We start from the raw sequence: 61,867 nt of genomic DNA on the forward strand, positions 1-61,867 counted from the left end.
AAATTCCACACATCTCACAGCTAACATAGGTACCATTCCTCCTGGGTATAAGGTTCATCTTCCACCACTCAATCAACTATTCGATTATTATGACAATTATTTTTCTCCCTTAGGAGAAATATGTTATGATAGATTTTAAGAAAATGGGAACCTCATATAGTGGGAACTGTCTAGGAGAGGTCATTCATGGTGTGTGTTTAATAATTGCTTCCAAGTTGTTAATTCCTGTTTTCTCTAGACACAACAGAAACAGGAAATATTTACCAACTTCACAGGTGTCAGGAAATACTTTTAAAACCCTGGTAGCCTGGGTCACCCGCTGAAGCAGATAGCTTTTCTGCGCATAGGTGCAGAAGGTACATTGTAATTTAAAAAGTGTACTTTGGTCCAGAGAATCTAAGGATTCACAGGCATTGCTTCTGTTGAACCAAGGATATTTCCCAGAAGAGAGTATATCATCATCTATATCATGATATGTATCATTATATATACTATATATACACATTATATATCACATTTTATTTATCCATGCATTCATTGATGGACACTTAGGTTAATTCCATATCTTTGCTATTGTGAACAGTGCTGTAACAAACATTGGGATGCAGGTATCCCTTTGATATATTTTCCTTTGATTTCCTTTCATTTGGATAAATAAATACCCAGTAGTGGGATTGCTGGATCATATGGTAATTCTATTTTCAATTTTTTGAGAAATCTCCATGCTGTTTTCTGTAATGGCCCTACAAATTTATATTCCTACCAACAGCTTATAAATTATATTAAGTGAAATAAACCAGGCACATAAAGAAAATATTGCATGTTCTGACTCAGAAGTGGGAGCAAAAAAAAAAAAAAGTTGATCTCATGGAAGTAGAGAGTAGAATGAGAGGCTGGGAATGGTTGGGAGCAAGTGGTAGGGACAAAGAGTGAGGTCAGTTAATGGGTACAAGCAGAGAGATAGAGTTAGACAGAAGAAATAAGCCCTAATGTTGGATAGCAGAGTAGGGTGACTGCAGTTAACAATAATGTATTGTATATTTCAAAATAGCTAGAAGGGAGGATTTGAAATGTTCCCAACATATAAATATGATAAACACTCGGGATGATGAATACCCTAAATACTCTGACTCGATCATTACACTTTCTATGCATGTAGCAAAATATCACATGCACCCAACACTCGGCATGATGAATACCCTAAATTCCCTGACTTGATTATCGCACTTCCTACTCATGTAGCAAAATATCACATGCACCCCATAAAAATGTACAAATACTATGTATCCATTAAAAAAATTGTAAAAGCATACTGAATCTGCTGCATTTGTTCTCAAACCTGTTTGTGCAGTTATCACTGTTATATAATTTAATTAAATATTACATACATCAGTAAGCTAGCAATGCAAGAGAATTGTTATTTCCATGAATATTAAGGTGAATGTTTTAGGAAAATCTGATAAAAGTGTTACTTTAAAAAACAGCTGCTCTCAAATTAGGGAGAGGGGAGTCATGAAAATCTAGGCGTCCACACTCTGATTGTGGTGTAGTCAAGAAAGATGATATGCACTCCTTCTGGCAGCCACACTACCTGACCAATGACCACAACTCAGTATATGGTCTCTCTCTGCTTTGGAATTAACACATTGTACATCATCAATCATGATATACGTACCTCATCATTTTCAATATCTAAATTATATTCAATTATTGGCTATACTGTCTTTTTTTAACCAATGCTGTATCAATGATCTTTTCAGATTATTTGCCAATAGCAATTTTTCAATAGTATAAAAATGTTGTAACTTTTATTGTATATACTTTTATGCACACTTTAACAAAGTATTTCCTTAGAATAAAATCATGAAAGTGGAATTTCTACACAAAAGAATGTATACTTTTTGGGCTGAGTGTAGTGGCTCATGCCTGTAATCCCAGCCCTTTGAAAAACCGAGACGGGCAGATCACTGGAGGTCAGGAGTTCAAGATCAGCCTGACCAACATGACAAAACCCCATCTCTACAAAAATACAAAAATTAGCCAGACATGATGGCACGTTCCTGTATTCCAGCTACTTGGGAGGCTGAGGCACGAGAATCGCTTGAACCCAGGAGACGGAGGTTGCAGTGACCCAAGATCGTGCCACTACACTCCAGCCTGGGTGATGGATAGTGACTCTGTCTTAAAAAAATATATAGAGAATGTATACTTTTTAAAGCCTACATATATATGTATATTTTAAGATATAGAATACATAAACTAAAAATTTTTAATATTTTCATTTTAAAAAAATTAAATGGCTAAATGTGGGACGATGTTAATTAGTAGAGTTTTCACCACCATGCACAAGATTTTATCACTGAATTTGTTTGGATCTAGGTGTTTCACTGTAAAATAAAAGGTTTAGACAAGATTTCCTTGAGGCCTCCTTCTGGAGTCCAATAAGACATTGCCATGCATGCCTATGTTCTCTCAGGGGCTGGGAAGTGTATAAATGCATCTATTTTGTGAGTGTTATGTCTCAAAAGTCGATATAAGTGGAATTTTATAAACCAATTCAAGTAAGCAAATCAAACTATATCATCACTTACAGAAAGTCTATCTTCATTTCTGACTGATGGTCCCGAGAGAGGTCTGAGAGAGAATGGTGTCTGTCTAACCATGGGGGTGGAGCTTTGGGGTGAACAGAAAGAAACTCCCATTGTAACTCCATTTTCTCTCTGATTGCAAACTAAATCTTTGTCCTTCCCAGACAACCTTCTGAAAAAGTGCTCACCTCCCATGCAGCATTCATACCCTTGTCTGGCTTTCACCCAATCTCCCCATGGACACTGCTCCACTGTGGTCACAAGGGACTACCTGAGGACTCTGGTTCTGCCTTTTCTCTCCATGACACATGACACCATTCACTCTTCTTGAATGTCTTGTTTTCTATGAGACTATATTACTTCATTACTTCTCAAGTCTCTGGTTCTTCTACTTCCATCCTCCTTTTGTGTTCTTCCTCTATTTGTCCCCACAAAGTTGCCACAGTTTAGCTCAAAGTTTCTCTGACTTCTCAGCACCTTAAACAGTTAAGAATGTTCAAACAGGCCAGACATAGTGGTTCATGCCTACAATCCCAGTGATTTGGGAGATCAAGGCAAGAGGATCCTTTGAAGCCAAGCATTCAAGACTAGCCTGGGCAACATAATAAGACCCCGTCTCTATAAAAAAAATTTTTTTAATCAGCTGGGTGTGGTGGTGTGTGCCTGTAGTCCTAGCTACTCAGGAGGCTGACGGGGAAGGATCACTTGAACTCAGGAGTTTGAAGTTAGCATGAGCTATTATTGTGCCACTGCACTCCAGCCTGGGCAACAGAGCAAGACGCTGCCTCCTCCTCTAAAATAAGAGTTGTCAAAAAAATTAAGTATACCAGCTAGTTATGATATATTGCAATGCATTCTTTCATAAGGCCAACAATGATTAGTTTTGATCACCCCTTAGTTTATCTCCTATCTAGACAAATCTAGATTTTCTTATATCTCAAAATATAAATCCCCAGACCAGCAGCATCTGCACCACCTGAAAACTTGTTAAAATGCGAAATGCTTGGACCCCACCTCAAACCTACTGAATCAGCAATATGTGTTTCAACAGGGCTTTCAGGTGACTCTGATGCATGCTAAAGTTTGAGAACCACTACCCTATGTCAGGCACCCTTTTAATGCTAGCTCTTAGTTTAATGACTAGGATAACTGATGGGCAATCAGAAATAATCACTTCTCCCTCTAAATTTCTCTATGGTGTTGAATGACATCTATAGATTCATTACTCCTAAGGAGACCGGGATGAAAGAGGGAATAAAATGCAGGATGCAAAGGCAGTCCTCCCAAATTGCCTTTCACAGGAAATGACAACCTGGTCTGACTATGAGAATTACCTTACCCTTTTTGCTACCACTGGTGATATCCCCAATGCCTGAGGGAGAAGCACTTCCTGTCTTCATTGCTTTGAACAGCGCTATTTGTCAGATTCACTAACTGTGTAGGCCCCCAACATTTTCAATCGCCTCACAACCCAACAGGTTGGATAAGTAGCTGGGCAGACGGGGATCTGACAGGTGAAAGGGAAGGAAAGCCTGTCTTCTTCTTGAGCAGCTGCTGCTCTGGTGAAGACACAGGGCCTGTTACATGCTTTATTTATTAATTCCTTCACCCATCTATCCTTTTATTCATTCACTCATCCATCCACCCCTTCATTCATTCATCTATCCTTCCACCAACCATCCCTTCAGTCATCCATTCATCCAATAGCCATCCATCCCTCTTCCCATCCATCTTTCCTACCTTCATCTATCTACCTATTCACCCATTCATTCATCCAATCATCCATTCATTCCAGAAATATTTATTATGCCTCTGCTTAGTTTCTCTCCAATATCAAATGAGATTAGGCCCATTGATCTATGGAATTTTCTTGTTTCCCAAGTGTTTTCTGGAATGGTACATTGAAGTGTGGGAAGAAAATTTCAAAACTTCTATTTATATCTCTTATCTCTTCATTTTAAAAATGTCTAGTTTGAGTGTATGTTTTATAATGAACACAATATATTAATATGATAGTGTGTATATAGTTTGAAATTACATTCTCAAAAAAATTTTGCACTAGCAAAGTATGCAGTCAGGGGTATACAGATCCACAGATCCAAAGATTTTGGAGACCACTGCTATGAAGATTAGTTGTAAGACTACAGAGCAATTTGGGATAGACAGGTACTAGCTTTTGGGGTGAAAACCATGAAGAGCCCCCAGTACCATAAAGCTGGGCAGCTAGAAAACATGCCTGCCACTCAGAGCAAATGGGCCCACTTTCATCTGATTTTATTGCCCGTGGTTGCACAGGTGGTTACTGCAGAGCCAGAAACAGAGGCCCGTCCTGCTCCAGTCTAGCTCTTTTTCCACACTTCCTCAAAGAAGCATTAGGACTGTGGCCCAGGCTTCAAACCAAGAGGGCAGATCTTTAAATAACCTCGCTCCCTGCCACAGTAGCCTCAAACTTTCTTGCCCACAGGTGAAAATAGAGATTTTCAGTTAATAAAAATGTAAATATCTGACATTCATGTAACTTTGTATCTCATTCACACCCAATTTCTACCATCTTACAAAATATATTAATTTGAGCAAACAGGATTTTTTCTTATATAGACTTTTTTTTAGCATTTTTATCAATTCGCCTAAAATGTTTCCATAATTTGCCCACAAGGCTGAATGAACATAGACTGTTGTTGAATACGATACTCAAGCTTCAAAGCTGTAAAATACTCTCTTCTTTCATAGGTACTGAAAGGTTTGTCTTTGGCTATGTTTTCTAAAAGCAACCCCCTTCAAAAATATTAGAAAATATATGAAAATAAAATGCAAGTATTAATTATGAATGAGACCTAAACTGATAAAAGTAAAAATTGTTCGACATTTTTAGAGCTGTAATCTTCAGTAAAACAGCCAACAACTGATTGAGATTTAATTATAAGGGGTTTCCTCACAGAACATGGAAGAGTGCAAAGGAGCACTCAGTAGCTGTTTAACAGCAAAGTTTCTACCATTGAAAATGTCAAAATCCAGGAAGAGAACACAAAACAAAGAAGAAAAAATGCTGTAAGTCTAGGACCTCAAGAGCCATCCAGGTAGCAAAATAGAAATGTTTATTTCAAGCCTTAGCTCTGCATCTAACTAATGATGCCAACAGAAGAGTTTACCTTTTGTTGTTGTTTTGCAGAATGAGTTAATATATTGGGACCTACTTTTACGAAGCTCTAAAAAATGAGTAGACCAAACATGTGAGGCAGAGAAGCAAATATCTTGACCCCCTGTTTTGATAGAAGAGGCTTATCCAGAGCAGAAAATTCTGTTGAAGAGCTTGTCCTTTAATATGAAGGAGAGTTCTTATTTATTGAATGAATCGTTAAAATAACATTTAGCAAATTAACAAAATCACAAATCAACACAGAGAAGCTGTATCTTGTTCTTTTTTATTGAACAATAATAAACTTGTCCTTTTAAAACAAAACCTAACAGCTTATGCAGCTTTACATTCAAAGGCCTTCCCACACACATTCACAACTCTGTTGGCCAACTTCAAGAATAAAATACAGGTAAATACTGAAATAATTCTTAAATAAGTTCTTCACTTCAAATAAAACACTTCTGAGATATTTCCTAACAACATCTAGTACAACAGTCCTGTTTATGCTAAGATTCTTTCAAATATACTCCTAAGTCCACTTATCAACCAAGTTTAAAAGAAAAAAATATGAAAATAAACTATATTTTAAAGTTGACATGTTTTCTGCTGAAAATTGATTCTTCTTTTCCAAACCTCCTAAAAACTTATTTTCTACTTTAAATTGAAAATTCACCTAAGTCACAGCACTTATGTTTAAATAAGAACCCTCTGTTGCTCATTTTTTGACATTTTTGAAATCCAGAGTGACTCTGTTTTTCTTATGCTTATTAAGGTTATTATTACTATAATTACTGATAATAAATTTATCATGCCTCAGATGTTTTGAAAACCTTATAGAGTCATAGCTTTATTCTAACCATTTTAAACAAATAATACTAGATTTATTTCCTCAAGAGGATGATAAATATGGGTAGGGAGGATGACTTGCACTAACACATTTATTTATAAAAATATATAAATATTTACCTTCATACACACACAAACCACCAGTGGGTAAAATACTTCTTAGATTTATCTCTGAGGTGGCATACGTTAAAGCCATTTATGGAAGTGTATGTGTTTCCTCTGCCCCAGAACCGTCCTTCAGATACAGATAACCCGGGAACTACATCAGCAGCCTTTTGAAATTGCCCTCAGTTCAAAGCTGTTTGTTACTCAAATTTCCATAAGCTTCAAACATCTTACTTCCTTCAGGGGTTTTCTGGTTGTTCTATTTTGACTTTTCCCAAAGCCAAAAAAAAAAAAAAAAAAAAAAAGCACAATTAAATTCTAGAGAAGCTACCTACCAAGGAAGGGCTAAATATTTTATTTCCCACTCCCACCCCCTCCCCATCTTCTCCTGCTCTTAACTCTTCATTCCGTATCCCAACATTAATGTACATCAAAGTCAAAGAACTGATTTGACTCACTGTGGTCTTCAGCTTTGCCTAGCTCCCTCTTTGGTTGACCTGTCTCCATGTAAGATTACCTAAATTGCATTTTTAGTTCTTCAGTGTTACTATACACACACATTTAACAAATCTATATGCATTCAAATATTTAACAAATACATACAAGTGTTCAGTCATATGGATGTTATGGATTGTAAGTAGCCTACTTTTTGTTTTCTGGATCCACCATGCATCACATTTGGTCTTCAAAAATTACATGTCCTTATGCTATAATCTAGAAAGTTCCTAAAATGTTGGCTGTGTGTTGAACAATCACGAAAATAGAACCTTCTCTCAGAAAGCGCAGCCGGGATCAGCGTGGATTTAACCATTTCCTCATTACAGGAGACCCGGCAGCATTGTCTTTCACAACTTCTTCTCTCACAACATTGCCATCTCCAGATGCCATGTCACGCTCTGAAAGCAGACGGAATACAAATCATGTCCAAACATCTATAGCTCAAAGACAACACAGTTTTGCTTTATTTTTGTTTTACATGGAATTTACAATGAAATCTTTAATCGATTTAAGATTCCACGCTAACTGTATTCACTGCTCTATATCAGTGAGCACCTCTATATACAATAGCACCCCTTGAATTACTTATCTTTGTATACCTATTATCACCTGACATTATCTTCTACATGCATTTGTCTTTTTTTCCTCTTTATTATTTCACTCCACCACTAGAATTCCAGTTTCACAAAGGTAGGGACTTTATTTTGCTCACTGCTATATCTCCAGCACTTAGGACAGTGCTTGCCACATAGTAGGCACTTAATAAATACTTATGGAATAGGCAAATGTTGTCCAAACAGGTCTCAAGTTAGATTCTTACACTAACTGGTATGAAAGACAGATTAACTTTTGCTGCATCCAGAAGGCAAAAGGCAGACCAATGGGCAGAACGTTCATAAAGACACTTCTCACTCTACATATGAGAAAAGTTTGTAATATTTGAAATTTGCTAAAATGAAATTTTCTACTTCAAGGAGTAGTGAGGTGTGCTTGCCTTGGCAGTGCACATTCTGATATGGAATGCTTTAAGAAGATTAGCGTGGTCCAGAAGATGAATGTGTGTAAGTCCATGAAACATTCCAGATCTTACTCCCCCAACACCCTCCTCCACAAAAAGTTACTTGTGAATTCCCAACTTGGGAAGCTCACTGCCAAAAAAAAGAACACCAAGCGGAACACTGGGGACAGGAAGCACATTTGACAAGAGTGCTGTAGCCAGCAGGTGGAAAGGTGGAAAGGTGGAGAAGACAAGCTCGTGCTCTGAGGGTCCTAGTGCTGGTGAAGCTTGCAGCCATTTAGCCTGCTCTCAAAGGCTGGGTCCAAACAGGTTTGTGCAGAGGTGATGTGAAGCCTGTGTCAGGAGTGAAACCCAAGCCCTCTCCTGTAAACTCCAGTGCATGAACCTGGAAGTCTCATGTAGTCTCAAAGATGCATGTAGACTACAAAGGCCCCAGGCAGCCTCTCCAAGAGGCCATTAGGGTGTTCTGCTCTCCATCCTGAACCTGACTAAGGTTTACCAAGATCACACTAAAAATCATCTTTTGCTGGTTGCACCTTTAGCTAATGAAAGGAAATACCCTAGGTCAGAAAAGAGAGAAACTGACTGCTTTTTTCAAATATTTCTGATAAGCCTCTCAATGCCTAAATTTGATGTGGAAATATTTTTGTGTAACCTATAATGTAAGTATTGTATGGGCATCACCATACTTAAAACTAATAATTCACTTAAAAGCATAATATTTCCGCTTCATTTTAACGTGTTTAGTTGACCCATACATAAGAAGGAGGTAAAATTAGAAAGCAAGCACCTTTGCCAAATAGTTTATATTTTATTAACTTGAAATGCAAAAGACCAAAAACAGAAACTAAGTAAAATGGACTTGAATTGTTATTTATAGTTGTGGCGGGAAAAAAGTATATAGTTTGTTGATACCAGCCATCTCTGTGACTATATGTTGGGCTTATTATATATTTATTTTTTATAATTTTAAATATAGTTTTTAATGGACAAATAATAACTGTATATATTTGGGGTACAATATGATACTTTGATATATATCTCCACTGTGGAATGATGAAATCAAACTAAGTAGCATATCCATCACCTCACATACTTATTTTTTGTGATGGGAACATTTAAAATTTATTCTTTTACCAATTTTGAAATATATAAAAATTACTAATTACAGTCGCCACTCTGTGCAATGGAGGCCTAAGCTTTAGTGATGCATGTTGCTTTAAATGAGCTATTTTCAGTTTAATGGAACTCTCCTGTACTGGCCATCTATTCAACAAAATAAACAAATACGTACATAGCAACATCTCATAGGTTGTGTATTCCTCACATTCTAACAACTGTATAAGAAATACACACGGACTAACAAGCAGCACGTATTACTACAGTTTCATTCATTTCCAAAATTTCAATCACAGGTACTATTTCTTATCCTCTCCAAAATCCATAAAAACACACACTTGGAATTATTCCATTTAAATGCTTTCATTTGGTTAAAAAAAAGAAATGTTCTATATTTTCTATCTTGACTCGTAAAACTTATCCAATAAATTCCTCACAGTACTTTTTCTATGTGAAGTTGAGAGATAAATGGTTTTGTCCAGTAAATATATAAAACAGATCACTGAAGAATTTAAAGAACTTTATATATCTCACTTGGTTATTTTTTATTACAGATTTTTGGTAATCAGTCATATTTATCCTCCTATAAATCATATTTAAACAAGGTAAACTTTATGAGAAATTATATATAAACCTCAAAATTGTTGATGGGCTCTTGGTAGGAAACAGCAACAGCAACCAAACTCAGCTACCACCCACTGTTCCCCTGAGTAAAGCAAAGGAAATAAAATCATTCCAATCCACATCTTATTCTACTCACAGATATTTTCTAAGTTATTCACACTGAAATGAGACTATTCTTCCAGTGTTATACCAGAATCAGTGCTTACCTGTGAGAGAAACAAATCTGTTGGAAGACTTGGTTACTGAATATTGGAAGAAGGGGAATTTCAGGCATTTTCCCGTCCCCCTGTCACAGATGCCCGACTGGCAGTTGCAGGTCTCTCTGCAATCCATCCCGAAGGTGCCGTAGGGACAGTCTGGGGACAAAGGAAAGGTTGGAGAGGATGCTGCTTGTTGTAAATACGTCTCCATCCTAACAGCCCTGTGTGCATAGCCTTGCGATTTGAACCAACCTCATGAATCTTGACTGTAAAATAAAAGCCAATTCTCCAAACCCAGGATTTGAAAGTTGAAACTTTGAGTCATAAATATGAAATCACACATTAAGACCAGATAATGGATGCCTCGGGCTTAGCGTCGTGATGTAAAGTTAAGTTGAAGACAGCTACACACAGCCAGTCTCCTTGGACCAGTCTTCATTCTGGTGATGTTCTGCTTATATACCAATAAATTCTCACAGATGACCTCTGTAACAGCTCAGCAAAGGTGGGAAGTTGAACAGACATATATGCATCAGCTCCTCAAAGAGTTTTTAAAATGTGATGCTATCTTTGAATCTACTGTATTCACAGATAATTTACTATTTTAAGTGTATAGGAAAGGGCTTCAAACTAACCAGGGAGAGAGCTATCATCCTAGCTCACCATGAAGCAATCAATCTTCCATCTGCTCCAACCCTTATCGAGTTCCTTATTTGTCGAAATGGCATGTCATACAACTTGCCTGACTCCCTCAGTAGTTAAGAGGTCTCACTAGTAAAATCCTCTGCAAGGCTAACATGCAAGATGCTAAATGAGCGAGAAAGCTCAGGGCTTATACACCCGGAGGGTTTGTACACCAACCAAGAACTAGAAGCTTTTGGAGCTCCAGTGCTTACACTTATGCCAAAACATCCTACATTGAAATAAAGAGGACAAAGTCATTTATTTAAAATGCATAAAATTATTTAAAATGCTGTTTTTAGGATAAACAGCATTTCAGTAGACTAACCAACCTTTAAAAGCCAGCAGAATAGATATAGAATATTCTCTTGTTGTGAAAATACCTTGTAAATGTACAATCACAGGTGGGGAAAGAACAAATTGTGAGCCATCTGAGTCTCCAGCAGTCTAATACTCCACTGACTGACCAAGTAGATCATCAATGAGATATCTTTTTTTAAAGAGATCTATGAGTGCTCTTTTCAATATGGTTCAGATCACAGAGGAATCTGGTTTTGAACACTCTTCTCTTTGCTGGGAAGAAGAGATCTTAGAAAGGAATCCTGAAAAGGCCTCTTCCAGAAAAGCACACAGGATTAGGATTTGACTGTGCCTGGGCGATATTGAAAACTAAAACTTTAGCCAAATTCCCAGAGATACTTCTAGTGTATCCCCTGATGCACTGAACAGTGCCGGGCAGATAGTAAGTGTTCATTAAATATGTGTTGGCTGTTGATTGTTAATCCGGGCAAGATGTTCACAGACATCTGAATATTTAGAAGACATTTGGATACGCAGCTGAAGTTTACAGTTTTCATGTGGATGTTCTTTTAAAAAGCTGAAGAAGGGACATGATTGCAAAATGTATTATCTCTATCTCAAGTTGCTAAGGCTCACAAAGTCTCCTATTTCCAGCAGAGAGAAAAATGCTTAAAACTAGATTCATCAGCAACCTGAAGAAAGCCAAAAAGAGCAATCTTAAATATCTTTTTAGTATCTTGATCATTCAGTAGAATACTATAGTGCTAAAGACTCCAGATGCCACACAGCTTGTTTCTCTGCCCATATGTAATATACATTTACAATCCCATGTACAAAGGCATATTATGCCAAGAGAAAAAGCAATTCACTGCATATACATGGTATATCATAAGTATGATTGTGTTAACCACTTCCTCCCTAATTTCCTTATGTGAAGTACTGTTTTCTTGGTCAATAAGCCCCGTAATTTACAAAATATACAGATCCTATTCAGTTGAAAGAAACATGCCTATGTGTTCACCAAACAAAATATTTTCTCAATATTCTATTTCTTATTGTATATAAACAAAAATAAACTAAGCAAAAAAAAACTCTCCTAATACTTTAAGAATTTGTTTTTTTAATTTTGTATGTCTTGCCAATTAAAAGATGATTAATTTGTACATTATATGTCTAAGAAGTAGGAGAATTAATGAGATTAGCACAATACTGGATAAATATCATTCATAAAAAATGCATTAAATACATAAAACATAAGAATTATTTAGAAATTTCTCAGTCCTTTTTATAATTTTGAAAGCTTCCTTGTATTATACAACTGATGGATGGGGTTATAGCATGTATTGCTTCTTAATAATAGCTCTTCATAATAAGATCATGAGATATCTATACATAGAGTATTTTTAAATCATCATTCTTTTTGTTGTAAATATTTTTAAAATGTTAAATATTTTAAACTAGTTACTAAGTTTAAAATAAATTCTACAAATACACTATTTTATTTAACTTATTTATTTAACTATTTATTTAACTATTTTATTTAACTTATACACTATTTTATTTAATACTTAACTACACTATTTAGCTAAAATTTCAACCTGACAAAGTTTTTCTTTAAGTGTACAAGTGGTCAACCTCATTCTTTACAGACTTCCAGTTTTTATTTTTCTCTATTGTTATTTTTTCTTGTCTTAACACCATCTGCTATTTTTCCAGATGACCAAAACCTTTATAAAGTCAGATGAGGTTTGTTTTATGCTTCAGGGGACCCTCTTTGAAGAATGAGTTATTTTGTTAGATGACTTAAGCTCACTCTATTCCATAAAGTGCATTTGTGTTTATCAGAAATATTTGATCTTGAGAGTGGCCCTCCATCCTGTGGACCCTTTCAAGATCAAAGAATCACTAAATCTGGGGGCTAGAAACCATTCCAAGAGGTTATCTAGTGCAGACCTTTGTAACTGCTGCCTCGCAGAGGAAAGAGCATCTAAGCCATCCTTAACAGATTACCTGTCAAGTTTCTAAAGTTTTCCAGAAAAGGAGCCAACACAATCTTCCATTGCAACTTTCTTTTTGCGATCTCCTAAGGCAACGAGTAAAATGCCACACTTCTTTCTGTGCCTTCCTGCACACTGGTTTCAGTTGCTACTTGCAGCTATCCTTCTGTCTCTACCCATGACAATACCTGTGTGGTGCCTTGTCAAGAATCCACCTGCTTTTTCCCTCTTACTCTTGAGGAGCAAAGCCACCTCACCTCCCAAGCTGGCTAAAAGCTCTCAGCATGCCCCGGGAGGGGAGAGGTAAGGGGTCACTCTTTACCTTTGCAGATACCAAACTCTTCACCAAAAGGATCCTCCCCATTAGAGGGCTGACACCTCAGCCCCGGGCCACACTTCATGCCATCCATGCCTGAGACTGTGCGGTAGCAAGTTTCTCCCCGCCCTGCAGCGCACACCCGGCAGCAGCCACAGTCGTCGAGCACTGTCCTCTTGCAGCGCGGGCTGCTTTTGCACTCACTGCTGTCACAGTGTTGAGGGCAATCCACCGCATAATTGTTGCTCCAGGCGGCCACCAGGTGTGCAGGCACAAGGAGCGTGGTCAGCAGCAAGACGCTCTTCATGTTTCCCAGCTGCCTCCGGCTGGGCTCCCCAGTCTTGGTCTTTGCTGGTGGGAAGCAGCCGTCCAAACTGGTAGCTGAGCCTCTGCCTACACGTTTATGAGTTTTATACACTGGGTTGCCCGCATGCTTTCCCGTCATCAATTTCCTCAACCCAGCAGCAGCGCTGTCCTCCTGCCAGGCTCTCTTGTTTTGGTTTATGAAATCCAGGATGAAGCCTGGATTAACACGCTGCTGCCATCCAGGAATTGAAAAGCCCAAGCTGATGTCATCTGTTATGTTTAGATGGATGTTTTGCCTGAGGACTGAAAAACTCACTCACATCCGTCTCAAGGGCTCAAGGACGTCTGTGAAGGAGGGATAAAGAAGGTCGCACACCCTCCTTCAGGACGGGAATTGTTCTGACCCTGGCATATCACTTGAGGTGTAGCTTTGTCTCAGAGCCTCTGTAGTCAAGAGGAAAATGATATCAACATGAATCATCAGGACTGAAGAAGCTTCTTCAAAAAAAAATAATAAACATTTGGTATTTCCCCTCAACAAATAGCTATGAGATCATTTGAAAGAAGAAAGGGTTATATTGTGTCTTTTCAATACTTAGAAGAAAGAAAATATTTTGATAGGGATATTTTTTAAGACCCTCTCTTCCTTCCTCTAACCCCTCTCCTCAAATGTTATTTCTAAAGCAATTCATGTCACATATATCTAAGTCTACTGTGGATGTAGCTGTGCTTCCAGTACAATGCGGAACTGCCTCTGAGAATTTCTTTTAAAATCAATACAAAAAGCCACAAGAGAGGTAACATCCTTTCGGCACTGCTTCTGGGTTACTCAATTCTGGAAAAACTTATCAGTTGGACTTCTGATCCAAAACTTCCTCAGGGGAAGGCTCATCCATCAGTAAGTCTGCTTGTCCAATGATGGAGCCCACCCAGAGCCCTTCCCCTCACCTCCTGGCATCTATCAGAGCCCTCACTAAAAACTGCCAACTACGGCAGCCAGCCCAAGGCAACAAGTGGCTCAGCAGGAAAATCAGACCACAGCCCCCAAGAGGCAAGTCACAGGGAAGGCAAACATTACCCCTCAGGAAACAAGCTCTGCATGCTACAGAGGGTCACCGTGCCTAGGTCCCTCTGGGAAAACAGAGTAGCCCTCTTCAAATATCAACTGTGCCAGGGTCTTATTAAGTAAGGTTAAAGAGGAGAGAGGGGCGTTCTTACACCAACCATATGCCGAATTCCATGCCCCCACCTCACTTGTCAAAAGAGATATATAGACTCACTGTCACTTAGTAAATAACAACCCAGTAAAGTGGGTAATTCTTGGTCTTTCACAAATGAGCTGTGAGAAATTCACAGGACTTCTCTTGGCCTCAGCTTCCTCTTTTGAGAATTGATGGTGTTAGGCTACCTGACCTCTAAAATTCTTGTTTCCCATAGAAGATGAGGCAGAGCGGGCATTGGATGTAACTTGAAGATCAGCTTTTGCAAATGCAATTTTAGGGGGATACAGGGAGCAAATTCAGAATACAGAGAATTGAGGCAGTAGGAAATGAAAGCAAGAGTTTTAGCTTTCAAATTTTCCAAATTTTTCAGGACAATCCAATTTGAAATACTCTAACTTTATCTCCCCAAAAACACTTACTTAGCAGGTGGCACACTCTGATGTTTTCAGTAATGGGTAATATTTGTTGAGTTAATAGCTTAAACACTTTACATGCATTAACTCATTTGCTCCTCATCACAATATTATGAAGTGGCTGCTATTATCATGCTTATTTTTTAAAAGAAGAAACTGAGTCAGAAAGAGGTTAATTTGCCCAAGGTCCCTATATTGAAGGGATGTTAGTCTAATGTCAGAGCCACATATTCTATTGCTTATTACAATACATAATTGTGCTTTCATGGCCAATAGTTCCAACGGCCTAGGTCGCAATTTAGGCTGACCCTAGAAAATGTTCCTTGTTACTGAACACCACTTTCTGAGGAGTAGTTAACTGGAATAGTGGTCAATAATAATATCTAAACTTTATAGAGATCTGACTGGGTGCCAGATGCCATGCTAAGCAGTTTATGTAGATTACCACATTTAACTTTCAAAACAACCTCAAGAGCTAGGTGCTATTCTTATCCCCATCTTAGATATGAGAAAACTGAGGCCTAGAGAGGGTAAGTAACTTGTCCATCATCACACAGTTAGCAAATGGTGAAGCCAGGACTCCAGCCCTGAGACCAACAAGCTCTGGAGACTGGATTAAGGATTGTAAAATCAACTACATACAGGTGCCAAACAGGTGCCCAAGGTGAGTGACATGGTAAGCTATACTAGATGTAATACAGAAGGAATGGAGTGGACTTTGTCCTCCTGAATAGCACATAAAGACATGAAACTCTTCCACTATCGAAGATAAAGAGAAACCAAATTGATAATACCTTCGGTAAATGACAACTAAACGAATGTAAGTTGAGAGTACCAAATCCAAATAGTAAACCAAACTACAATGCACAGGAAAGTGCAGAAAATATGCCCAATAGAGTTCACCAGTGGTGGAACTATCTCAATACACAGTGCCTAACAACGCATTTTAGGGGAACCTTCAATCCCTCCAAGACCCAACAAAAACCATTTGTCCCAGCACAATCCCTGTAAGATTTTTGTCTAGTGATTTCTGTCTTCCCCAGCCTTGAGCCCAGATCAACAAATTCCATTAGGAAAGTTAGCCATGACCACAAAGGGTTAGGAAATGGGAGCATGAGCAACCAAGGAGCCAACTCTAAGCTGCATTAAAAAGCAATAAGAAGATAGTGAGTGCACGAGGTCCACCCATTTCACTTGCTTTGTGCTGGGGACTGGAACATCTCTCATCTTGCTCTGTCTGTATATCAGTTGTCAAGTCAAAGAGTGAGAAAGGGCAAGAGGAATTGCACAAGATTTTCACAACTCCTAAAATGTAAGTTCAAACTAAGGTGGGTCAAACCATACCATCTGTGGATCCAAATGTTACAGCATATGGTGTTTTGCAATGGGGGCAGCGAAATGATAAAACCAAATATCTATTTAACCCAGTATACCCTGTATACTTAAAATGCCACTTTGATTTTTTTCTTAAAGCTGGTATTGTGTTAGGAAAATAAGCTTTGCTAATGTGCATTAATATTTTGTGTTTATTTTGTACATTATGATTGCTTCTAACCAAATAACAAGGATTTTTTTCTGGATAGGTAAAAGTAGTCCAATGGAAAGGCCTGGGCAGGTCCCAGACTCTCAGAAGGTGGTTTATGGTAAAGCGAATTATACCGTACTTACTGTGCCCTCCTAACAAACCAGCTCTACCAGAGAAGTCTGGTTTAAATTGAACTACAAAGGCAGACTTGAGGGCATAAGTTTTGGAGGAGCAAGTCGAGACATTTACATGTAGATTTTAGGTGACTTGGTTTTTAGGTTAGTTTTGGTTGTGGTTTTTGATACCATCTGAAAGTCTTCCTGCTTTGACACTAGCTGATAGCAATTTTGCATGTGCCTACTGCAAGGTCTAGCCCACAGTAGGAGATTAATACTTAATAAACACATAAAAGGAACCAACTGTTTCCCAGAATCATCTTCAGATGGTAGTTAAGTTAAACGGGCATCAATGTGTTCCCTTTCTTTCTCTTTCCACCAGGAGAAGCAGTGAGGCCCAGATTCTAGGGCAGGCTGGGTTAAGCTGCAGAATGTGTTTACTTGTGGGAATGAGGCAGAGGTGTCCAGAAACAGCAGAAGACATTGAGGATTGGATGGAGCCTGAGCAAAGACTGTAGTCCCATTGCGGCCGTTCCTTCACAGCTAACCAAATTTGTCCTGTTGACCTTGGGCTTGGCAATATCACATCCACCCTGGGAAGTTCATGGGAGCCCCTCATAGCCAATAGAACTTGATGAAATACTTCTGCCAAACTGGCTGGGATTCACGGCAGTCACAGGTCAGCTGTCAAAGCCCAGGGCCTGAGGAATCTTCCCAGAGCCTCCTACCCTGAGTACAGTTTGCCTAGAAACAGCTTTACCACTGCCAAGGTATGTGATCTTAGGCAAGTCACATGCCACATACCTTAGACCTCTCCTTTCTCCTCAGTACCTCAATAATAAGAGGGCCAAACAGGGCAACAGATACGAAACCATCTTGACTATTATTATCAAGAGTCTGATTTCTGAAGATTGGCTTCATTCTTTAAATGTGATCTTATGTCTTGAAGCAAATATTTTCCCAAAAGAAATCTCTCTAATTCTTTAAGTTTCTATTTTTAATAAAGACAATTTTAATAGCAAAGTGGAATTCAATGTACCAATATATGATTTACAGGCAATTTTCAAAAACTACACCTGCTTAGAAGAGCAAAGTGAAATGCATCTGCTTTAATTAGGCTTCTTGCCCATATGGGGGCTCTCTGATTTGTCTTGATGAGCAGGTCAACCTCATAGGCAGCTGGGGTGCCATCACACACAGCTCTGCAGGAGCCCTGAGTGTGAGGGTGTGTGAGTGACTGCAAGAAGATAAGGACAAGACACCCGCAGTGTCTGCTACAAACCCAGAATGTCTGGGCACCCCTCAGAGAACTTGGCAACTACATCCAGCTTTTTTACTCCAGTGGAGCCTCTGAGGAAGCAGCCACGGAGTCGGGTTGTTTTTTAACCCTGTTCAAATCTAGAAACTTCAACTCTGGGTTCACGCTGCTAGGAACTTTTTTAGAGCCAGGAAGTCTGGCTTGGAAACATGAGGAATTCTTACTCACTGAGGTGCCTTCTTCTCCTCTTTGCCCCCAGTTCTGGCAGGTTCTAATGTGGGGCATCGAGACAGGCTTTCCTTTCTAACAGCTAGCTCCTTCTCAAATCAGGTTCTGAATCTCAGACTCCATCAGCAAGAGATTCCTGTTTCACACAGTGTCCCTCTAGCCACAAATATGAACCCACATCCAGAAGCCCCATGTGCCATCCTGACATGAGAAGCAATGTGAGTAACAAAAGTAGCTCTGAACTCGGGACCAGAAGACATAGGTTGGCATCCCAGTTTCATAATCAGCCATGGGTAAGGCACCAACCAGCCTCCTCATTAAGTCATTTTCTTTTAATAAAATATAAGGGAGAGAAATGCCTTCCCTTTCTCAAAGAGATGTTGAGATCAAAGGAGAATGTGGATTAAAAACATGGTGCCAACTAAATTACTGTACAGGTGTAAAACATTATTACTTACTCTATAAGACAAATTAAACCATGAGAGAAAATAAACCAGTGGCTCTCTCAGGTCTCACCCATTCCTCCATTCCTCTCACATTCTGCAAGATGGTCTAGTTTTTCATTCACTTAATTCACAGCAAACCATGACGACTGAGTTTCAACATTCTTCCTTAGGAAAACTCCACCACCCCTCCTAGCAGTCTGCCTCGCCCCATCCAAGCATGGGATGACTAAACAGCTCACTAAACTTCTCTGCTAAAAGAGTTTTTTAAAGTGTCACCAGTTTCCTACATGACAAAAGAATTTCTGTACGCATTGAAAGTCATTTAGACACTAGAACTAGAGAACATAGATTTTTAAAGTCATGTTAGAAGTGATTGCTAAGATATTTGGAATTTCCACTAGGAATTTTGGAAAGATAGAATTTCTGATTAACATCAGAGGAATCATAGGAAATGATTCTGCTACTTTGCTTCTCTAATGACATGAAATTTCCTTTGCCTAACCTTAAACTGACCCCTTTTATAATGTAATAAAATGTTAATCAGGACCACCCTCACCAAACTCATCAGTTTGTCCAGTGATAAATGGCCTTAGCCTTTTATATGACATGTGAGTTGAATAAATGATTGAATGTTCCAAAAAAAAGTTAACCACTAGATGAAGAGAAATAAGAAACATAACTTCCAAGCCCCTTATTTAGGACATTTTGAGGATTTGGCAGTTTCAGACTCGCTCTAATTTGGCGTCAAAATATTTTGGCTTCTTTCTTCCTAGGCAGTTTCTGATGAAGCCTTTTTTTTTTTTTTTTTTTTTTTTTTTTTTTTTTTGGATTTTGTTTTTTTTTCCCCCTTATTTTTTTTGGAAAAAATTTTTTTTTTTTTTTTTCTTGCTGGTTTTTTTTTATGCTTTTTTTTTTTTTTTTTTTTTTTTTTTTTTTTGGCTGCCATGGACTTCATGAAGTCTCCAAGCCTATGATCTGAGAACTTAGTGCAGCACAGCTGAGGGTGCCTGTGATGGGTCTCAGCAAGTGTGTCTCAAAACAATTCTCCACACCACCTGCATGAGAGTGTCCTGGGAAGTTTGTCAGAAATGCCACAGCCAGGGATCCCAATCTGATGGGTTGGGGTAGACCTGGGAGTTAACATTCTTAACAAATAAGCCAGTTGATTCTGATAAACCCAAAAATTTGAGGAACCTCTAAACTAACGGTTTTTCCCAGTCACATCTCTTCAGGTTAGTGAATTAGTACTTAACGTTACTCTGAAGACTTCTGACAGAAAAATCTGTCTCTGAGGGATTGATCTAGGATTTTTATTTATATTATGCTCATGAATTTTTAGCTTATTTCACTAATACACATCTTCACATGTTAACATCAATGAAGATGAGATATAATCATCGTGATGTAATTGTCACTGACTACATGTGCACATTAAAATTTGCGGGACGGGTGCCAGTCTCTGGGAAGAGAATCTTAAAGACAATCGTGGAGTTCTCTTTTTAAAAATCTTGTGTTAGCAATGATTTTGATCACCCAGAGGACAACACTATGTGGAAGAAAACATGGACGGCATTTACATGTGATTTAGGAGGATCAGACACGAATGTGGAGACATTTTAGGAATATTTTAACCAATTTGTTGAGTTTATATTTTTCTTTCTTTTGAAGGTACAAAAGTTCTAAATGATAAAAATCTATGTCCAGATAAGCCCTAAAAGGGTACTTTCAATAAGTATGAGTAAAAATTCTGCTGCTACACGCATGTTTACAGCTGCACATTTTGCAATTGCACAAATAAGGAATCAGCCCAAATGCCCATCAATCAATGAGTGGATAAAGAAACTATGGTAGATAGATAGAGATAGATAGATAGATGATAGATAGATAGATAGATGATAGATAGATAGATAGATAGATAGATAGATAGATAGATAGATAGACAGACAGACAGACAATGGAATACTACTCAGCCAGAAAAAGGAATGAATTAACGGTATTCGCAGCAACCTGGATGGGATTGAAGACTATTATTCTAAGTGAAGTAATTCAGGAATGGAAAACCAAATATCGTAGGTTCTCACTCATAAGTGAGAGCTAAGCTATGAGGATGCAAAGGCATAAGAACGATACAATGGACTTTGGGGACTCAGGGGAAAGGGTGGGAAGGGGGTGAGGGATAAAAAGCTACAAATTGGGTACAATGTATACTGCTCGGGTGATGGGTGCACCAAAATCTCACATATCACCGCTAAAGAACTTACTCATGTAACCAAACACCGCCTGTTCCCCAAAAATCCATGGAAATAAAAAAATTAAAATAAAAAAATTCTAGTGCTACGAAAGCATTATATCAGAGATTAATTGGAAGAACTTTTTTCCTTAATGATACACTCAAAATAATGATACATATCACACTGATGCCATCTTAGATGCAATGAAATGTGATAGTTGCCTAAATAAATAGATCTCTTTTTATTTTCGTTGACCCATCATCAATTTACCTAGTAGTAGAATGTATTCTGTTTTATCAATCTTTAATCTCCTACTAGGACTTTACACGATGAAATCTAAGACCTTACTCTTACAAGCTGCCTAACAAACATCACATCCTAACTTGATCTGACTAGAGGTATTTTGGGGTAAGATATATGTGCTGTAAAATCCCAAGTTTAATATTCTACTCTCATTTTCAAATTGCACAAACACATACCCCCTTCAGCTAACATTTCTAACAGCATATCATGAGTCTGAGCGTACACCACCGCTTACAGATAACATGCTGAGCCTGTCTTCCTCTGTAAACACATTTAGGAAGTACTCATTGAATAAAACACCAAACAATGACCCGAAGAATGAAAGGAATCCAAGGTGCTTTGAGCTTTCTCTATTCAAAGTGTTCTCCTGACAGCAAATCAAAATTTCAACCTTCATGTGGCCTAGTCTAGAAAGCTGGTCTATGAGAGATCGATAGTTATTATAAATGGATAATTTGATGACCCAGGCTATTTTTTAAAGTATTAATGTCTTCATTTTACTAATTTAAAATAACGAAACTTTAAATGAGGCCATAAACTTTCAAGTATCCCATATTTGGACAAGAACCTATGCTAAAAACAAGAAAATGCAGGGCATCTGATCCTACCAGGGAATATTGAAGGACACTTTGAAGGGGCCTGAGAAAAAAAATCACTGAGTAATGCTACTTGGAAGAGGGAGTAACATGTGTGGCATGCTTCCCATGGTAACCTCTTCCTAATTGCTTGAAATACATACATATACATACACACACACACACACACACACACACACACACACACCCATAGAAACAACAGCAGCAACAACAACAACAATAACAGAACTTTGAGGGATTCACTTGATCAAATAATCCTACATGGAGAGCCTTCAAAACCGTTCACTTGCAATTTGAAAGCCACACAAGCCTGCTGAAGGAGAGCGCCTTTCCCCTTTGAGGGACAGGATATATGCCAGAGCATTTCACATTCAATTAGGAGAGTTCAAGACTTCAAAACACAAAATAATGCTTCCTTCCACATACAGTCCCACTGCTAGGACAATTATAACATGCAGCTGATCAGAAACCTTCAATACCTGAAAAGAAGAGGTAGAAAGGAGAAGTAGGCCCAATAAATGTGGCCCCAGAAAACTCCCCAAGCCCTAAATACACCAGAACTCTGAGCTTAGAGCTAGAAAACATCTAATTTAAGAAGTGGCTCAGGGAGAATTGTTTATTCAACTGCCAAAAAAAAAAAAACAAAACAGAGTTTTTAAATATTTGATTACTTAGAATTTTATAATTTATTTTCAAGTAAAGATTTTTTAAACTTTTTTGTTCTTTTAAAATCTCTCTACAGTAGTATACTGTATTATATTAACATTAGTATTTACAGTCTAATAACTTGCTAAGGATTTCTTTTCATAGGAAAGAAAATGGACCAGAATGTAGGCAAATGTATCCATTCCTTGGTGAGTTTGGACTGCTATACTAAAGTACCACAAACTGGGTGGCTTATAAACAACAGAAACTTATGTTTCGGTTTCAGAGGCTCAAAGTGTGAGATAAGGGTGTCAACATGGTCAGGGTCTAGTAAGAAACCTCTTCTGGGCTCCAGATTGCCAACTTATCCTTGTATCCTCACATGGTAGAAAGGGAGCAAGAGAGGTCTCTGGGGCCCCTTTTATAAGGGCACTAATTCCATTCATAAGGGTTCCAACTTCATGCCCTAATTACCTCCCAAAGACCCCATCTTGTAATACGATCATTTTGGGAATTACGACTTCAACATGTAGATTTGAGAGAGACACAAACATTCCATTCACTGTCATCCATAATTATGATAAATGTGGCCTGGGCCTGGGCCTGCTCCCCTTCATCCACCTGCTTAATCTTCTATACCCATCAGAACGCCTCACCCTTCAAGGGGCAAGGCTGGCATGCCAGTGTCTCTTTGATGCCCTCACCAACTTCCTCCAGGCCCAAACTAATCCCTTGTCCAACCCAAATTTTGCATTTCTGGACTCCTTGCACAGTCTTCTACAGGGGCCCTCTAGTTCACAATGAGCAAGAACCGTTTTATGATCATTGTGTGGTTTTCACAATGCCTGGCTTAGGTCTTACACGTACTAGATGCTCAATAAATGACATAGTCTCTAGAAAAAATACAAGCAAACTTCAAATACCAGCCTCATAGAGCCCAGCCCTCCATGGGAAAGCGAATGGAATAGTCCTCACCCCCTTCCTTCAGCTTCCTCCCACCTGCCCAAGGTCTCAAGAAGTGGTGTTTAAGGAGGGCTCTCTCTCTTCAACAATTTTTTATTTTTTTTGAGACAGACTCTCACTATGTCACCTAGGCTGGAGGCCAGTGGCACAATCTCAGCTCACTGCAACCTCCACCTCCCGGGTTCAAGCGATTCTCCTGCCTCAGCCTCCCGAGTTGCTGGAATTACAGGCGCCCACCACCATGACTGGCTAATTTTTTTGTATTTCTAGTGGAGGCAGGATTTCACCATGTTGGCCAGGCTGGTGTTGAACTCCTGGCCTCAGGCAATCCGCCCGCCTTGGCCTCCCAAAATGCTGGGATTACAGGCATGAGCCACCATGCCTGGCCTCTTCAACCTCTTTTAAAATTAAAATGCCAGAGGTCACTGTAACATTGCTTCACTAACACATTAGTGGGTAGGAGTTTATCAAGTCACCTTCCTGTCTACCCTTGTCCTCCCTCTCTACCACCCTCTCTTGTACCAAGTGCACCACTCCCTGTGACCCCTGCCTCCTCCATCAGGAATTAAAGGGAGGTAGAAGCAGCAAATCGATTTCACAATATAGAGTATACACTCTGAAGGCAGACCATCCGAGTGTGAATCCTGAGTACACAACTTACTAACAGTGCAAACTGAGCACAATGTTTAAATCTCTGGGCTTCTATTTCCCAAGATGCAAAAAGAGACATACGAGAATACTTACTTCAATGCCTGGTAAGTAGTGAGCACTCAAAATATGTTGATGACAACATGGCCTTTGGCAGGGCCTCCAAGAGACATCCCTGCTGCCCCAGCTCCCCATGACCCCATGATTCCTGGTCTCCTTAGAGCACCCAAGCGGATAAACAATGGTCCCCGGGAAGTGACAGAAGTTCAAGCTGTCTTTCCACCCACCAAACCCTTTCATTCAATTTACTTGGGAGCAAGGGAGGGAATGAAGCTTGATTCTTCCCATTAAAAAATCAATTTAATACCAAACAAAGTGGTTTGTTTTTACAGACACGGCCTTACATATTTGGAAAGAGTCCTCAGCATTCGTCCAGCGTTCTAGGGGCTTTGAGGTCTGCAGAATCCAGTTGAGAGGCTGAAGTTCAAGGTAGCTAGGAGTGGGCTTTATTTATAACAGTCCAACAGTTTCCAAGGGAGTGAAACAACAAAACTTTGTATGAGATGAGTCACACGGACTTGCAGGATCAGAGAAGTCATGGAGGATCAAAGAATGGATGAGCCTTCCAGCTCACTGCCCCTCTGAAACCAAAAGACGCATTTCACAGAGCCCTCTCTAATCTGTTCCAACTAATTTTCAGGGATTGAGTCTAGAGGAAGATTCCACAGGAGACTTAGTTGCTATAGCCACTTGGATCCCTGACAAAGTGGGCTTCAGTGCAATAGAAAAGCCACATTTTCCCCACAATACCTTCCCCCCAAACAAAATGAATGGAAGTCAAAGCCTTATTTCCAATGGAGGGATGAAAGACAAAATTGAGCCACTTGCAAAGCAGTCAGAAATAAATACAGACATCATTGAGCAACTTGCAGTGCACCACAAATAAATATTACTAATTTATTCAAGGACAATTATGTAACTGTTTTTCATGGGCACGTCTGTTTTGCTTTTCCTTTTTAATTTGTCAACCTATTGTGAAGTCTGCCCACAGAGCCACAGGTGAGGGATTAATGCCAAACATGCTGGGTCACAACATTCAGTATTCATCCCACTGATCATCTCACTTTGCAAAACATCATAGCTGAGTGGTGTGCAGTCGTCTTGGCCCCATGAGCTGGCATGCAGTTGATTAAAGGAGGTGCTACCTAGAGGTTTGAGGAACAGGAGAACTGTCCATGTCAGCTGTGGGAGCCCTGCTGCCACCCATGCTATCCTGAGCTTCAGCCCTAGCATCTTGCAAACAAGAGCAAATGGCAAAGTAGTCCACACACACAAGATCTGACAAAGCAGTTCCCAGGGGAGACAGGATCAGTTTCCCTGTGACCCACGTAGAGCAGTGCACAGGGAGTCAAACAGAACTAGACTTTGGTCTGTACAGCTTTCCAGCTCCTTCCCTGGTGTGATCAGAAATGGGACACAAGACTAACGTGACTTGTCAGTACCTAACTCCAGCCCTGTACCATCACTCAGCATGCATGCTTAGGAGACGCTGCTCTTTCCCAGCACAGTGGGGGCTGAAACTGAGGCTTGCGGCTCCAGGATGTGTCAGCTAGCTGAAGAATACCCCAAGGCAGCATTCGTGGTGGGAGAAGCACCAGCCCCTCTCCTGGCTTGATCATAGGCTGACCAGGATTGTTTGTCATAAGCACTGGCGCATCTAGGCTTCCATGGAGAGGCCCATCTTTTCCGGGGAGAACAGCCAATCACATTTAACAAGCTAACCATTACCTCTACCAGGTGAGGGCCGCTCCATACGGTCACATACCTACCACCCACATTGCCCACCTAGGCCCTGCCTTATGCCCTCCATGGACTATATCACCCAGGTACCCCTACCCTCGGCATCTGGCTGGGTTTGGCCTTTAGGAGACACCCACAGAGGATCAGAGGAAGAGACCAAGGCCATGGTATCTCTTCCCTATGCTCTGGCCTTCATTTCTGGCAGGGCCTGTATCCCTCACTGCTTACAGATCCTGCTGAGCAGCCCCTCCTCCACAGCTCAGCTCTTGCTGGGCTATCCGGAGCAGCTTCCTGCCTTTGCATGTCGCTGGGTGCCTCAAGTCCCTCAGCCCTGCCCGACCCCCTGTGAATTGTCCACTTATTAAATCTCTTATCTGAACCACCTGAGTGAGATTCAGTTTCCTGACAGGGGCCGGGCATGGTGGCACGTGCCTATAATCCCAGCACTTTGGGAGACTGAGGCAGAAGGATCACTTGAGCCCAGGAGTTTGAGACCAGACTGGGCAATATGGCAAAACTCCATCTCTACCAGAAATACAAAAATTAATGGGGCATGGTGGTACATCCCTGTAATCTCAGCTGCTCAGAAGGCTGATGGGGGAGGACAGCTTGAGCCCTGAAGGTGGAGGTTGCAGTGAGCTGAGATCTCACCACTGTACTCCAGGCAACACAACGAGACCTTGTCTCAAAAAAAATAATAATAATTCTGACAGGATCTGATTGAAAGAAGAATCACAGTGGTTCTAACACTTGTGATCCATCCAGACATATTTATGTGCTTTGTTAAAACAACATCCTGAAAGAAGTGCTGTAATGGATTTCCATGCTTAGGAAAAGAAGTGCTGTAATTTGCTTCCATACTCAGGTGGGCTTTGTTCTGCCTGCAGAGTCATCCTACATGAGCTATTTCTTTAAATCAAGATGTGAAACAGTAAAAGGACCTGTTAATAATAATTTAATCCATTTATATCAAGTTTACTAAACAATTACCTTGAAAAACACATATATAAACCTACCCATATGTGTATATATACAGACTCCAAAATAGTATAATGGTGCAGGTTCAGATATATACTTTGTATTCACTAACGAATTCGAGAAAACAGAATTGATATGAGTTGGCTGTGTCCCCACCCAAATCTCATCTTGAATTGTAGCTCCCATAATTCCCACGTGTTGTGGGAGGGATTCAGTGGAAGATAATTGAATCAAGGGGGCAGTTTCCCCCATACTGTTCTCATGGTAGTGAATAAGTCTCACAATGTCTGATGTTTGTATAAGGGATTTCGTCCTTCCCTTGGCTCTCATTCTCTCTTGCCTGCCACCATGTAAGACATGCCTTTCACCTTCTGCCATGATTGCGAGGCCTCTCCAGCCACGTGGATCTGTGAGTCCATTAAACCTCTTTTTCTTAATAAATTACCCAGTCTTGTGTATGTCTTTATCAGCAGCATGAAAAAGAACTAATACAAGAATAATCCCTGTTGACTTGAACTCAGCTCTGCACCAAGCGGACCTAACAGACATCTACAGAACTCTCCACCCCAAATCAACAGAATATACATTCTTCTCAGCACATCACACTTATTCCAAAATTGACCACATAGTTGGAAGTAAAGAACTCCTCAGCAAATGTTAAAAAACAGAAATCACAACAAACTGTCTCTCAGACCACAGTGCAATCAAACTAGAATTCAGGATTAAGAAACTCACTCAAAACCAAACAACTACATGGAAACTGAACAACCTGCTCCTGAATGACTACTGGGTAAATAACGAAATGAAGGCAGAAATAAAGATGTTCTTTGAAACCAACAAGAACAAAGATACAACATATCAGAATCTCTGGGACACATTTAAATCAGTGTGTAGAGGGAAATTTATAGCACTAAATGCCCACAAGAGAAATCAGGAAAGATCTAAAATTGACACCCTAACATCACAATTAAAAGAACTAGAGAAGCAAGAGCAAACACATTCAGAAGCTAGCAGAAGGCAAGAAATAACTAATATCAGAGCAGAACTGAAGGAGATAGAGACACAAAAAACCCTTCAAAACATCAATGAATCCAGGAAGTGGTTTTCTGAAAAAATCAGCAAAATAGATGGACCACTAGCAAGACTAACAAAGAAGAAAAGAGAGAAGAAGCAAATAGATGCAATAAAAAGTGATAAAGGGGATATCACCACCGATCCCACAGAAATACAAACTACCATCAGAGAATACTATAAACACCTCTATGCAGATAAACTAGAAAATCTAGAATAAATGGATAAATTCCTGGACACATACACCCTCCCAAGACTAAACCAGGAAGAAGTTGAATCCTGAATAGACCAATAACAGGCTCTGAAATTGAGGCAATAATTAATAGCCTACCAACCAAAAAGAGTCCAGGACCAGATGGATTCACAGCCTAATTCTGCCAGAGATACAAGGAGGAGCTGGTACCATTCCTTCTGAAACTATTGCAATCAATAGAAAAAGAGGGAATCCTCCCTAACCCATTTTATGAGGCCAGCATCATACTGATACCAAAGCCTGGCAGAGACACAACAAAAAAAAGAGAATTTTAGACCAATATCCCTGATGAACATCAAAGCAAAAATCCTCAATAAAATACTGGCAAACCGACTCCAGCAGCACATCAAAAAGCTTATCCACCACGATCAAGTAGGCTTCATCCCTGGGATGCAAGGCTGGTTCAACATACGAAAATCAATAAAGTAATTCATCACATAAACAGAACCAAAGACAAAAACCACATGATTATCTCAATAGACACAGAAAAGGCATTCGACAGCCCTTCGTGCTAAAAACTCTCAATAAACTAGGTATTGATGGGACATATCTCAAAATAATAAGAGCTATTTATGACAAACCCACAGCCAATATAATACTGAATGGACAAAAACTGGAAGCATTACCCTTGAAAACTGGCACAAGACAGGGATGCCCTCTCTCACCACTCCTATTCAACATAGTGTTGGAAGTTCTGGCCAGGGCAATCAGGCAGGAGAAAGAAATAAAGGGTATTCAATTAGGAAAAGAGGAAGTCAAATTGTCTCTGTTTGCAGATGACATGATTGTATATTTAGAAAACCCCATTGTCTCAGCCCAAAATCTCCTTCAGCTGATGAGCAACGTCAGCAAAGTCTCAGGATACAAAATCGATGTGCAAAAATCACAAGCATTCTTATACACCAATAACAGACAAACAGAGAGCCAAATCATGAGTGAACTCCCATTCACAATTGCTTCAAAGAGAATAAAATACCTAGGAATCGAACTTACAAGGGATGTGAAGGACCTCTTCAATGAGAACTACAAACCACTGCTCAATGAAATAAAAGAGGACACAAACAAATGGAAGAACATTCCATGCTCATGGGTAGGAAGAATCAATATCGTGAAAATGGCCATACTGCCCAAGGTAATTTATAGATTCAATGCCATTCCTATCAAGCTACCAATGACTTTCTTCACAGAATTGGAAAAAACTACTTTAAAGTTCATATGGAACCAACAAAGAGCCTGCATTGCCAAGACAGTCCTAAGCCAAAAAAACAATGCTGGAGGCATCACGCTACCTGACTTCAAACTATACTACAAGTCTACAGTAACCAAAACAGCATGGTACTGGTACCAAAAACAGAGATATAGACTAATGGAACAGAACAGAGCCCTCAGAAATAATACCACACATCTACAACCATCTCATCTTTGACGAAAGTGACAAAAACAAGAAATGGGGAAAGGATTCCCTATTTAATAAATGGTGCTGGGAAAACTGGCTAGCCGTATATAGAAAGCTGAAACTGCATCCCTTCCTTACACCTTATACAAAAATTAATTCAAGATGGAGTAAAGACTTAAATGTTAGACCTAAAACCATGAAAACTCTAGAAGAAAACCTAGGCAATACCATTCAGGACATAGGCATGGGCAAGGACTTCATGTGTAAAACACCAAAAGCAATGGCAACAAAAGCCAAAATTGACAAATGGGATCTCATTAAACTAAAGAGCTTCTGCACAGCAAAGGAAACTAACATCAGAGTGAACAGGTAACCTACAGAATGGGAGAAAATTCTTGCAACCTACTCATCTGACAAAGGGCTAATATCCAGAATCTACAATGAACTCAAACAAATTTACAAGAAAAAAACAACCCCATCAAAAAGTGGGCAAAGGATATGAACAGACACTTCTCAAAAGAAGACATTTATGCAGCCAACAGACACATGAAAAAATGCTCATCATCACTGGCCATCAGAGAAATGCAAATCAAAACCACAATGAGATACTATCTCACACCAGTTAGAACGGCCATCATTACAAAGTCAGGAAACAACAGATGCTGGAGAGGATGTGGAGAAATAGGAACACTTTTGCACTGTTGGTGGGACTGTAAACTAGTTCAACCATTGTGGAAGACAGTGTGGCGATTCCCCAAGGATCTAGAATTAGAAATACCATTTGACCCAGCCATCCCATTACTATGTGTATACCCAAAGGATTATAAATCATGCTGCTATAAAGACACATGCACACGTATGTTTATTGCGGCACTATTCACAATAGCAAAGACCTGGAACCAACCCAAATGTCCATCAATGATAGACTGTATTAAGAAAATGTGGCACATATACACCATGGAATACTATGCAGCCATAAAAAATGATGAGTTCATGTCTTTGTAGGGACATGGATGAAGCTGGAAACCATCATTCTCAGTAAACTATCGCAAGAACAAAAAACCAAACACTGCATGTTCTCACTCATAGGTGGGAATTGAACAATGAGAACACTTGGACACAGGAAGGGGAACATCACATACCGGGGCCTGTTGTGGGGTAGGGGGAGGGGGGAGGGAAAGCATTAGGAGATATACCTAATATAAATGACAAGTTAATGGGTGCAGCACACCAACATGGCACATGTATACATATGTAACAAACCTGCACGTTGTGCACATGTACCCTAGAACTTAAAGTATAATAAAAAAAAATTTTTTTTAAAAAGAAAATAGTTTGGGATTATCTAGTGTAACTAGCAATTCAAATGTATGATTGTATTTTCTGTAATATTTACATCAAAATCTTAATTTTAAACTTATTTGCACATATTTCTGTAACATAACTAATGCACTGAACATGCCCATTCATATTGTCCTTATGTTAGTATTATGGTTAACAACTTAAGTCCTTCATATTTCCTACTGGAGTATATATAGCCTGTGAAGGATCTATGCATCTGGAATTTTTGTAATTCTCAATGTGACTTGCTTATACTTGGTAGAATAAGTTGAATGTGGTATAAATTTATAAACTAATTAATTAATTAAAAATAATAAAGAAGATACTTGGTAACTTCTCAAAAACAAAATTTAAAAGATTATGCTTTTGTTGATAATCTCTTCTCAGCCTGCAGCCTTTTTATCAAATACTTGCTATAGCAGTTGTGTCCTTAGCATATCAAACCTTATATTTATTAAGCCTTGCAAAAATGTAAAATGTGCTTCATTACTTATCCTGTAATAGTCATCAAAATTATTTCTAAATATTATTTATATACCAGGTCCCTAGTGAGGTAGTTTAACTAAAATACTCTTTTATTTGTATTTATATTGATTTGCTCACATCGAGCCTACTTATTGTTACTCTTATTTATAAGGACCCTTCGCATATTAAAGATATTGTCTTTGGGGGGAAATGTTTTCAACGTAAGTGACAAGCGTTTTGTCATATGTCTTTGGATATTGCCTATGGTATTTTCTACCTTACAAAAGTCTCCTACTCTCTAACTTATTGACAGTTTCCTTTATGCCTTCCCCTCTTAAATATTATTTATAATTTACCATCTCATTTAGTGTTTATAATGATTTCATTTCCTCATAGCAAAAAGGGTGGGAGGGGAAGGTTGTGTGTGTGTGTGTGTGTGTGTGTGTGTGTGTGTGTGTGTGTGTGTGTTGTTTGGTCACTTTTTGGAAAAAGTATTTATATCATATCTAGATTTCTACTTGAATTGATTCTCAATGGAAAATTGGTGAATACTGAATCAATCGATAATACTTGCTGTGTTCCAGCTTGACCATAGCAATTACTGTGTTTCCCTCATTAATGAATGTGGTCGTTCATTTTGAAATTCCTACTACTTTGCCTGCTGTGACTTCATTTATTTTGTAAAATCATCCTGACTAGTTTAAACAATTTAATTGCTTTCAGCATGATGAGATTATTTCTTGTAATGTATCTGTTTCTATTGTAAAACAATGATAACATATTTGGCTTTGGGGCACAGTACTGCATCACAGTACTGTATCTGAGATGTTCAAATATAAATGGAAGTGTTCCATTATAAGGCCTCCCATCCTCAATTGATCATTTTTCCTTCTTTATTCAACAGTATTTCTTTATTTCCTTCCCTCCCTTTCTGCCTCCACCTTTCCTCTGGTCTTTATTACCTGGTTCTTCTCTGATATTTTTCCCTTAACTTGGCCTACATATTTACCCCAGTTTTCTCCCTAAAATACTGGTAGGCTCATATAGTTCTCACCTTCCTCTGTGCAAGGCCAGGGTACCCACGAGCCTGGAGCTGAAAACCTTCCTTTGGCAGTCATTACTGTTGAAAGGATTTCCACATGTGCAAATCTTTCAGGACAAGTATTGCAGACAATGCGAGCGATCTGTCTTGAGTCCAGCGACATCACAGGAACCACTCCATGCAGCACTTTCCTCATCCCACCCACAACATTTGAACTTGGTTAAAATGAACATCAAAGGCTGCTCTAAAGAAGAAAAGAAAAAGAAGAGGAGTCATAAAAGGGCAGTGTAAGGCCTGGAGACAAAGTTGAGATAGGGACAGTGTATGACCAGGCAGCCAGCACCAGCAGTGCTGGGACATCCCTATTTGCCAAGTCCTCAAGGTATTTTCCTATGATTACTCCATACATGAGGATCCTGCACTTAAGGCAATTCTCATCCATTCCAGTCATTTCATAGCTGACTTGGAGAGGAGTAAAGGAAAAGGAAGTTGAAGTACTATTGTGTGACTTAACTCAATAATGATGGTTTAGAAAACGTATCTTCATATTTATGAAAGGAAGATTGAACATGCAAAATATATTCTGATTCGAAGTTGAGGTAGAGGAAGACAAAACAAATTTCCCTCAATCTCACCTTTGCCACCACCATCATTCCACCAAGAAGAGGCCCTAGAGCAGCCCTCTAAAGTATTTACATTTAAGTTGCTTAGGAAAAGGCAGTGTTCCATGTGCCCCAACCCATGTTACAGCCCCAGCTCTGAGTTGAGAGGTACTTTGCTTTCCTTGCCAACTGCCCTTAAGCTCATTCATTTTAAGGACCTAGTAGGAGGGATGGCTGTAATCTGAGGTGAGATTTACATTTTCTTGAGAACTTTGGACTTAATGTCATTACATAGCACCCCAATATCCTTCCCAAGCCCAATTTTCAAAGCTGCCATAGTTTCACTATGAGTGTTAGCAGATTCATTTACCAAATTAGCTAAGCCATTACTGGACAGAAGTCAAGCCCTGGAGGATGGTGGGCTACAAGGGAGGGATCCAGTGAAATTCTGCCAAATCCTGATGTCAAGTACCAAGGGCTGGGGATGGTTGGATAGCCTGGGAAAACTTGAGATTGAGAACATTTTTCAAAGGAATGTAAAAGGGAATAAATGGGAAGGGCTTGAAACAAATCTGCTTTGCACTTATGTCTACAGAGCAGTGTTTCTCAGACTACCTGTGGGAAAGACCAGCATGTTTGGAGTTTTAGTTTGTTAATTTGTTTGTTTTTAGTTTCAGCCCATTGTGAACTGATCCGTTTATACAACACAAATAAATAGAAAAAAGTAATTAAATAAAAAACAAAGGCATACAAAATACACACCCAATTTTTATTAAATTGGACAAATTATATTTCATTAATAAAATAAATTAATACAGTGCCATGTTAAGTAGCTGTTACAGTTTCTAAACTCTGGCTCTCAATTTCTGTCCCCATCTTGCTCCAAATCAGTAACAAACAGGTTCGGAGGCTGGCACAGGTCTGCGGGCCATGCTTTGATTGGCATGGCTCTAGGGGTTGTGGCTTATAAATCTGACGGAGCAGGTGTCTGGGCTGTTGAAGAAAGGCAGTCCAAGGGATAGAACCACACGAGGCCTTTGGAGCAGTGGAACAGCTGTTCTATAAGGGTCTCCTGAAACACAGGAGAGGCAGAAACAACATCTCTAAGAGCAGCAAGAAAGACAGCTAAACACAGCAAACAAGAGCCACAAGGCTATGACGTGTGAAGCCAGCCCTGCTCTGAGCACAGTCTTGCACTTGCTCAGTCCGGTACAGCTGCTGTAAAGCCATCCAAAGCAAACACGGCCCTCCCTGCAGCAGACTCAACAGAACAAAAACCAACACCCAGAAATAAATTAGATCGCCGAGCTCATCATGTTACACAGCCCACTGTTCTCAAATCCGGAATCCTGAATATAATAACAAATGATACTATTAACTGGCAAATCGGTCTAAAGCCAAAACCAAATAACTCATTACTATTAACCAACATGATTCTCAGAATTTTCTAGGTCAGCTACAAGAAAGAGTTATGAGACTCTTCCCAACTGAACTAAATCTCACCCATGTCTAATTGCACGCAGTGTGTATGGCTAAATCCTTTTTCTCTTCTGCACAGCCAGCTTGTCTCTCAGAGCACCTAAGCCCCCAGGGACTTCTCAAAGGAGGCAGGCATGTAGTCAGGTTGAAAGGAACATAGAGCCGGGAGCCAGGACACAGGAGCTTAAGGGCCACCTGCTAGCTTGGTAATCTCAAGCAAGTCCCTGAATTTCAGTTTATTTATCCATAAAACAAGACTAATGACAACCACTTCCCTGGAAATACAGCTAAAAACGTTCAGCAATTTGTACAACGCTATGTGGACATTAATCCTTACTACTCAGAAATAAGCAGCTGAGAGATGTTTGTAACTATTCCCATTTCCCCCGCCACACACACACACACACACAGCTTTGTCATTTACAATTTATTTCTTCCTTAGAGTTTGGATCACTTCTACCTGTCACACACCATCTTCCTTATGATCCCAGCATCACTGGGATGTAGCAGGGAACTGACGCCATCCTGTCTGCCTTCCAATGTGGAACAATGCCACACAGTAGAGCATCCAAGGCACATCAACAGTGACAAAGATGACTTGAAAATTCACAGGGACATTTGAGGGGGAGTAGTAAGTTTGGTTTATTAAGCTTGTGGCTTTTCTTAACTTGGCTCCTCCTTATCTCACCTTCTGCTCTCTCTGGCAGGAAGTCACTGCTCTGCGTTGGTTTTGTTCATTCTGTTTAACATGTAGAAAGCTTTACTGTTGCCACACCCCTGTACAAGGAAAGCAGGCTTTTTATAAAATTCTGTGTTCTGGGAGGGTACTCATTCACATACAGCTTAACATACAGGGAGGTCAGGCAGGTGATTTGGTCTAGGTCATAAGCTGTGTTGCCTTGGGCAAATCACATAGCCTCTTGGAACTTATTTCTCCCATTGTAACATAAATATAATAGTTGTCCTGCTTTCCTCAAAGACATAGACATGAAACCATAAATGATCATATAAAAAGAATTTTGGAAATAACTTAAGGTATTTTACTTATATATTATTAAGTTATACTTATATATTATTAAGTTATAAAGTATAATATATAATTATAGTATTATTTATTATTATTCCTACTCTTCGTGCTAGAAAACAATTTGATAGGAGTCTCTTGAAATCTGCCGAGCATAATAGCTCTGGATTTTAATTCTCCTTCCTAAAATGAATGGAAGATAAAATGCATACATCTTAAAAGAAAGATCTATTGATTTAATGCAAATTTTGATCAGTGTTTCTAGGAAGGGATTGGCATTCTGATGCGTGATCTATTTGTATTCATTTTATATTTGCACTGCTGATCAGTGTCTGGCACAAACAGAATCTTGTAGAATCTTGAGTCTAATACCTTTTGTATTGAAGGCCTGGCAATGCATTGTCATCTGTTCCTGGGGAGAATTACAAAGTGCAGTCTTTATTTTTAAAAGACATTATTATTAAGTCCCTGGAAAAACGCATGACCATTTTCAATTAAAAATGAGTATAAGAGAGACTCTGAATCAAAAATAGTTGCCAATGTTCACCTTTAATAACATTACGAAATCTCACAAAAATGTAACTAAAATTTAACCAAATTTGGGCAAACTTAGAGAAACGACATGAGTAGGGATGTTTGCTGCAAAACATATGGTTTTCTCTGGATGGTGCTCAGGCTTTAGCTAAGCCACATTGTGAAGTAACCATAATCTGTGCAAGGTCCATGTCTCTCTTCATCATAAATCTATGTCCAAATGAAAAAGAGAGAAGAATGAAATATGATAGGCACCATTTTGTGCCAGGAAAAATAGTAAGTATTGCTTGAGAGCAATGGACATCTTTGAACTCTGTCTGCAACTTCATTACATTCTTATGGCATGGATGTTTTTCATTTATAAATATTATATACACATATAGTATAAATTTTATTTATAGCATAAGTACTCTGATACAGGTATTAGAGATGGTATCTCCAGACATGGGTTCTTTATGGCACACATACCTCTCCCAAAAAAGTGCTAAAAGCAATTAGCCAGACGTGGCGGCAGGCGCCTGTAGTCCCAGCTACTCAGGAGGCTGAGGCAGGAGAATGGCGTGAACCCGGGAGGTAGAGCTTGCAGTGAGCTGCGATCTCGCCACTGCACTCCAGCCTGGGTGACAGAGGGAGACTCCGTCTCAAAACCAAACCAAACAAAAAAGTGCTAAAAGCACAGAACTGAAAGTCCCCAAACTGATACATAACGTTTACACCTAGGTGTGAAAAAAATCTTACCCCTAGAGCACCTGTGGTGAGAAAGTCAAAACTTACAAGAACAAAACTCAGTCTTCAGAGCCTTCTTCCTTCATCACAGGCTAAAAGCATTTCATCTGGGCTTCTTAAATCTAAGTCTTTAAAATGACCAAGTTTTCTTCCTTTTCTCTGTTTTTCCTAATAGTTGGGGCTTATATGACTCCTGTGTGTAAGTATCTTCTATATCTACATGTAAACATTAAATGAATTTCTACTGACTATATTGTTATATTATAGATGAAAATTATTTTCACGATCATTCCTATCTTTCTGAACTGTAACGTATTATACAAATTTTTCATCAGTAAAATTATTGTAGCTTTTAGGTAGGGTTATTGCTGTTTTTTAAACTTTGAAAATAATATAGTGACTGTTATTGGAAGAATTACATGAAACAGTATGTTTAGGTCTTTTGTGTGAAATCTTTTGGTCTACTTTTGTAGGTTTCAATATGGAAATTATTGGAGGGAAAGAAGTGTCACCTCATTCCAGGCCATTTATGGCCTCCATCCAGTATGGCAGACATCACGTTTGTGGAGGTGTTCTGATTGATCCACAGTGGGTGCTGACAGCAGCCCACTGCCAGTATCGGTGAGTCCTCCACACTTTTCCAGGCATGTGTTTTTTCTGCAAGTTATTATAGCTACAAGAGAAGCTTACCTCTCCTGAATGTGAATTTGATCTACTGTTAGCTTCTGTGGTTACTGACCAACTGGTGGCGTTTATTTACCTTCTTCCACATCCACGCTTTCTGTCCTGGCTTTTCCTTTTCAGAGAGAACTGAGCTGCAAGACATTAGACAAATTCAAGTCCTCTGTATAATGCAGGGAACACAGCAACAGTAATACTTGAAGCAGCAGTACTCTTGACCTTGTTAGACCACACTGCTCAAGAGGAAATCAGACAACCTGAGCTTGCTCTGTGCTCTGAGCTTCCCCATTTTACAAAGGGGTAATAATCATATCATACCTGCTTTGTGGGGTTTCAGAATTAAATAGTATCTTTTAAGTATTTTAGCATGCTTGGCACATTTAGTAAACACAAAAAAATTGCAGCTATTATCATTAGTATTATACGCATAAGAAGCCTACTTTGCCACTCCTAACAGTAGCTACTCACCACTTACAACTTTCCTAGGTGGAAAAAAACAAGTTATTGATGACTTCTAGAAAGAGAAAGATAATGAGAGAGTTATTTTCTAGGATACTTAGAATGAAAGCTTTTCTGAAGACAGAGTAAAACCTTCCAAAGTCCATTTCAGCCTAGGATTCTCTTACTTCAGCTAATAAAGCACAAAACCCCTCTTGGGATGCTGCAACCATCACAAAAGAAATGCCAGTAGAAAACTAATTTGGTATTTGTTGTTTTGTTTGTTTGCTTGGGTTTTTTGGTTTTGTTTTTTGTTTGTATATATGTTTCCTTATGTTTCTTGCCTAATAAGCTGAGATGGAGCCTTCCCCTTTTCTTTCACTTAAAGATCTCTCTCAGCTGTAACGGTTTGCTCTCTCCAGGCACTGTCTATATCTAAACAGAACAACTGAATTGACTTGCTTTTCTATGCTTTGGGGGTTTTGTCTGATTGTCCCATTTAAATGGAACTGTTTGATCACAAATTGGAAGTTTTGAAGCCTGCAGACTGGGAGATCTTCTGCTATCTCTAAATAGCAAGCCACTGATTTCCAATTTAATATGGTTACTTCATTTACATGGGGTTCTTGCCCTCATAGAAATCACACTCTCATCCCCAACACTTCTCTCTTCCCCAGGGCATTTGCCCCCTAGAGATCAGAGAGACAGAGTGGGGAACTGTCAGTAAATGTTCATTTGATGCAAAATATGCACATCTTCAAATATGCTCATAATACACATTCAAATGGTCTATAACCTCCCCAGACACAGAGCTTGACTTCTAAATGTTCAACAAACGTTGGATGGAAAGAAAGAAATACACTGAAAGATCTTTCTTTCTTTCTTTCTTTGGCTAGGCCTGAAACATGGTGTATGAAAAAGTGCTTCACTAGCCATAAAGTGTTATAGGAAGTTAAATAATATCACTAAGTTGAATTTTAAATTTTGTCAAGTGGATTTAACTCACGAGAAGTGGATTCCCAAATTGGGGAAAGAGATTATAAAAAAAGAGAGAGGTCTTGGAGTTTTTTTTTTTTTTTTTTTCTTAAAACAAACTATTGCTAAATATCATTTTAAATGGCTGGGGTATAAAGAACTCCAAAATATGTAGATCAAATTTCCTCTACAGGACACTTGGGTGTAAAAAGTAGGCAGATTGGTGGTTGGAAAAATATTAAGCTTTATGAAATTCAAAATATTTACAAAATAGCTCAATGGTGGCTTCCCAAAAATGTACTCCCCAGTATCCTGTGGGAATAGTTTGCCCCAAGCCTCTCTCTCAGCAAAATTGTGAAGAGGGCCAAACCTGGGAGTGCTTCCTTCTCACCAGCCATCCACACGGCTCCTCCCTCAATATTCTGGCCCCTTTATTAGTTGCCATGTCAATTATAAAAGCAAATTAATAAAAAATGTCCTGTACAAACTTATCTTCAGCATTTTAACTTACCAGAAGCAAAACTCTCACCAGCTGTTGTACCCTGTTCTTCTGATTCTCTCCCAGGCCCCCCTCACAGAGCACTTCCCCCTGCCCCAACCTGCCTAGCAAGTTGTTAGATGGAACCTTCCACAGCCCCTTCCACACGGCCTCACTCCATCTCAAATGCTCAGGGCTCCTGGAACAAAATGGTTCAATGTTCAGGCTCTAGATTCAAACTAACTGAGCTTTAATCCTGCCCGAATTTGCCTCCTGGAGGCAAAGGTCCTCAGGTTTATTCGTTTACCTGAACCTCAATTTCTTCGTCTATAAAATGGGGATTGTCATAATACCTATCTCACCACGCTGTTGTGAGGTTTAAATGAGGGAAGCTTTGTAAAATGCTTAGCACAGAACACAAAGAACTTAATAGATGTTATCGAGTATTGTTATACAATTATCTGTGCCTTCCAATGGTAATGACCAAGGAACTAATCTGATGTTGACGAGGTAAGACTGGGAAGACCTCCCTCTCTGACAGCCAAGTTCTTCTCCCTCTCTCTTAGGCAAGAGAAATCTCCAAGACATAGGGACCCTGCCTTTGCTGCCAGACCTCAAGGGGTGGGTCTAAGCAGAAGCACTGCTGAGCATCCGGGCAGGCTGGCAGAGAAAAGAAGAGGCTTGAAGGGGGTTGGCAAGGGGTTCAAAGAGGGATTGAGGAAAGAGCACTGGACTGGGAGTCACCAAAAGCCAAATTTGGGTCTTGATTCCCCTATTTATGAGGTATGTCACCTTGGACGAGTCAGAGAACAATCTTTTACTGGTAAGGAATACACAGCCCGTCAGCTTTACCAACCTTGAGAAAGGTTGTTGTTAGGCTCAACTGAGACAACGTTTACAGATGTCTTCAGCAGACCTACTGTAAGCCGCAGTGTAGTTCTGCTCCATATATGATTCTCTTCCAGGAAAGCTCAGGGTGGGACTCAGGAAACCATATTTTAAACCAACACCTCCAGGTGATTCTGAAGCAAGTCTGAAGACTGCACTTGGGGAAATCCTGTGCTGTGCAACCGAAAAACACTGGCATTATTACTTCCTCTTTGTGTGAATTCAGACTTCAGTTTAGCTAAGGAGGTGGGATCCCAGAACTCAAGTAATTCCAGATATCCCATAGGCAGAAAATGTGAACTCAGTAGCACAAACTACAGTTGAAGGATATCTAGAAATTGAAAGTTCAGAAGGAATAATGGTCTGCTTGGGTTGTTTTTGGTCTTAACGTGTCCCAGTGGAGACAAAAATAACCAAAACATTTCAAAGGCAATAACTAGCCGAGGAAATTAGTAAAAGATGAAAGAAACCCAGACATTTTTTCAGTATCCCTCCCTTAGTGAGAATCCACCCTCCACACCTCTCATTTGTACCTCACAGCCTTCTTTGTGTGAGTCATTTAGGCACGTGCCCACCTTTCTGTTACAGCATTCATCCTGAAGATTTTTATGTCATCCTTCTCCCACAAAGTTTTGGGTTTAGTGGGTATGTTGAATTTGAATTCAAATCAATCCTAGGAAATCCAGTCCACATTCTATGAGAAATTTCCACCCATCCTGATTTTGCAATAGGCAAACTTTTCAACAAATAAAGCTGGAATTCCCAAAATAAATAAAAATAAACTCTTTTGGTAGAAACCAAAAAGTGGTCATTCCAGGCAGTCACAGCTCTGCCATAAGCAAACCCACTCTACCACAGGCATTTGCTCATTTTCAAATCTAAAACAATCATGTCTTCCCCTTTCTGTAGGTTTCTGTGCTCTTTGTAACTTTTATTAATCTTTATTAATCTATATGCGTGAGTATGTGTGTTTTTACTGCAATCTACTTTGGTAGCTTTTTCAAGTAGCAAAGAAATAGTTACACGTAAACAAACAAATACAATTAAAAGATCTGAGGTGGACTTCATAAAGATAGACACTGTAATGGAATATATCTGTAGTATACAAATGGCTCTACGGTACTGCCAAAATCTCCAAAAAATTATTTCTACTTTATCACTGCTGTAAATGTAATTTTATCCAACAAAGAGTAAATCAGATCAGTTGTGGCACTGTTGAAACACTGGTACTAGAACTGTGTATGACCAGAGATTTAAAAAACAAACCTGGCCGGGCACAGAGAATCACGCCTGTAATCCCAGCACTTCGGGAGGCTGAGGCCAGTAGATCACCTGAGGTCAGGAGATCGAGACCACCCTGGCCAACATGGTGAAATTCTGTCTTTACTAAAAATACAAAAATTAGCTGGGTGTGGTGGCACAAGCCTGTAGTCCCAGCCTCTCGGGAGGCTGAGGCAGGAGAATCACTTGATCCTGGGAGGCAGAGGTTGCTGTGAGCCAAGATGGTGCCACTGAACTCCAGCCTGGGCAACAGAGCAAGACTCCGTCTCAAAAAAAAAGGTTAAAAAAAAAGCCAAAAAACAAACCTATTTCTTCACCTGACTCACCAGTTCATATTCTCTAAATCTCCCCGATGGAATGGCTACTAAACTTAAAGTATCTTCATTTCAAATTAGCATTGTTTTCTTACCTTGAGGAAAGTTTTCCTTTCTTATCCAAATCTTTGTTCTAATTGAGGGGACAGGACATATGGACATATCTCACTGTCATGTAATGGGCCTTACTTCCCCACATTGACCTGAGATGAGGTCTAGGCATGTAGGTGAGCAAGTGTAGGGTGGGGATCTTTGTGGTGTTTATTTGTTTGTTTGTTTGTTTGTTTGTTTTTAAGAGATGGGGCCTTGTTCTGTCACCCAGGCTGTGACACTTCAGCCTCCAGCTCTGGGGCTCAAGCAATCCCTCCTGCTTCAGCCTCTCAAACAGCTGGGACTATAGGCATGCACCACCATGCCCAGCATGCACCACTGTACCCCTTAATTTTTTTTTAGAGATGGGGGTCTCACTATATTGCCCAGACTTCTCTCAAACTCCTGGCCTCAAATGATCCTCCCACCTCAGTCTCCCAAGTGGCTGGGATTACAGGCATGAGCCACTGCACCTGGCTACCTTAATTATTAAAACACTTAATGTTGGGAAGATAAAAAAGTTCTGGGGTTCTGGAAATGATAGTGGTGGATGAACAACAATATACATGTCCTTCATACCACCAAACTGTACATTTAAGAATGATTAAAATGGTAAATTTTGTTATGTACACTTTACCACAGTAAAAACATTTTAATGGTAGTTGGTGTAAATCTCAAACTACAAACTCAAGAAATATAATTTGCTTTATTTTTACATAAATGAACACAATTTTGTTTTAAGCTTGATCTAAGTCAATTAGGATTTCACTTCTTTTTCTTCCCCCAGTTGGATACAAGTTCTGATATTCTTTTGCAATGCCAGGGAATTGGTTTAGGGTGGGATTAAGGGCAAGTCATTTGGCCCTTAATATCAATTCATGCTGGGGTCCACTAAGACCTTTGTCACTCCACCTAATCTTAAGCAGGTTACCTTGGAGATAGCCCTTGTTTCTCTATGTATACAACCCTCTCCACCATCACCACTCCCCACTGGGGGATTTGGAAATCATTCTGCTGCTTTCATTCTCTTTGCTTTTTTTAGGTTTACCAAAGGCCAGTCTCCCACTGTGGTTTTAGGCGCACACTCTCTCTCAAAGAATGAGGCCTCCAAACAAACATTGGAGATCAAAAAATTTATACCATTCTCAAGAGTTACATCAGATCCTCAATCAAATGATATCATGCTGGTTAAGGTAAGTAGTAGCATTGTCTTCCTTCTATTTTGCCAACATTTTTATACAGGATGGCTCAATTAGTTAAATCACCTACAAAAAGCATTTTGCTAGCACCCTCCCCATGTTTGAGGTGATCATGATATATTTTATAAGGACCCATGTTATTCCATATACTGCCTTGAAAGAAACAAGAATTTATCACAAATGCACCAGGGCTGTGTTTATACAAGGAAAAGCAACTCTGATACTCACATAAGTAGGAGGGGAACATCTTAACAGGCCCAAGGATCCACACTGAAAGCTTTTCTCCCAAATGCTTTACTCATTAGCAAGTAAAAAATACAACAGTTGTTTATACAACGGAGCTAACCAAGTGACTTCAGGGCCTCAGCAGTGAGTTACAACTTAGTCTAGACCACATTTAGTTTAGTCCAAACTTGGTCTAGACCATACTCAAGGATCCTATCCAGCAGGAAGCAGCCCAGCCCTCAAAGTCATGACCTATGGATGTTATTCCACACAAAACCATCCAATGGAGGGCAAAGGCCAGTTTGCTCGAGACTGGACAAAATTCCTGCTCTCCATAAGCTCCCTCCCCAAGCCTCAGTGAACTCCTCGGGGAACAGAGAGCATGGTCAGAAAAGCAACAACCACAAATGCAGTTGCAGGCCACCACCAAAGTAGATCCCAGAACAGGGATGCCCGCCTAAGACAGAGGGACCACACATACAATGCACAGGCTAACATCAGAATACTACTGGGAAAGAAATAACTCAAACTTTTTTCAATCTGTCAGCTTCAAACAGCCGCAAAACTCAATAAACATGTCAAGGTGCTCCACATAAGATCCAAAGCTTATCTTAGATCTGGAACCAAATGCGAGGTTACTGGCTGGGGAGCCACTGACCCAAATTTATTAAGACCTTCTGATACCCTGCGAGAAGTCACTGTTACTGTCCTAAGTCGAAAACTTTGCAACAGCCAAAGTTACTACAACCACGACCCTTTAATCACCAAAGACATGGTCTGTGCAGGAGATGCCAAAGGCCAGAAGGATTCCTGTAAGGTAAGAATCTCTCTTTCAAACAGGCATCTCGGAGCGCTGTACAGTAGCCAAGCCTCTATTGCTCACTGACACTGAAGAGGAGGGAGGGGCATGGAGAATACAAAACCACAATTCTAAACATTTTCTCTTCACTCCTGCACAGCATTCTCTATTCTTTTTCATCTACCAATGTGGATGGATTGTAAAAACTTCCCCAATGCTTCATAAGCACCCACTAAATGTTTGTTAATCAGGATAATGGACCATATCTGACAACTTTTACAGGCTTCCTATGAGAGGTGTTATCCTCCTTATAAAGTCTACCAACCCTGAAGTCACTAGTGGTGATTAGAAGATAACTTAAAGAACCACCTTGCAGATTAATCAATAAGGAGGTCTTATAAGACTCAAATGCAAAAAGCTCAAATATATAGTATGTGTTTCATAAGTAATGTTGACTGACTGTCTTCATCTGTTTGGGCTGCTACCACAAAACGCCATAAACTCGGTGGCTTATAAATAACAGAACTTTATTCTGTTCTAGATCAAGATCAAGGCACCAGCACATTTGGTGTCTGGGGAGGGCCTACTTTCTGGTTCACAAACAGCTTCTTTTCACTCTAACCTCACATGGTAGATGGGGCGAGGGGGTCTCTCTTAGGCCTCTTTAATAAGGGAACTAATCTCATTCATGAAGCCTTCACCTCCATGACCTAATCACTCCCCAAAGTCCCCACCTCCTAATACCCTCACCTTGGGAGTGAGGATTGCAACATATGAATTCGGAGGAATCAAATATTCAGACCATACCACTGACTAACAAAAAGGAACAAAAGGCCGGGCATGGTGGCTCACACCTGTAATCCCAGCACTTTGGGAGGCCAAGGTGGGTGGATCTGTTGAACTCAGGAGTTAGAGACCAGCCTGGGCAATATGGTGAAAACCTGTCTCTACAAAAAATACAAAAATTAGCCAGGTGTGGTGGCACACACCTGTAGTCCCACCTACTCAGGAGGCTGAGGGGGGAGGATCACCTGAGCCCAGGAGGTTGAGGCTGAAGTGAGCCAAGATCTTGCCACTGCATTCCAGTCTGGGTGACAAAATGAGATCCTGTCTTAAAAGAGAAAAAGGAACAAGAGTCATTATATTTTTCAAAATCTTTTGTTTATTGAGATGGTAAGCAAAAAAATAGATGTTCATGTTTATATGAACTATATTAATATATAGCACAAGTGAATTACTAATTTTTTAAAAATTAGAATACAGTATTCATCTCATACTATGTTAAGTATAACTGGGGGAGAGGATATGATGACTTCAAATGTCTTGTGCATCTGCAGTACCCAAGACCATCACCCTCCTAAACATCTGTTATCATGGTTGACCAAAGTATAAGGCACTGCAGTTTGCAATGTGAACATTAGCAAAGAGAAAGGCTGGTCTTCAAATGTAGAAGCCAGCTCTTCATCAAAAGGCCATGCCATCCCCTCTATAGCTCTTTCCCTTCACTTGATAGAATTTAGTTACATGTTTTGCTGTTAGAGTGAGTCTTCAAAAATCATTTCATTCACTAAGTATTTACTGAGTATGGTACATATACATAGCACTATGTCCAATCATGTGAGGATGCAAAAAATAAATAAATAACAGAGAACATATAATTCCTGCCATGAAGACATTTTCTACAATACATTGCTCTTTTCTGCTAGTCTCAATAACAACTTGATTTTAGGTCTGTGAGCATCAAAATGAAATATACAATTTTAAAAGATTATTTTATTTCAGTGGATTATTTAAAACTTTATCCATTCTTTAATAAATAATCAATAGTCATTGATTCCCAGAGGAATGTAGACATAGGGACAAAACAGAGACATAGACATGGACACTGAGACAGAGGCAGAGGCATAGTCATAGTCATAGATAGAGACATAGACAGAGAAGCAAGTAGGCAGAAACATAGTCCTTGACAGAGACAGGCACGTAGAGAACCTATAGCGAGTAAGAGGCAGTGTCAGACACTCTTCGGGACATAAAGAAAGCAAGGACCCAGATAATAATCCCTTGAGCAATCAACAGTTCGTGGTTGAAAAACAAAAAAAATCCCAACAGCTTCTTACCACGTATTTGCCCTTTTTCTTCCTTCCAGGGTGACTCAGGGGGCCCCTTGATCTGTAAAGGTGTCTTCCATGCCATAGTCTCTGGAGGTCATGAATGTGGTGTTGCCAAAAAGCCTGGAATCTACACCCTGTTAACCAAGAAATACCAGACTTGGATCAGAAGCAACCTTGTCCCGTCTCATACAAATTAAGTTACAAATAATTTTATTGGATGCACTTGCTTCTTTTTTCCTAATATACTCGCAGGTTAGAGTTGGGTGTAAGTAAAGCAGAGCACATATGGGGTCCATTTTTGCATTTGTAAGTCATTTTATTAAGGAATCAAGTTCTTTTTCACTTGTATCACTGATGCATTTCTACCATGCTGGTTTTATTCTAAATAAAATTTAGAAGCCTTTCTGTTTCTCTTTTATCACATGAAGTAATATCTGCCCCCATTCCACCCACACTCCCCAAAGGGCAATAAGGTCACTGAATAAAACAGTAATGGTACCACCTTCAACCAGGTATAACTTCTGCTGGATCATCCTAAGTTGTTGGGTTGTTTTCTTTTCATTGTTGTGATAACATTAAACATGAGATAGGCCCTTTCAACAAATGTTTAAGGGTACGATACATTATTGTTAACTATAGGCATGATCTTGCAGTGCAGATCTCTAGAACTGCTTCATCTCGTATAAATGAAACTTTATGCCAGTTGAATAGCAGCTCTCTATTTCCCCACCACCCCCATGCTCTCGCAACCCCATTCTACTCTAAGCTTCTATGAGTTTGTATTTTTTAAATATAGATCATAAATATAAATATCCTAATTCAAGCAAGCAGCTTATACAAATATTTGGACAGTATTTCTTATTTATATATGTCATATTTTGTTCCAGAAAGGATTTAAAGCAATGTACAACAACACCTGCAATAAAACAAAATGCAGAATTAAAAATAAATTGATGAAGGTATTGGGACAATGGGGAAATGAGAGTAAGAAAGAGAAGAGGAAGGCCGGAGTGGTCACATGGTACTGATAGTGCCACAAGTTTCTTTCTATACATTTGCTAGAAGGATTCACATTTGGCTCTATGCTTTGGCCAATGCAAGAAAGAGCAACACAATCAATTATATCAATTACAGTGTCCAGGAAATAAAAATAAATTGTTTACCCAGAAGTAGGACCCCTGGTGCTGGAACTAAAACTAGAGAGAACTTTTTTCCATGGTCCTCATAAGAAAGACGCTGTGACGGCCGGGCGCAGTGGCTCACTCCTGTAATCCTAGCGCTGTGGAAGGCCAAGGCGGGCAGATCACGAGGTCAGGAGATCAAGACCATCCTGGCTAACACAGTGAAACCCTGTCTCTACTAAAAAACACAAAAAATTAGCCAGGTGTGGTGGCGAGCCCCTGTAGTCCCAGCTACTCGGGAGGCTGAGGCAGGAGAATGGCGTGAATCTGGGAGGCAGCGCTTGCAGTGAGCCGAGATCACGCCACTGCACTCCAGCCTGGGCGACAGAGCGAGGCTCCATCTCAAAAAAAAAAAAAAAGAAGAAGAAGAAGAAGGACACTGTGCCATATGTCCCATATCCCCACCAACTGCATCAGAACCACCTAAGATTATTTGTAATACAGGTTCCCTTGACCTCTTGCCTAGAAATTCAGATTGAATAGGCTTGGGGTGGGCCTGAAAATCTGCGTTCTTTTCAAAGCAACTCAGTTGATGCTGATAGATGGGCAAATCTGAAAGCCACTGATAATGAACATCCTTAGTGACTTCTTATAATAAAGACAACAATTGATGTGAAGGGATTATTACAAATCTTTCATTGTGAACTGATGGCTTCAGACCAAAGTGCAATTCAGTAAGATCACTGGAGGATCTCAGCTGTCTTAGACTGTGGTCGTCCAGTGATTAGAGAAGTAACAGTTTCTAATTCGGGCGGAGGAGCATGGTGGGAGATTGGTGGGGGATGGCGTCAACAGTCAGAAGCCAAAAGATTAATCTCAGCCTCTATATTTAATTTGAGTTTGGGGGGATAAATAGTTCTCGTTTCCAGGCAACATCAAGTTCTCTTACATGCATATAGAAATAGATACTTTTGGTAGTTTGTTTATTTGCTTAGCTTTTGTCATGGTTCTTAGAAACCATTAAGCAGCACTACCCCGCACTATGAATACTTAGAGAAATGGAAGCACTGGGTTAAAAAGGCAACCTAACTAAAATTATTGAGAATAATAATTTTTAAATTATTGAGAAAATAGTAAAAGAAGGTTCTTTAAATATCTCATCTTGTGTCATTTTGATTTATTAAAAATATACTGATTATGAGACTATATTTTACAACAAAAGGAAAAAAATTGTAGATTCTCTGGACTTACCATTAAAAAATAATCCTGTGTCTATTTTCTCTAAATTTCAAATCCATGAAACATATCATTATAAATCTTTTTAACCAGAAGGACTATTGCCATTGTCGCTAATTCCAGCTAATGAGTTATCCTGAAAAGTTGTCACTAAAACTTGAGAGCTGTGTTTTGATTTTAGACTCCCTGCTGTTAATATCCAATAGTCGAACCTGATCAGATTGCCAGAGAAGGTTCTTTCAACAGCTGTGGCAGACCTGGCAACTCTGAAATTGGAAGTTAAACAGTTTATTTTGACAAGCAGCTAATGATAGAAACTGCAAATGAAATGCATTCCTTATCCTTCAGGGAAGTAGTATTTTGTTAAATGTACCAGTATCTCCCAAACATACCCTAAAATAATATAGTATTTTATTTGGAAACTTCTGTCTTTGAGAGCCTATTTGATTCTATCTATGGCCTCAAAATGAAGTTGAGAGTCAAACTGAAGCAAATATCCAAATTTTAAAACTGCTCAAAGGTTTTAGAGCAAAGTGGTTTGCTGTTGTCATTCCAATCATTCCATTTCCTCCCTTCTTTGTGGTTGTGGACAGAGTATATTTGCCTTCCACACAGATACAAAAGAAGGCTTTATGCTTTATTTTATGTACACCCTGTTATAATAGAAAGTGACAGCACTAAGTCCAGATATAATACATGAAATACATCAATATTGATTCAAATGAGAAATTAAACCAGTCTAGAACTAGGTAGCAGAACTAGTCCTACCTTCTGACTCTCTTAGTTCTTGCACATATTAAATCTCAACTCACTCTAAAATGGTATGAAGAGCAGTACTTCAAGCTTGGTTGTTTTTAGAAAACTATCTGATTAAAGGAAGGTGCTGTTGGTCAATGAAAGAAGTGCTTCTTTTTTTACTAAGCTCTTAGTTTGGGGAAGAACACTGCTGTAGACTGAATCACGTCTGCTCCAAATTCATATGATGAAGGCCTAACCCTCAGTGTGACTGTTTGGAGGTGGGGCCTATAAAGAGGTAAATAAGGTAAAATAAGATCATAAGGGCAGGGCCCTGCTTCAATGAGATCCCAGTGTCCTTACAAGAAAAGAACTAGAGAGCTCAATTGCTCCCTCTCTCTGCTATGTGAGGACACGGTGAGACAGTAGCTATCTATAAGCCAGGAAATGGGCCCTCCCCAGAAAATGAATTGGCCAGCACCGTGATCTCGGGCTTCCAAGCCTCCGGAATCATGAGAAATAAATTGCCATTGTTTAAGCCACTTAATCTGCAGTATTTTGTTATAGCATCCCAAGTTGACTAAGCCAGACACTCCTGTGGTGAGGGAGAAAGGACACTGTGTGCAACCTGCTCGAGGGCAGTGCAGCTGATGTCTCCAAAGCCCTACAATTTCAAAAGATTACTGAGATGTGCCTGAAAAGCTATCTGTATGTTGTCTGATGAGTTATTTGAGGACCAAGCGCATCCTGGCTGAACGGCTGGGCTCCTGTGTCAACTGATTCAGCCCTGCTTTCACGCTTTCACACACTGACTTCCTGTTGACTTCTCCAGTCTTTTTGCTGAATCTTATCGGTCAACTCTAGATTAACAAAATCTCCTCATCACTTCTTATGTTCTACCATGAAAGGATCGCATTCTTTTTCTGGTTTTAGCCATAAATGTCTGGGTGACAGCCTGTTAGAGTCAGCATATGGGTTTACACTGAGGCTTTCCTGAGAACTTACAAATAAGTTGAATAAAATTGCTCTCTGAAAGTTAAAATTTAACCTCTATACATATTAGGTCAGAGCAGAGATACATAAAATCACTCTGAAGAGACATGGGACGTTCCCAGAACTGCAAGACTACCTGTAATCTGCTTGAAGGTTAGAGAGGACCAATTTGCTACTCAGTCATCTCTTCTTTTTTTCTGGCATCAAAACTCAAATATTATTTGGTACTACACATGTGCACAGCCAAAACATGGCATTTTCCAACCTCTCCTTGCCAGTAGTGGTCAATGAGAAATAAGTGAAAGTAATTGGCTGAGGGCTTCTAGGAAGTGCCTATAAAAGGAGCTGATTCAGCTGGAAGGAGTGCCCTTTTCCCCTTCTTCCTTCCTACTGCCTGGATTGCAGATGTGATGGCTAGAGCTCCAGCAATAATGCTGAACCACGAGGCAAACTTAAATAGAAGCCAAGTGCTAGTGACAGTGAAGTGGAAAGAAGCAGCTGATGACCAAGGAGCCTCCATGCCAATCCTGTACTTTTTCTTTTACACAAACTAAAAATAAAAAATATTTAACCCACTATTATTTGAAGCTTTCTATTGTATACATCCCACCTAATCCTAGTAATAAAATTGGGAACCTTAAACTTCTGTGCCTGATATATGCTCCAAATAATGACAAGCATGTGCCTTTATCCCCTCATACCCAGACCCTCTCAAATCCTAAATGGCTTTAGCTTTCCACCTTCCCTTATTCATACAAGAATCGATTAAGAAAAACTAACATTTAAATGTTATAATCAATAAACTATTTCCCCCTCACTGTTCCATCTATAGCTTACTATGGAGAAACCTCCCCTGGCCTACCTGACAAGCTATTTTTATCTTAACCACATATTGCTGTACGGCAAACATTTTTGTTTCTATTATAAAAATGATACATAGCACTCAGTAGTATGTAATACATTTTACTCCGTTGGTGGTTTTTTTTTTGGTGGGGGGGACAGAGTCTAGCTCTGTCACCCAGGCTGGAGTGCAGTGGTGCGATCTTGGCTCACTGCAAGCTCCGTCTCCCAGGTTCACGCCATTCTTCTGCCTCAGCCTCTGGAGTAGCTGGGACTGCAGGTGCCCACCACCATGCCTGGCGAATTTTTTGTATTTTTAGTACAGACAGGGTTTCACCATGTCAGCCAGGATGTTCTCGATCTCCTGACCTCGTGATCCACCCGCCTCGGCCTCACAAAGTGCTGGGATTATAGGCGTGAGCCACCGCACCCAGCCCCGTCCATGTATATTTTGTAAATGGATCTTGTAGAACTGTTTTTTGAAAAGTTGCCATGAAAATAATGTTTTCTGGCATTTCAGGTTATTGTTTGTTTTATTATTTCACAATCATTTGAAGTAATACAGCACTGTTTCCAAATCAAACTACAAAAGCAACTCTATTGGAAGACAGTTGGATACAGTAATATCCTGAATATTAGCAGTGTTGTAGTAAATCAAAGCAGTCGCATATGTGGTCAGTCAACAGCACATGGGATGGCCATGTTAACAACCAATCCGATAGACTCCAGAATCCCCACCATTTAGCATCTAGAGAGAGAGATATTTATTCATTTATTCATTCACTCACTCACTCACTCAACAAACACATCAAGCACTTCTATTTGCCAGACACTGACCTGGTCACTGGAGCAAGAGGAAAAGATACAATTCCTGCCCTGCAAGAACTCATAGTCTAGACATGTCCATGTTTACATGCAAATAAACATACATATGAAAATAAACAAATATACTATGCTCCAAAATTGGTTACAATGCAGACATGCACAAAAATTATTATAATGCCGATATGCACGAGACAGAAAACCGACTTACCTCAGGCGTAAGTCAGTCATTCAGAATTCCTGGAGGACAAATAATTGGCCCCACCTGGCTAGACCTATGCAGATGAGACCTGATTCAAAAATTTCCTGAGGGAAAGATCTAGATCACCAGATTTGTACAACCCACTCCAACCAGATAAAAGGAAACACAAGCTACAGCAATTCCTATCTTAAAACCATGTCAATAAAGGTGAGCACATTTATTCCTTTTAAGAACTCAGCTCTCTCCCACACCTCTGTGGTCTTCCATAGAGACATCCAAGGCAAAACACGTGACCAGCAGAGATGTCTCAGGAGGAACTGTTCTACTTCCCTCAGCAACAGATGATTCAGCTTTTTCCATGAATTCAAGAACGATTATTGCCGTGCGCTGTGGCTCACACTTGTAATCCCAGCACTTTGGGAGGCTGAGACAGGAGGATTACCTGAGGTCAGGAGTTTAAGACCAGCCTGACCAACATGGAGAAACCCTATCTTTACTAAAAATGCAAAAATTAGCCAGGTGTGGTGGCACATGCCTGTAGTCCCAGTTACTCGGGAGGCTGAGACATGAGAATTGCTTGAACCCGGGAGGTGGAGGTTGCAGTGAGCCAAACTCGCATCACTGCACTCCAGTCTGGGCCACAGAGCAAGACTCTCTCTCTCAAAAAAAAAAAAATTCATCTGACCTTTGAGAAGCTTTGGAGATTTGGGGAATGAGAAGAATTTGTGAACTCCATAAAGCATGGAAACTCTAAAACATACCTATCCCAAACTTTGCCTACCTGTCACCTCTGTTCTCTTAATTTTTGTTTTTTTCAAATAAAGGCAACTCAGCAATATTAAAACAGAAGTGGGCTGATGTACTGGTTTCCATGGGCTGCTGTCCTGCCTTACCATACTGGAGGACTGGTGCTGGAGAGTTTCCCACCTTATAGAGTGATCAAACCACAGTAATCTGCACAGACAACAGATTAGGGTTTGTCAGATTCAGCCATATTTACACAAGACCTGTGTTCTCTATCCAAGTGCTCTCACTTTTGAATCTATGTCCTTAAAAATATTATATCTCAAATTAACTGTTTGAGTTTTAATTAGGAAAAGCATATTTCACAAAACATTTTAGGCTGGTCTGAGTGCAATGGTGTTTAAACTAATTGATCACAATGTTATGGATTTCTTTGTTCCTCCTCCACTCCTATTGCTTCACTTGACTAGCCTAAAAAAATTTTTAGATAGAAATAGTATAGTCACAGAAATGTTACTAGAATTTGTGCTGTAGAATTCACTATGCTATTAGCTCCATGAGAGCCGGGGCCCATATCTGTTTTGATCAACACTGTAAAGGCAGAACTTAGCAGAGGACCTCATATGCAGTGACTACTTAATAAATATTTGTAAACTGATAGACGGGGGGGAAGGGATGAATGGATGGATGAATGAATTTATTGTATCAGTTAATGATTGATTTATGATTGAATGAGTGAATGATCAATTAATAACTCTCTGCTTCTGGAACCATTTAAGGACATACATAATAATTAAAACATCATAACTACTTCATAAAGGTAAGGATTGTGTTGGGCACAAAATAGAAATAATCTCATAATTATTTGATAATGCTTTGAGCTCCATGGTAGGAAAAAAGCACTATATAAACATTGAATATTATTATTATTTATTTGAAGTTTTCAATGAGCCATCTTTTATATAAGACTTAGTAAGTACTGTCATTGCTTTCCAAGGAGGAAAAAAAAGGTTAAGAAAATGATTAGTATGTTTGCTCTGAAAGAGATTACTTTCAAAGTTACTTGTTTTGGCCTTGTCATCGTTGTCTAGATACTACAGTAGTTTAGTCAGCTTTTAGCAATATTGAACTTTAAGCTGTAAATTATCTTATTGATTTTCCTAAAATGTTCATCCTTTTCAGTTCATTGCATACTTACAGGATTTAGAAATGTTAACATTTTCCAATTCTGTATAAAATTATACTTTCAAAGGAGTTTGGTGAATTTGCAGTGATTATAATAATACCATCAGGTTCGTAAATCTGAAGACAAGTATAAACCGCAAATCTTATAGACGGTGGTATTGATACAAGAGATGTCAGATAACTTACCTCTAGCCCAAATGGAACTCCCTGATGTTGTTTAGGAATTGGTTGTCAAGGGGATTGAAGTCTTGAACTCTGCAGAGAAATGGTGTTTTGACAGTTTTTCCCCTTCCTAAATGTCATTCTATATGGCACTGATAATCATTAGTTCTCAATACCCACTTCCTTGCTACCCCAAGTAGAATGCAATAGAAATATTTAAGGACAACAAGGTGTCTGTTTCACACTGAAGTAGTAGCCAAATAATCCCTAAAATAGAAAAATAATATTAGAAAAATAATCTCTAAATTTGAGGATTGGAATTGTGGTTGGAGATGTGGGAAATTCAAAGACGCAGAAGAAACAAGAGTCTGGGAGACCCCAGCCAAACACTTGGATGAGGCTATCTTGGTTTGGGCTCCCCCAAAAGCAGGTCCTGAGGTACAGATTTGGTGCAAAGAGTCTCATTGGAAGGCAACACCAGGAAACTGATAGGAAAGTAGGGAAGTGAGAAGGGAGAGAATAAAAAGCCAATAAAGGGTACATTTTCATGCATTTATCACTAGTGGCAACTGGAGCACAATCCCACTGGGAACTCCAGAAGACAGTGTGGAACACTCCTCAGAGCTACTCCAAATGAGGGACTAGGAAGCTAGGATCCTTACCCACCAAGACCCCACCATCATTGGTTGAGAACCACTCCAGGGTCATTAACTTTCCAGGCCTTCCAGCTTGTCCTGCTCATGGGCTGTCATATGGTTTGGCTGTGTCCCCACCCAAATCTCATCTAGAATTTTAGCTTCCATAATTCCCACATGTTGTGGTACGGACCCAGTGGGAGATGATTGAATCATACTGTTCTTGTGGTAGTGAACAAGTCTCACGAGATCTGATGGTTTTATAAGGGGAAATCGCTTTTGCATGGTTCTCTTTTCTCTCTTGTCTGCCATCAGGTAAGACATGCCTTTCACCTTCCACCATTATTGTGAGGCCTCCCCAACCGTGTGGAACTGTGAGTCCATTAAACCTCTTTTCCTTTATAAATTACCCAGTCTCAGGTATGTCTTCATCAGCAGCATGAAAATGGACTAATACAGGCTGAATGTACTCCCACAGCTAGGAAAAAAACACAAAACATTCTCAGACAGCGCTGCAGGTTTGTTTTTGGTTTTTTGTAGCAAGGAGTTTTTGTTGTGTAGGCAAGTGCCGGAGCCACCAATGGTATCTGCTACAGCTGCATTGGAGGCACTCACTACTCCTTGACCATGTTTTCTGCCAGAAAGGCTTGACTGCATGACTAGCTCCCTCAGATGATAAGCGAGTTGGCTATGAGACGTGAGTGACTTACATGACTACATTTGCTACTTCCAGATAACACACTGGATTGTAACACAGTCAATCCAGGGCTGAGACTTTCAGGCACCGAACTGGCTCTGGAAAGGAGATTTTTAACACCCTGAAATCCTACCCTACAAGTAGGTTCAGCAAGTAGGCCCTATTTGAAATTCCAAGATACCTACCAGTCTCATGTGTGTGTTCTATTGGTCATGCCTGTTGACAGCTGTTTGCATCCAGTTTCCCCTCTGAGATCACACACATTTCCTGCATGGTGCCAGATATTGGTTTAAGAATTTTACCTATATTAACCCATTAAATCTACACAATGAGACCATGGTGTAGGTGCTATTATTATCTTCGCTTCATAGATGAGGTACAGAGAGATTGCTAACTTGTCCAAGGTCACACCGTGAGTAAATAGCAGAAGAGCATGGGTTCACACTCAGGTAATCTGACTCTACAGCCTGCTTGTCCCATAACTTCCTTCATGGGGTCTGGCAGGCACAAACTTATGCAGCTTTCCTCCTATGAAGCATGAGCCACAATTTACCCTAAGGAGATTCTTTCAGCCAATTATACCAACTATTTTAAAATCACTCCACTCCCCCACACCCTAACACATGCCTCAATAGCCCCTGTCTCCCCTTGTACTGAAAGAACAGAAAATTCCACGTCGCAGTAGCATATTGCTCCAGAGAATTCATGGAATAAATTCTAGAGACTTCATACTAAAAACAAAGAAACAAATCAAGGTGCGCCACCCCAGATGTAATGTGCAGAAAAGAGCACTGAACTCTGGAAATCAGTAAAATATGGGTTCTGGCCCCAACAATGCTCTTAGCTTTGCAACCTTGACCAAGCCACTTCATTTCTCTGAGCTTCCATTTCTTCACCTGCCACTTAAGTGATTTGGACTAGACAAAATATAAAGTTCCTAAGAGCCCTAAAAATCCATGATCCTGGATTCAAAAATGTTTCTCATTAATTATGCTGCTGGATGGAGACAACATCTTCCATTCCCCTTTTTTGAGCAGTTGACATAGCCCTGCCTTTGGAGTTCCCTCCTTTTCTGACGCCACATCATTTCCAAGCCACGGCCACAGATGGCTGTTGGATATAAGTACCAGAGACCAAATGCAAGAAGCAGAGCTCTAAAGAGCTACTCAGCAACCACAGGAGGCTCCTTGTCCCAGTCTCAGTTTCACAGGTTTGGCATCCCCCAATTTTTCTTATATGAGGGGAGCACATGGTAAAAGTATCTCAGCAAAGTCATTTTTCTTTTTATAATAATATTTGTCGGTATCTAAGGAAACAGGAACCACTTGACAGGTCCTAAACAGACTCAGACCAAGCCTAAGTGAAATCAGAGTATAAACCTTATATTAAACAGGCTGCCTCTTTTTGTAATTAACCTTTTATTATGAAAAATTTTTAACATATGCTAAAGAGCTTACTCTCATGAGTCCCATGAACCTATCACCTAGCTTCAACAACTTTCAATTCATGGCCAATCTTGTTTCATCTCTACCCCATCCAGTCCCCTCAACTCTAGATTATTTTGAAGCAAATCCCCACCGTTATGTCTTGTCACCTGGAAATATTTACTATGTAGCTCTAAAAGACAAGGACTCTTTTTGAAAGCATAACCGTGATATCATTACTGTGATTTTTCAATCTTATTTAGCATCTTTTCTAACATTAACATTAGTTATTTGATATCAAACAACATTCAATGTCCAAGTTTCTCCAGTTGTCTCATTTTTTAAACAAGTAATGTATTCAACTCAGTATCCAAATGTGGCCCATATATTGAAATTTATTAATGTGTCCCTTAAATCTCTTTGAATGTATAGGATTTTTCTGACATCATTTTGTTTCCTTGTAATTTAGTTGTTGAAGAAACTGGCCATTTTTCCTGAAGGGTTTGCCAGAGTGGATTCTGAGTATTACATCTCCACGGTGTCATTTAAAATGTTACTCTCTCCATTCAATTTTCTGATAATTGGTAGTAAGTTCTACAGGCTTGAACAGATTAAGGTTCAATTTGGGGACAAGGTAAGGTTTGTATTTCTGTTAGGAGTACATAACATCAGTGTCCTTTGGTGTGATGTTAGCAGCATTGATCACTGCCTAGATCCCTTAATTAATTCATTAGAATGGTCCTAGTTATTGGTTCAGTCATTGTTTCTAGGCCTCTTTGGGGGGTATAGCTAGGAAAGAAATTTTGGTTTTTTGTTTGTTTTTGTTTTGGGGAGAAGGTTGTTTGTTTTTTAAGAAAACATGTAAGTTCATACTGATTCATCTTGTTTGAAATCGGGTCCACAGAATATTTGTCTAATTTCATTCTCACATTTGTATCTCCTTTCTCTCATGTTGAAATCCCAGCTTTTAAGGACAAAAAGCAGAATTACTCATTTGTTTTTTCAGAAAATAATACATAATGGTCTCACAATGATGATATCAATACTATCGTATCAAAATACGATTACTGAAAATAGTTTAAGGGCATTTTATTATTTGGGGAAGTTTGGTTTGTCTTTCAAGAATTTTTTTTCCTTTAGGGTATGTCCCATTAAGGATTTACAGACAAATTCCTGTGTCACTTAAGTTTCAAATCAAAAATCAAATCTACAAAACAAGAGCTATTCAGAGAACTATAGCTTTGATTAGTCTTTTTCCTTTCCACTAGATAATTACGTTTTTACTTTATTAAAATTTAATTTTATCCTTCTTTTTAAAAATGTTTTTAACATTTGTTTTTAATTTAGCTTTCTTATATGATAGCATATTTAACATACTTTACCATCTTACTTTTTGTTCTTTTTCCTTTTTTTTTCTTTTTGTTAATAGTGTATTCTGAAGATATAATTGCATAGCAGCACAGTTGGCCTTTGAACAACACGGGTTTGAACTGAGCAGGTCCACTTATATGAAGATTTGTTTAAGCAAATGTGAATCAAAAATACAGTATTCATGGGATGTACACCCTGACTTTTAGTATAGGTGGATTCCACAAGGGTGACTACAGAGGTAGGAAGAGGCAGGGTCCTGGAACCAATCCCCCATGTATATGGAGAGATGACTGTTCCTCATCCCTTTTTATGGCTACATGGTATGCAATGTATGGATGTATCAATAGTTTATTCAACCAGTCCTCTAGTTGGATGGACAATTGGATTCATTCCAGTGTTTTTCAATCCCAGATAATGCTACAACAAATATGATGTCTCATTTTTCTTTTTTTTTTTTAAGTTTCACACATAAAGAATTGGAAAAATTCTCCTTGCTTCAATTTTCATCACTGTGTGTCTTCCATATCTTTGTGTCTCTAAGTCTTGTTACAGATTCTGACAAAGAATAGATGCTCAATACATGTTTGCTGAATAAAGAACTCAACCATTTATGTGTGCAATCTACAAATAGACCAGTTAATTACATGAATGAAAATTGGAAAATGTTGGTGAGGTTAATGCAAATCTTATAAGTTAGTGAATATTTTCTACACTCAAAGACTCATTTATCTATAAGGAAGGTAGCCTAATGTACTGTGAGTCCAAAAACTTCTCTGAGCTAATGCATTATGAAAATGCATTTTTTTTTTAATTATACTTTAGGTTTTAGGGTACATGTGCACAATGTGCAGGTTTGTTACATATGTATCCATGTGCCATGTTGATTTCCTGCACCCATTAGCTCGTCATTTAGCATTAGGTATATCTCCTAATGCTGTCCCCGCCCCCCCCCACCCCCCCCCCCACAACAGTACCCGGAATGTGATGTTCCCCTTCCTGTGTCCATGAGTTCTCATTGTTCAATTCCCACCTATGAGTGAGAACATGCGGTGTTTGGTTTTTTGTCCTTGTGATAGTTTACTGAGAATGATGTTTTCCAGTTTCATCCATGTCCCTACAAAGGACACGAACTCATCATTTTTTATGGCTGCATAGTATTCCATGGTGTATATGTGCCATATTTTCTTAATCCAGTCTATTGTTGTTGGACATTTGGGTTGGTTCCAAGTCTTTGCTATTGTGAATAGTGCCGCAATAAACATACGTGTGCATGTGTCTTTATAGCAGCATGATTTATACTCCTTTGGGTATATACCCAGTAATGAAAATGCATTTTTAAAAGATGCTCTCAGTGAAGCACAGGGTCTTGGGCTCCCTTTCTTGGCCAATTTTTTTACCAAGAGGTTGGAAGCGGTGGTAACCAGTATAAAAGAGAATAGAGTCTAGGTCTTAAGGGTTTGTTTCTCCATAAGAACGTGGTAGGCACCACTGAAGGGTTAGTGATGATGTGGTTCTCTTACGGAAGTCTGTAGTACTTAGTGGCACTGTGATTGTTTCATTGTGCTATAATTCATTCGTTTCTGTGAAGTCTATCTCCCCTGCTAGGATGTAAGCTTCACGGGCAGAGACCATGTCTATCTGTGTCTGATGTCCAAATGTCCCACACTGAACCTGGCACATGGTAGATACTCAATAAACATTTGCTGAATAAATTGATGAATCCAGGGTTTTCACAGGCAACACTTCTTTCCAGTGCAAACGAAAAAGTTACTGTGCAGCAAATCTGACTTTAAACCTGTTTTAACTGGAATCCCCTGACACCACTCCAGCAAGGGAAAAGGGGACACCACCTACCTTATTACTGCCCGGTGGAAGCCGAAGTCCAGGTTTCCCACTCAGCCTCCATCAGCACCCACAGGGAGAAAGTCCTTCATTACTTCTGGGAAGATGGGACAGTTCTGGCTCCCACTAGGCCCCCATGGGTACCTCCCAGAGTGGGAGGTTAGAAGTGCCTCATGACTGCTCCCCCACGCCCTCCACCAGCACCAACTGGGGACAGGCAGCTCACTACCACTCAGTGGGAATGAAGGTCCTAGCCCCCAGAAGAGAGATTGAGAAAGACTTATTACAGGCTGGATAGAAGTCTGGAATCCCCCACGTGGTCTGTGCTGGCATGATGAGGAGGAGGGTACACAGCTTTACGGTATTTGGCTGGAGTAGAGTTGTTATTGTCTAAAAGTTTTCTGCCTTGCGAGGCTTCTCCTTTCCTGGCCCTTTGAGTACAAAGATCAGGCTTTCATTGAGGTGTATTTTCTTTGTCCATGAACATTCCTATTTCCAGGTTGCCAGCTTCTGCAGCAATAAGTCTGGGATCCATGCAGAAAAAAGAAAACCTGCAGAACTCACCACTGAGTTCCTTAGGCCTCAAGGTCCTATCTAGTCTGCCTTCTTCTCTCCAACTTTCAGAGTCTTTTTATGTTTGTTTTTTATATAATATCCAGGGAAGGAATAGAGAAAAGTATATCCTACTCCAGAAGAAATGAGGAAAAGTATATTTTCTCCAAAAGGAATAGGGAAAGCATCACTCCATCTTCCCGGAAGTTAAAGCCTGACGTTTCATTTTTTAATCCCTCTTTTCTAACAATGATGTGTTAGGCAATGTTTTGTCATTATGACGTTGGGTATATCCTCATTCAATTGTTTGTTAGTTCAGTGAGAATTTATTGAGTTCTTCCCACATCCCCAACTCTGAGCTAGTCCCCAAAGGTACAAGGATGCACAAGATCCCACTTTCACAGTCAAGTATAGGAGACAGTACAAAGTGATACAGACTATAGTAGAGATCCATACAAAGAGCTGTAGGGGATAGAGGAGAAAGCAATTCGCAGGGATAGGGTGGAGGTGAAGGTGGAGTAAATGTAGAAAAGTCTCCCCAGAGGAAGAGGTATTTAAGCCAGGTTTAAAAATAAGGAGTTTTCCAAGCATAAAGCAGAATGTCATTGTAAGCAAAATGAACAGCATGAACAAAGGCACAGAGGCATTGAAGAGAAGGGAACAGTAAGTAACTGTGGCTGGAGCATGGGTTGGGAGAAAACATGATGAGAGATGAGAATGTAAAGTGATTATGAGACAGATCATATAAGGTCCCTATCACAAAAGGCCACAGTCACAGTTTTCCCTA

At 39.6% G+C, this 61,867-nt stretch overlaps 2 protein-coding genes across 3 annotated transcripts; one reads left to right on the forward strand and one right to left on the reverse strand.

Moving 5' to 3' along the window:
* Positions 1–5,994: 5,994 nt before the first annotated feature.
* On the reverse strand, positions 5,995–13,811 carry ESM1 (endothelial cell specific molecule 1). Of its 2 annotated transcripts, XM_032144662.2 has the most exons (3): positions 13,435–13,811; positions 10,141–10,290; positions 5,995–7,571 (listed from the first exon to the last, which is right to left on the reverse strand). In XM_032144662.2, the coding sequence occupies exons 1-3, from the start codon at positions 13,733–13,735 to the stop codon at positions 7,468–7,470; spliced, it is 555 nt and encodes a 184-aa protein (XP_032000553.1). In that variant the 5' UTR covers positions 13,736–13,811; the 3' UTR covers positions 5,995–7,467. The 2 variants fall into 2 exon arrangements, with proteins under 2 accessions (XP_032000553.1, XP_032000554.1); XM_032144663.2 differs by lacking the exon at positions 10,141–10,290.
* A 23,297-nt stretch (positions 13,812–37,108) lies between these two features.
* GZMK (granzyme K) lies at positions 37,109–47,360 on the forward strand. The gene is made up of 5 exons (XM_032144864.2): positions 37,109–37,239; positions 37,514–37,661; positions 43,228–43,378; positions 44,157–44,426; positions 46,555–47,360. The coding sequence occupies exons 1-5, from the start codon at positions 37,176–37,178 to the stop codon at positions 46,714–46,716; spliced, it is 795 nt and encodes a 264-aa protein (XP_032000755.1). The 5' UTR covers positions 37,109–37,175; the 3' UTR covers positions 46,717–47,360.
* The last annotated feature ends 14,507 nt before the right edge of the window (positions 47,361–61,867 follow it).

The sequence above is a fragment of the Hylobates moloch genome, unplaced genomic scaffold (assembly GCF_009828535.3).
Source record: "Hylobates moloch isolate HMO894 unplaced genomic scaffold, HMol_V3 SCAFFOLD_23, whole genome shotgun sequence".
Lineage (NCBI taxonomy): Eukaryota > Metazoa > Chordata > Mammalia > Primates > Hylobatidae > Hylobates > Hylobates moloch.

What these genes read in the sequence shown, in the direction of transcription:
- ESM1 (XM_032144662.2), bottom strand. Translation starts at nt 13,735, where the DNA reads ATGAAGAGCGTCTTGCTGCTGACCACGCTCCTTGTGCCTGCACACCTG. An exon ending in AGAGTTTGGTATCTGCAAAG is followed by an intron (nt 10,291 to 13,434) that starts GTAAAGAGTGAC and finishes CTTTGTCCCCAG; the next exon opens with ACTGTCCCTACGGCACCTTC. An exon ending in CAGATTTGTTTCTCTCACAG is followed by an intron (nt 7,572 to 10,140) that starts GTAAGCACTGAT and finishes GTCTGCTTTCAG; the next exon opens with AGCGTGACATGGCATCTGGA.
- GZMK (XM_032144864.2), top strand. Translation starts at nt 37,176, where the DNA reads ATGACCAAGTTTTCTTCCTTTTCTCTGTTTTTCCTAATAGTTGGGGCT. An exon ending in GGCTTATATGACTCCTGTGT is followed by an intron (nt 37,240 to 37,513) that starts GTAAGTATCTTC and finishes CTACTTTTGTAG; the next exon opens with GTTTCAATATGGAAATTATT. An exon ending in GCAGCCCACTGCCAGTATCG is followed by an intron (nt 37,662 to 43,227) that starts GTGAGTCCTCCA and finishes TGCTTTTTTTAG; the next exon opens with GTTTACCAAAGGCCAGTCTC.